This window comes from Prionailurus viverrinus, chromosome F1, assembly GCF_022837055.1.
Source record: "Prionailurus viverrinus isolate Anna chromosome F1, UM_Priviv_1.0, whole genome shotgun sequence".
Lineage (NCBI taxonomy): Eukaryota > Metazoa > Chordata > Mammalia > Carnivora > Felidae > Prionailurus > Prionailurus viverrinus.
Genome location: NC_062577.1, coordinates 55,513,029 through 55,584,535, shown reverse-complemented (window position 1 = coordinate 55,584,535; position 71,507 = coordinate 55,513,029). Strand labels below are relative to the sequence as shown.

The window sequence follows — 71,507 nt, the reverse complement described above, 5'->3', positions numbered from 1 at the left end:
AGGGATTAGAAGATGCTGTGTCCGTTTATCCAGAGTCTGTCCTCTGTCTACAAGTGCTCTAAACGGGCATTCCCCACGCTGGAGCTCTGATACTCATTTTCTCCCACCAGCACCAAATAGTTTTGTAGGATTTCAGTGCCTTGTTGAACTATACAGTAAGAATAATCTTTCACTCCTGAAGCTCATAGTTATATAAGAGTATAAGCATTATACGATTATTTCTTTTAGATACAGGTATTTCATGGCTGGAAGCTCTTTTATCCGAGTCATAGGTATGGCAAATGCTTATGGTACTCGTCTTTATGGGTCTTGAAAGAGAATCAGAGTCGTAAAGAAGCAGAAAGGCGAGCCTGGATTTACAGAAGACTTCAGCGGGACCGGGATTCTCCTGCTAACCAGTATTCACCTAGCTCAGCCTGGCCTCAGACACTTTGGTCCCAGGACACACAGGGATGGCCCAAACTAAAGCACAGGTGATGGGGGTAGATGGAGATTAGGGGAAGAATTTAAAGATGCTTGGGAGGTAGAATGGACAGGCAGAAAAGACCAGCTTTAAACCGTTCCTGTTAAAGAACATATTGTATCCCAACACAAATATCACCGTGTTCAATCATAAATGTGTAGATGAAGAACCCGTCGCTAATTTAACACCCAGCTTTATGGTTTTTCTCTTGCCCAGATGCTTCCTGTATTGGGAGATGCCACCAACACATGCATGAGTCTTCAAAGTGAGCAGTTGTGTTTGAGTTTGTACTTTTGAGCCCAGGACTAATTGTTGTGTTTATTTGTAATTAAGACATGTAAATAAGCTGTTAGGTTCGGAAGCATTTACAAAACACGGCAAATATTTACAAAACAGAAATATTTACAAAAGCACAGTTTGGTGAGTTGGGAAGGCCACTAGCCTGTTAAGGAAGGCAGAGTTTAGAGCCTAATAGTATTACAATACCCTCACTTTTTAGAAAAGAAAAGCCCAGTAGGGTATGTTTAATCTTGCTTTTCCTTTCGTGGTGAGATTTAACAGCACTTTGCCAGTAAAATGAGAAATCACCTCACTTTGAATGTGAGAACTCTAGGTGATGAAGAAGAACACCATCACGGAATCAACTGCCATTTTAGGACATTATTAGTTCTAGTTCCTTCCCTGCAATCCCCTTAATGGACCTCACTGGATTGTTTGCTCGTTGTGGTTTTCAAAATCCCCAAAAGAAAGGAGTTTTACTTCAAGAATACCAACATTTCAGATGAGGACGTACACTATTAAATGAAGGCTTAATCTTGGCTGAGAAATCATGGAAGCAGGCAGCAAACACAAAAATTAACCTGTCACACGCAGGCGACTCTTTCTTCACACTCGGAGTAGGGGAATGATTGACGATTACCCATGGAATTCCAGCCCAAACTCTCAGAAAAAGTTGGTTTGCTGGGACAAGCTTATGTGAATGATTCCCTGACTTCTCCATGTATATCTAGCTACCTACTCAAAACCTCTGCTGTTGGTCTCATCTGTACCTCACACTTGCTGTCCCAGAATGAGCTCATCATTTACCTCTCCAAACTGCTTCTCCTCCAGGGTTCTTGGTAAAGTCACCCTTGCCCCCCCCGCCGACTTTTTCTTTCTTTTTTTTTTTTTAATGTTTATTTATTTTTGAGACAGAGAGAGACAGAGCATGAACGGGGGAGGGTCAGAGAGAGAGGGAGACACAGAATCAGAAACAGGCTCCAGGCTCCGAGCTGTCAGCACAGAGCCCGACGCGGGGCTCGAACTCACAGACCCTGAGATCATGACCTGAGCAGAAGTCAGCCGCGTAACGGACTGAGCCACCCAGGTGCCTCACTTTTTTTTTTTTTTTTTTTTTTTTTTTTTTTTTTTTTTTTTTGGTTTAGTTAGTTAGTTTGTTTCAAAACCTGATCATCATCCTGGACTCTTTCTCTCATTCCATACATCCAACCAGTCTTCCAAGTCTCGAGAACATTAAAACCCTTCCATTTTTCTCCCTCCCCTGGCCACCTCCTCAGTCCAGGCCACCATCGTCCCTCCTTCGAAGTATCATGGCAGCATCCTGACCCACCTCCCTACAGCCCCTCTTGCCTCCCTTCAGTCCGCTCCATAGTCTGCAAACGCAGGGCTCTATTAACAACTCACTTCCAAGCACACCACTCCTCCGTCCGAAATCCTGCAGGTTTTCCACCTCCCTCAGCACACAGTCCCTAACCCTACACATCACCTACAGCGTTCTGCGGGGCTAGGGCCCCGTCCATTTGCCCAACCCCATCCAACTCCACGGGCTTCACTCCACTCTCTGCGTGGGAGCTGAGCCAGCCCTCTCTAGATTCTATGAGTGCACCGTGCCCTCTCTGCTCTGGGGCCCGTGCCGGCCCCGTCTCCTGACGCTGGAGCAGCCATCGGTCCCAGGCCCCTTCTGTCTGGCCACCTCTCACTTCTGGCTGTCAGTTTACAGGACACTTTATTTATTTATTTATTTATTTATTTATTTAATTTATTTATTTTTTTTAACGTTTATTTATTTTTGAGACAGAGAGAGACAGAGCATGAACAGGGGAGGAGCAGAGAGAGAGGGAGACACAGAATCCGAAACAGGCTCCAGGCTCTGAGCTGTCAGCACAGAGCCCGACGCGGGGCTCGAACTCATGGACTGTGAGATCATGACCTGAGCCGAAGTCGGACGCTTAACTGACCAAGCCACCCAGGCACCCCTACAGGACACTTTCTAAAGAAGCCCCTTTTGATGCCAGCTAAGTAACGGCTGCCCCTTCCTTGCTGCCTCCCGGAGCTCCAAGCATCTCTTTGAATTGGTCCCCATCACGTCTGCAGTCTTTTGTCCACTACCTGTCCTCCGCCTATCCACAACCAGCTCTAAACTTTATGAGGACAGGGCCTGTGTTTGGGAAGCTAGTAAAGTGCCAGATATATATTAGGGGCTCAGGAAACACTCGTGGACTAGTTAAGGGTTGACGTAATGGATTGGCTCACTGCTTTCACATCTAGGTTGATTCGTTTTAGGATCTCCCATCCACTGATGTTGCATATTCTCTTGCCTGTCTTCCACTGGCCACGTGAAGAACTAAATCAATAGACAGAGAAATGGGGAGCAATGGTCCCCCCACTCCTTTTACTTGTAATTTGGCAATTTCCTTAGTTCCAACTGCTGAAGGGGGCTGTTTGTTTACTGGGAGAGCCTGCTTTCTCACACATGGGTCTTCCCCTTATTCGAGATGTCTGGCTTTATATAGTAGTATCGATAGAAAGCAGACAAATAGAAGGCACTAGGTAAGGTCCCCTTTTCTCTATGCAGCCCGGATCATGAAAAATTGAGGGTTATGGGAAGTTGTATAAATAGTATAGGAATGTGTTTTACACATTCCTTGTTATCTTTTGATCTGCCTGGCACCTTTTCCTTTTGGGAACTGCCTCCAAGAGCTGCGGGTGGTGGATCACGGGACCCTGCACAGGACGAGTACGCCACAGGCATACGTGCAACCAGATGCATGAGACCGCAGGGAAACCAATCAGACTCATTTTCCAAGGTTGGTGGAGAAGGTAAGAGAGAGAGGATCTCTCCCTGGAATTACTGGTTCGAAGGAAAACATGTGCCTGGATGCCCATCAAGAGCACGGAGCCTGTCGAAGAGAGGAGCCAAGAAGAACTGAGAGGCAGAGAGAGAGAGAGAGAGAGAGAGAGAGAGAGACAGTCTGGATATCAACATCTGGTATTCGGTGTGCTGCTGAGGCTCCTGGCCGCCCCTGGCAAATTTCACTATTGTGCCATTTCTTTCCAGGGCTTTGTTCCTCCCTGTTGAAAATTATGGGCTCTAACTTAGTTTCTCCCTCATTGCTCATTGCCTTTCTTTGCATAGTATCCCACAATGTGAATGTATGGTAGCATATCATTCCTATATCGATGGACACTTATCGGAGTTTTAGGGTTTTTCCCCCCATGATCAGTGATATTTTTTTGCAATAAGCACCCTTGTGTGTTGGTCCTTATATACTGGTTTCTCTCTCCCTCTCCCTCTCCCTCTATAAATATATATAGAGAGAGAAGCTGGGTGTGTGTATATTTCAATATACGTATATACATACATATACATTCAAGTAGATGTTTTCAGATTGTTTTCTAAAGAGGCTGTAACAAATCACCTTCCTGCTGCCAGTCATGACATGAACCTTATTCCCCACATCCCCACCACCCGTAGATCGTATTGGTCCTTTTAGCTCCTGCCTACCTGATAAGCATCAACTGGTATCTCATTATCATTTCGACTTGCATTTCCCGGACTTCTGGCCAGAGTGCACAGTTGTCCCACCCTCTCCACGGTGGATGCTCGCCATCTTTGTTTGCCTCTCTACATGATAAACACACAGTAACTCTTCAAGTGGCCCCTGTTTTCAACACACCCTTGTCAGGAAGAATCCCAGCTCCGTGAACCCTCCTCACGAGCCCAAACCTCTCTCTCCAGCATTGGGTGCACACACTTCCTTGCCTCCCGCCTTCTATGAGGCCGTCTGTGATCAGAGCCCAGCGAGGGACACAAGACTCTGCCCAATCCACATGTGCAAACGAAAAGACATCCCTCTGTTTACATTCAGTGCCTGTGCACTACTCAAAGTGCATCACCCTGAATATTTAAAATCTTCAACCAATGAAGTATGGTTTGGAAAACAGTCCAAGGAAGGCATTTATCCAAACCGGCTCACTCTCTGGTCTTGCCCTCAATCATAACATTCAGGTCACCTTTCTCCTTTGCAGCTTGGGAGCGGGGTCTATTTTGATTGCCAGCAAAGCGCCCAACTTGAGAGCCATGACCCTCGGGACCTAAAAATGCCTCTCAGCCTTATAGGTGGCCTCCTCTCTCTAGTGCCCATCCCCCCACCCCCACCCCCGGCTCCCACCCCCATCTTTCCACAGCAGCCATGCACGATGGAGAATTCCACGGGAAAGGGGGCATCTGAGGAGCCCCTGAGGCAGGAGCCCCAGAAGGCTGAGTGGATTTTAAGTGGCTTCTCTGCAGGCACCCAGAAGCAGGCGTCCTGGACAGCAGGAAGCCTCCACACAGACAGGCCTGGCCTGTTATCCCGATCTGCTGGGAGGTAAAAGGGTATCAGCGACCCCCTCGACCCTCGTCTTTCCTTTGCCCTTCTTTGCCCTCCCCTGTAACGCATACAATTGAGTCATTAATGTCATGGAGACTCTTCTGAAACTTTCCTTAGGTTTGCAAACCTATTGCCACCTCTGGGTTCAGAGACTCCTTGCTTTATGCCTCGATAGATAAAAACGGTGAGTACGAGGGCCTGATGCTCTGCTAAGCTCTTACAGATATTATCTCAGATGATTTCAAACACAAACCTACAGGGCCCCTGGGTGGCTCAGTCGGTTAAGCGTCCGACTTCGGCTCAGGTCATGATCTCACGGTCCATGAGTTCGAGCCCCGCATCGGGCTCTGTGCTAACAGCTCAGAGCCTGGAGCCTGCTTCGGATTCTGTGTCTCCCTCTCTCTCTGCCCCTCCCCCACTCATGCTCTGTCTCTCTCTCTTTCTCTCTCTGTCAAAAATAAATAAACATTAAAAATATAGACATATAGGGGCGCTTGGGTGGCTCAGTCAGTGGAGCGTCCGACTTTGGCTCAAGTCACGGTCTCGCAGTTTGTGAGTTCAAGCCCCACATAGGGCTCTGTACTGAGAGTAGGGAGGCTGCTTGAGGCTCTCTCTCCCTCTCTCTGCCCCTCTTCCACTTGCATTCTCTAAATAAATAAATAAATAAACCTTTAAAGAAAGAAAGAAAAATATAGATGTAGTCCTCAAAGTAGTTTGTCCACAGCTTTGAATCCAAATTCCAACAAATACTGTCAGCCTCAATCATTTATTTGAAAAATGAACCTGACATGGAATTAGTTGATCCTGACAGGCCTATCATGCACCTAGTTTCTATTAAGTCTGTGAGTCTCAGTCTTTGGTAGAGGCCGTTCAGGACATACAAAAGGCCTTGGTGTCATTGGTCCTGCGTTGTAACCAGTGTCAATAAATAGCAGGATCGAAGGGATCGCGTTGAGTTAGCAAAACACTGGGGAGATAGGTCTGCTCCCCTAAGCTGCTTTGTTATTTTACCAATAAATATTCAATAGTTAAGTGAATCCTCAGTATGTCCTCGGAAAAATTTGCAAGGATAGAGCTGAGAATGAGGGGCAAGTGGGTAGATGCTTATACTGAGCTTAGCATAGGTTCAGCATCAACAGAAGCCTCAGTTGACAGGACTTATCAGTGTACTTCTCAACTTCGTGCAATTACTTATTAGATCATAAATATTAACTGATGAAGTCAGACCTGGTTTTCTCCCTGTATTTGCCCAGAACCTCCTTGAGATTGGCCACAAATCTATGGTGTATTAGTTTTCGGTGCCGAGGAACGAATCACCACAAATTTAGTGGCTTGACACAAAACATGTCTTATCAGGGTAAAGATGTTTCTCAAGGCCACTATTCAATTCTGTATGCGGCCTTGGGTACAATTGACATTTTCACATGGTTTGGTTGTTTTCAATTTCCTTTATCAAAATTGCCTTTTCTTGGCCCTCCCTCATTTCTTCCTGACGAGATCTTAATATTTTCCTTATTAGTAGCTGTGAACTTTTATATATGGAAGATGTATTATGACTTTTGGTCCTATTTCTTTTTTCCCAGCTTGTGGCTTGCCTTGACTTCTTTTTTTTTTTTTTTCCTTTGGCTTTGTCCCTAAACTTTAAGGAGAACTTGGGGCCTTGCTATACAGGCCTGGATATCCAAGTACCACGGCCGCCTTACAGCCATTGCTGTAGTCCCTACACCTGGGAGACAACCCCCTCCCTCCTTGTTAGGCCTCTCCGGTGACGTCACTTCCTGTACCAGTAGTCGGAGCTGACAGCTTCTGTGTGCAGAACAGTCGACTCAATCTTCTTGCCCGTCCAGCTTTCCTGGCAGCTGGGACTTATTTTCTGTTTCACCTGTCCTCAGTTCACCCTCTCAGGGCGAAACATACCCAGAATGTAAAAAAGAGAGAGGGGGGGCAGTGATACTTAAGATACACCCAGGCAAAAATCTGCAGCCAGTCCGATGATGAGCCGGGATCAGTGGTCACAACTCATTACAGTTTGCCTTGAAATATATGTTTAATATAACTGTGCAGTGAATTGGGTTGTAATGTTATTTTTAATTTGCTTATTGAATTATTTTCAAGAAATTCCTCTTCTTAATACTCTCAATATAAGCTCCAGAATGAGGACTGTTTGTTTCTCTGAAGCAGAGATACCTCAGTGCTTTGTTCACTTGGACGTTGCCTAATAACAAGGGAAAAAACGTAGGTGTTTCTAGAACTCCTAGGTGAACAATGTAACTTCAATCGTATGGACAGAGACTGTAAGAAGGAATATGTCTCAGAGAAGTTAGAAGATTCTCGAAGCAAACGCCAGACTTGACAACTGTGGGTAACCCCAGTGGAAGAAAGGAAGACACCAGAGAAGCCAACATGGTTGTGTAGGGAGGTGGGGGCTCTTCAATAGCCTTCAGTTGTTTTTCTTTTTTAAATCACATCAAGTTACCAAGATCAAATCCAAAAGATTGGCAGGAGCCTCTGAGTATGGCTGCAGGATAGAGCCCAGGGAAACTTTCTAAAATGCGTGATTGGTAACAAATAGGACTTTTAAATTTTTTTTAACATTTATTTATTATTGAGAGACAGAGAGAGAGCATGAGCATGGGAGGGGCAGAGAAAGGAGGAGTCACGGAATCTGAAGGAGGTTCTGGGCTCTGAGCTGTCAGCACAGAGCCTGACGCGGGGCTAGAACTCACAGACAGCGAGATCATGACCTGAGCTGAAGTCAGACACTTAACCGACTGAGCCACCCAGGTGCCCCAACAAAGAGGACCTTTAAGTCTCTGTCTTCAAAGAAGGCTGGAAAAGCACCGGGCTTCAGTGAAAAATGTGTGATGTCAGTAGACAACAGAGAAGTCAGAGTTAATCAACTTTTTATTCAAGTCTTCTAAGAAAGAATGGTTTTGAAATTGCAAATAATTAAAAAAATTTTTTTTCAACTTTTTTTTTTTTTATTTATTTTTGGGACAGAGAGAGACAGAGCATGAACGGGGGAGGGGCAGAGAGAGAGGGAGACACAGAATCGGAAACAGGCTCCAGGCTCCGAGCCATCAGCCCAGAGCCCGACGCGGGGCTCGAACTCACGGACCGCGAGATGGTGACCTGGCTGAAGTTGGATGCTTAACCGACTGCGCCACCCAGGCACCCCGAAATTGCAAATAATTTTTAAAAAGCTAATGTAGATTTGAAGTTCACTCCAATACACTCCTTTATATCCACTTTAGTATGGAAGATGCTAAAATAAAAAAGTTACTTGAAATAAATTCAGTCCTTGAGCTCATATTCCTTATGTCCCAAAGTGTTAAAAAGCATTCAGATATAAGCTTAGATTAATTATTATTTTGGGGAATTTGTTAGGAATGGAGAGGTGCCAAGCCCAGAGGCAAAAATTAGGCCAAATTGTAAAGTATTTTTCAACTTCAGACTATTAAGTATGATATTATTCTCTAGAAATCCTGGACTAGAATATTAAGCACATAATTTGCTTTGTTGAAAAGCAGATAGAGGGGCGCCTGGGTGGCTCAGTCGGTTGGGCATCCGACTTCGGCTCAGGTCATGATCTCGTGGCCCGTGAGTTCGAGCCCCGCGTCGGGCTCCGTGCCGACAGCTCAGAGCCCGGAGCCTGTTTCGGATTCTGTGTCTCCCTCTCTCTCTGACCCTCCCCCGTTCATGCTGTCTCTCCCTGTCTCAAAAATAAATAAACGTTAAAAAAAAAAGAAAGAAAGAAAAGAAACGCAGACAGAATTCCTTTGAAACAAATGGATTTTTTTTTAAAGAACAAGTCGTGTCAAACTAATGACATTTATTCTTCCAAAGTTGATAAATAATTAATTCAGTTCTTTCACGAATATTTACTGAGTCAGGCACCACGTGCCCGGAACTCTCCTAGATAACTAGAGAATTTTAGCAGGCAACCTAACAGAACAGAACAGACAAGTCCTTGCTTTCTAGAAGCATATGTTGTAGAGGGGAAGCTGGCAAAAAGTGAATAGATCTATCGTGTGTTAATGGTGATAAATGCTGTGCAGAAGATAAGGCAGGAGAAAAGGATTCAAAAATAAGAGGAATAACACTGGAAAACTATATTTTGATATAAGTAAAACATTCAGCAGTAGCTGCATAACATACTTTAGGACAAGACAGTGAAATATGAATTACTGATGTGATGCTAGTTGATTGACTTCTCCGGGCCTGACATCCAATAGTGGACGCAGCCGCAGGTTGGTTGAGGAATATGCCTCAAACTGTTTCTGGCTCAGTCCTGATCCACACCAGTATCTATGATTTTGACAGAGACGTTTAGAAGGCACATTACCAAATATGCGGTGCCAAAAACCTATAAAGAACAATCAGACAAAACCCAGAGAAAATCAAAAGAAGGCAAAATGATGGTCTGAGGGCCTCTGAAAATCCACCCCTTTATAAGAACAACAAGAACATTGGGAAAAATAGTCAAAGTCAATTTTTTTCAGAACTCTAGAAATTAGCCAAAACCTTACAACAATTTGAGAAGTATTTATTTGAGAAAACTGGCTGAGTCTTGGTTGGAGCTTGAGGGTATAATGCTAAGTGAAATCAATCAGAGTAAGACAAATGCTATATAAATTCACTCATATGTGGAATTTAAGAAACAAAATAGGGGCACCTGGGTGGCTCAGTCGGTTAAGCGTCCAAGTTCGGCTTGGGTCATGGTCTCATGGTTCGTGAGTTTGAGCCCCGCATCGGGCTCACTGTGGTCAATGCAGAGCCTGCTTGGGATTCTCTCTCTCCCTCTCTCTCTGCCCCTTCCCCACTCACCCTTTCTCTCTCTCTCTCAAAATAAATAAACAAAACTTAAAAAAAAAAAGAAGTAGAACAAAGGAGCAAATGAAAGAAAAAAGAGAGAGAGTCAAACCAAGAAACAGACTCTTAACCATAGACAACAACTGATGACTGATTACCAGAGGCGAGGTGGATGGGGGGATGGGTGAAAGAGGTGATGGGGATTAAGTCGTGATGAGCACTGGGTGACGTATGGAATTGTTGAATCACTATGTTGTACATCTAAAACGAATATAACACTGTATGCTAACTATACTGGAAAGAATAGAGTAGAATAGAATAGAAGAAATACAATACAATACAATACAATACAATACAATACAATACAATACAATGGCTGGATCTTGTTAATAACAGCAAGCTTTATGACACTTTAGCTTACCCCATTCTGAGCCCCTCTCTTCAGTTATGGAGTAGCCATGAAAACCAACAGCTTTGCAATTATAGTACCATGAAAACTAGCAGCCCAGCCATCATTAGAGCTAAATAATTTTGGAGTTCCCCCAAAAGTCCCATCCGCAGACAATTGTCACTATTTGATCTCTCTGGCAGTTCACTAGAAACTTCCACTCACAGGGGTAGCCTTTATCTCACCTGATTCAGAGTTTACTTGGTGTGAATGGCCTTTTCCTGGGGTCATTTATCAAAACGATCAACAACAATCGTTTAATCTCACATCTACCTGAATCTGCAATAACAGTTGGGGCAAACAAGAACCCGATCAAAGTATGGTTTTAAAACATCAGGGAATGAGGGGCTCCTGGGTGGCTCAGTCGTTGAGTGGCCAACTCTCGATTTTGGCTCAGGTCATGATCCTAGGGTCATGGGATTGAGCCCCACATTGGGCTCTGAGCTGAGCATACAGCCTGCTTGGGATTCTCTCTCTCTCCCTCCACCCTTCTCCCCAGCTTGTGTGTTCTCCTTCTCTCCCTCTCTAAAATAAATTAAAAAAAATTTTTTTAAGTCGGGGAACAAGAGGTCTCCAGACGGCTTTATAAAGCTCTGGCATATTCCTGAGAATCTGTAAGGTCATGCACACAAGCAAAGGCTGGCATGTGCTCAGGATAATCTGAGGAGCCCTAATCTCCCATCTCTGGCTGACCCTGAGGATGTGCAAAAGCAGGAAATAAAGGCTAAAATTTTATCGTAAACTGCCGGCCACAGCATTAAAGATGCACCCTCGACACATCCACAGAGCCTCTTGGCAGAGGCAAGAAGACGTACCAGGACAAGGTATATAAAGAAATCTCTTCCCTACGGGCGCCTGGGTGGCTCAGTCGGTTGAGCGTCCGACTTCAGCTCGGGTCATGATCTCGCGGTCCGTGAGTTTGAGCCCCGTGTCGGGCTCTGTGCTGACAGCTCAGAACCTGGAGCCTGTTTCAGATTCTGTGTCTCCCTCTCTCTCTGCCCCTCCCCTGTTCATACTCTGTCTCTCTCTGTCTCAAAAATAAATAAATGTTTAAAAAAATTAAAAAAAAAAAAAAAGAAATCTCTTCCCAATCACTAGTTGACCACTAAGCTAACTGAGCGAATCCTTCAGTGACTCTATGTGATGATCTGCACTGACAGTGCAGAACCTGTATGGGATCCTCTCTCTCTCTCTCTCTCTGCCCGTCCCCTGATCCCTCTCTCTCTCTCTCTCAAAAATAAATTAAATTAAAAAAAAAACAAAACTGTCCCAGAGACACTTCATACTTTGGACTTACTAAACAAAGACTTACAATTGGCTCCTATGGACGTGTTCAAAGAACTAAAGGGAACCATGTTTACAGGATGGAAGGAAAATACGAGAATGGGGTGTCACCTAAGAAGGAACGTCAATAAAAACAGTTATTTTAAAAAGTTGAATGGAGGGGCGCCTGGGTGGCTCAGTCGGTTAAGCGGCCGACTTCGGCTCAGGTCACGATCTCACAGTTCGTGGGTTCAAGCCCCGCATGGAGTTCTGGGCTGACAGCTCAGAGCTTGGAGCCTGTTTCGAATTCTGTGCCTCCCTCTTTCTCTGCCCTTCCCCCACTCACGCTCTGTCTCTCTGTCTCAAAAACAAACATGAAAAAACGTTTTTAAATAAAATGCTTCGATATGTGTGCACGTTAATACTTTTCCATCTTATTATTTTCTTCTTTTATGTTTAACTTTGTGATTGTTATTATTTCTGAGTTGAATGCTTTATTTTTTAAATGTTTATTTACTTAATTTAAGGGGGGGAGGGAGAGAAAGCAAGAGCAGGGGAGGGGCAGAGAGACAGAATCCCAAGCAGGCTCTGCACTGTCAGTGCAGAGAGCGAGGCAGGGCTCAATCCCACGAACTGTGAAATCATGTCCTGAGTCAAAGTCAAGAGTCAATCGCTTGACCAACTGAGCCACTCAGGTGCCCCAAGATGCTTTATTTTTAAACTTTATGTCTCCTAAATGATATACATTTTAAAACTCCAAAATTTCCTCTGAGTATTGCTTTGGCCATATCATTTGTTCTGATAACTTCACTTCTTATCATTTATTTCTAAATAGCCTTGATTTACTTTTAACCCCAAGAACCTAGAAAGACATTTAAAATTTTCCAAGTGGAGAGGCTAATACATGTGTGTGACAGTCATTTTTGGCAATTTTTATTTTTATTGCATTGCGCTCAACGAATGCAACCTGTATGATTCCATTTATTTGGGGATATGTTGAAATTTTCTCTGTGGCTCAACGTATGTTCTAATTTTTGTAATGTTTTAAAAAATAATCTGTGTTGTCACTGGTGAAGGCCAAGTTTTACGTATATCTATTAGGTATCTACAGGTTATTCAAATGCTATTATTATATCATTACTTATTTTTGTATACTTAATCTGATTTTTGTGTATCTTCATCAGTTTCTCCTTGCATTTCTATTGGTTTTATCTTGGTTTTTTTTTGAAGTTGCTGTCAGATGCTGAGGTTAACAACTTCTCCGTGGACTATACTTTTAATCAATGTAAATCCATTTCCCTTTCCTTTTAACCTTTGGTTCTAAATTCCATTTTATCTTATATACATGCTCTAATTTAAATTTAATTAAAATTTTTTGGTAGCGTTACAGTCACATATTCCAAACTTGAAAAGAAATAAAGACATATTCAGAGAAGTTGCCTTTTCACTCCAGCTTTCGCCAGCCGTAGAATTTCCCTCCCCGGACACAAGTGTTATCAGTGTATTTAATATATATCTGGATTTGGGAAGGAGTAGGGAAGGCCAGCTCACAGCTCAAGCTGCCATCTTGATTCAGTCTCTGACTATTATTTTCCAGTGTTGTGAATGCAGCCAGAGTATATATAATCTTGCATTAGTCTAGAGTTGTAAATTCTCACATCAGACCCCAAAAGAATTTCTTGTGATCGTTCCATCTCAGGGCTTTGTGGCCTAGGAAAGCCCTACTGTATTCCAGGACCCAGTTTGTTGGTGGGAGGAGAGAGAGGAAAGGGTGGTGGGGGTGGAAATGTTGACATAGGTTTGAGCCCTGACTTAACTCATCTTGAAGAAATTTTCCAATGTTTATTTCTTGAAATGCCCACACACGAGAGATTTTCTAGCATTTCAAAACTTTGGTACTCAATAATTAACTGATCAATCAACCAGCAATTTCAACTGATGCTCATTGTCTTCATGTAGATAACCATCACAGACACAAGCTAGTTCCTATCATTGGAAAGCTTAAAATTGACATGCAGCTAAAAATATTCATGAGACAAGTAATAACATGGAAAACATAAAATCAGCTCTATGCTTCAGGATGATCCTGTTGGTGTGAGAAAAGTGCTATTAGGATAGTTTACATAACTAATAGGCAGATGATAGATAGATGATAGATAGATAGATAGATAGATAGATAATAGAGTTAGTTACACATGGTTATGGTACATTTGATATGTATTATATAGCGTTATAGAACTCGTGTGTGTGTGTGTGTGTGTGTGTGTGTGTGTGTGTGTGTTTCACAGAACTCCAATATATATCTTTAAATGGAGCATTGTTTCCTGCTGGCTGTTCCTTGCACAAAGCATTTGAAACACAGCCTTCTGATTTTTATGGGAATCATACCCAAAGCATGATTTGTATTAACCGGCCATATATAGTTGCTGATACCTTGGGCCACAGATGGAGAATTAACTCTTCTCCCATTCATTTGCCACTTCCTTAATTTTCTCCCCATTCTTAACCTTGTTCTATCTTTTCTTTCTTTCTCTCTCTCACTCCTTCTCCTTTCGTTCTCCACTATCCCTCTCCTACCAGGTCTGATGTATTCCCCGCAAGCACTCTGAACAAACCGTCCTCTGTGGGCCTCCCTCCTGAGAAATTAGGTGGCTGGGTCAATGCCTCTGATGCCTATTTTTACACTCATGTTTGTCCGGAGTCTGACGTGGTTTATCACAGGCTCTCCAAAGGCCCATTGTTCAGCGCTTCAAGAAGAATGTTGTTATATTGACTGTTAGTGCGTCAGCCCCGCTCTCTCTGGAGGAACTTTTGGATGAAATTAGATAATTTCCATTAGGAGACCGTGCATTATTAGTCCCCGGTGCCAAAGTGGAGAATGAGCCAAGATGACTATTTCTGGCCAGGCTCACCTCAGGAAGGAACCTTCTCGGCTTTAATGGGATTTTGCTATTGTTGGTCGCCTTCTGTTTGACACTAGGCCAGCCCAGGGTTGGAAATTGTTTAGAAAGCTGCATGAAATATAATAGAACCCCAGCCATTTGCTGAGGCACATTCCTGCACAATGTTTATTTTGAAGAAGGAAAAAAAATATATTGTCCTTGGCAGACAACAATAAAAAAAAAAAAAAAAAAAAGCTGTAACTTGAATCTCTGACCATATGCTTCTTGTTGCCAGTTGTGTTTAAAAACTCCCTGCTGGTATCAGAGAATTTCACACTGAGGTGATAAATCTCTTGTAATATTTATAAGCAGCTTCATTACAGACTCAGAAAGATATTTAAAGTCACCAAGGCCTTCAAGGCTGACTTCGGAACGGGTGGGTGATGTGGAGGAGGTGGGCACCGAAAGCTATTCCAGGCTCACCCTGGTCCCAGTCTGGGACTAGAAGTCAAGTCCACAAAAATCCCTCTGCCCTGCTGTCTCGCCAAGACCTTCCTCACCCAGCTATAGGAACCGAGCCTTTGTGAGCTAGCTCTGAAGCCAGAGAAGATGGTAGGCATTAACCCCTCTTCACTCTTGAGGAAAAAGTGTAAAGGTCAGCTTTTGAGCAGAATGGTGGGGTTTGGGGTTTTGGTTTTGTTCTGTAAAAGCTGGCTCACCATCAGAGTTGACTTTGGAGCAAAAGTTGTCTCTATTTTGGCAGCCCTATTGCATGAACTGTCTAAGGATATTGAAACCTTGGATGTTTTTAAATGATATTGAAACCCCTAAATTGCTTTCGTACGTATTTGGTTAGTGTCACAGTCCTGGCCTTTTTTATTGTCCAACTTAGGCTAAGTGTATGTATGTGAACATGGTAAACAGAACAAAGCAAAATAAAACCAAAAAAAACTTAAGACAGGGTCTCAATAGACAACCCTTGAAAAGGCAATCAAATTCCATTTATAAGAGTTCCTTGGTTGAATAGCAGTTTCCCAAGACTGTTTAAAGATAAAGTCTTCAAGTCTAGAAGCTGATTCCATCAATTGACATTTAGATGTCCTCAGACATGTTGCTTCCTTTCAATTATTTGGCGTTAGCCTTGGCCTTTTCCTTTTTAGCTCTTTCAATAAATAATATGTACAACTAAGTCTTGACTGTCGACAACAATAGGGGAGAGGGGAAGCAGAGATAATTAAAAGATAATCGCCAAATCTAATCACCAAATCAACTTTAGACATAAATGTCGCCGTTTTCCCATGAAATCTTGCACTGGAAATGCTGACCCGTGACCAAAACTGACTGATGGGTGGTAAGTGAGCCCTGCACGAGAGGAAATGGACACACAGGATTCCAAGTGCGCGTAGCTCACGAACAGAATCTGCGCCGGCCCTGCCTACATGATGGGATGGGGTCCTGTTTTCACCTGAAGGAGGCCAACACATCCACAGGCACCAGGAACGAGTTCCACGTGGCAGGCGGACTCCTAAAATGGCCCCCAAATACCACTCCTGGGTGGACATGTCCAATGTAATCCCCTCCCCTTGAGTGTGGACAGGCCCTGTAAGCAGGGTGGAGTATCACTCTTGTGATTAAGGTAATTCTAAGGTAAAGATGGAGAGATTTTGCAAATGCAATTGAGATCTCAAATCAGTCAGTCTCAAGCAAAAGGGAGATTGTCTTAAGTGGATCTGATTTATCGAGTGAACAGCCTTTTCAAAGGAAGCCTCAGTCCTTCCTCAGAAGAGAGATATTCTCCTCCTGGCCTTGAAGAAGCAGAAAGCTATGCCGTCAACTGCCCGTGGAGAGGGGCAACATCTAGGAATCAAGGAGTCCTACAACTGCCAGGAACTGAATTCTGCCAACAGTCTGAATGAACTTGGAAGGGGAGGCTGAGGTCCAGAAGATACCACAACAGCCCAATAGCTCTGTCTGTAGCTTTGTGAGACGCTGAGCAGAGGACCCAGCTAACCCATGTCCAACGGCAGCTGTGAGATAGTAATGGGTGTTTCTGTAAGCCACTACGTTTGTGGTCATTTGTTATGCAGCGATAGTTGACTGATACAAGTGCCCCATGGGCAACTTGGCCAGTTTGGAAATGGTAGAGCTCTACCTGACGTCCGCTATTGCTGAAGGTAAATCAATGGCGGTTCATCTACGGGGATACACCGATGGTGGGCAGAAGACATTGCAGGGTCCGTGCCTGAGATCTCTCAATGACTTTCAGTGACATATGACTGCCTTCCTGGAGCTCCTGAGGCCCTCAGGGATCAGTGGCCACTTTTTTTTTTCTTCAGTCAGCATTGCGGATAGTTGGGGGACATGACATATTTTGAGACCGTATCCTCCTGGGTTTAAATGCCCCTTCAGGGGCGCCTGGGTGGCTCAGTCAGGTAAGCATCAGACCTCAGCTCAGGTCATGATCTCACAGTTTGTGAGTCTGAGTCCCACGTGGGGCTCTGTGCTGACAGCTCAGAGCCTGAAGCTTGATTTGAATTCTATGTCTCCCTCTCTCCCTGCCCCTCTCTTGCTCACGCTCTCTCTCTCTCTCTCTCTCTCTCTCTCTCTCAAGAATAAACATTAAAAAAAGATTGTTAAAAATTCTTAATGTTTATTTATTTTTGAGAGAGAGAGAGACAGAGACAGAGACAGAGTACGAGTGGGGGAGGGGCAGAGAGAGAGGGAGAATCCAAAGTAGGTTCCAGGCTTTCAGCTGTCAGCCCAGAGCCCGAGGCGGGGCTCAAACCCAAGAACCGCGAGATCATGACCTGAGCCAAAGTTGGACGCCCAATCGACTGAGCCACTGACGCACCCCAAAAAAGATTTTTTTAAATATTTGTTAGCCAGGTAACTTGGTCAATTCATTTAATCTCACTGAGTCTCAGACTTGTAAATGGAGACAACAATATAATTTCCAGGGTTATCACAAGAAGTACGCGAATTATCCGTACGAACACCTGGCCCGGAGACTGTACTACCACATGTGCTACATATGTTCATTTTCTTCAAGACGTCGCTTGAGCTCCGTGGGACCACCAGCTTTGATTCTGCCTATGCTGCTTGCTGGTAAGTCACTTCACTTTCTGCTTCCATATCATCATGAATGAAATGAAAACAGCATTAGTACTTACTATATTTGGTTATTGTAAGCATTCAAGAAAATCATCCTGGGGCGCCTAGGGGATTCAGTCTGTAGAGCATCCGACTCCTGATTTTGCCTCAGGTTGTGATCCTAGAGTTGTGGGATCAAGCCCCACATCGGTCTCCCTGCTGGGCCCCTCTCCACGTGTGCACGTATGCTCTGTCTAAATAAATAAACACACAAACAAATATGTGAACAAAATATAGAAAATAACCCAAATAAAGCACTTAGCACTTGCCCAGCACATAGTCACGTTAGTTTGTTATTATTGTCACTCCTTTCCCAGTTCCCAGACTTGAGTGCATCATTTCCTATTCCATGATCTCATGAACCTTGATTGATTGCTAAGATACCACTTCTCATATTCTGAAACAGGTGTAGTATAGTAAGTTATGTACATCTCTTTCTCTCCCATCCCACCTTTTCCTTTTTTGAGGGCGCGAGTCATGACTAATTCATTTCCACAGTGCACGCAAAGCTTTGCCCATTGCCTTCCACATAGCACAAGACCAAGAAGTATTGACTTGATCAAATTTTCAATTGAAGTAAAGAGGCCAGGATGAGATAGGAGCTAACTATGGAACCCAAGAAACAGTAGTGACTTTGTAAGATCATTTGGTCCTTCATCTCAGTAGATCAAGTCGGCCAAGAACAATGCATCTCTAGTCTTGGTTGAAAGATCCCTACATAAGTAGTTGTCCATACCATTCATTAATCAACCAATCGGGCATCTGTTTCTGAGAATAGATACCTAGTAGATGCTGTGGCGGTACAAACCAAGAGATGGGAGACAGATCTCTGCCCCCAGAAGACTTCTTTTTCTTTTTTAAGTTTATTTATTCTGAGAGAGAAAGAGAGAGAGAGAGAGAGAGAATGGTGGGGGGAGGGGCAGAGGGAGAACAAAAGAGAGAGAATCCCAAGCAGTCTCCACCCTGTCAACGTGGATCCCAACGCGGGGCTTGAACCCACAAACCAACCGTGAGATCGTGACCCGGACCAGACCCAGATGCTTAATCCACCGACTGAGCCACCCAGTCGCCCCAAGCTTCTCGATTTCACAGGGAACGTGACCCCCCCTAGACCCAGAACTCTTTTCCCTCCATATCCCTCCCTCCCTGTTGAGGCTCTGCTCACATCCTCTCCCCTGAACCCAAGACAGCTGTTCCCCATCCTCAGCCACATGACCCGCACATATTTAAGGCCCATTACCGGGTCACTCCTCAACCCCTGCATCGCTTAAGCTCTGCTTCTAAAGCGGGGATATTGATGACGACCTGCCCGGTGGGGTGACTCAGAAATAACTCATTCAAATGGCTGCGTGGTACAAGGAAAAGGCCAAGGAACAAGGCCGCGCGGCTTTCCCCAGCACTCCATTCATTTTCGAGGGAAAACAGCTCTGCATCGGAGCTATAAAAAGAATGTTGAAGATAAAGTCTGCGTCTCTCCCCACCTCCAGGTCTTTGTTTTCAATGAGGACCCAGGCACTTGCCCGCCTCCTTTCAGACTTTATCACAGCACATTCCTCATCTGCTCTTTTATTCACTCGGGCTCATTTTCATTGTCTCCTGCTCAGAAGTGTTTGATAAGAATCTAGCTGAGTGGCATTAGGAAAATCCGCTGTTCAACAAAGGAACCTGCCATTGTGCCCCGAAGCACTTCAAAGCTCTCACAATATCTTATTTTTATTATTCCTTCATTTTTTTTTTTCAAAAGCATGAACAATGTGTTTTGCATCCTAGACCGTCTGTGGGAAAATGTAATTCTCATTCGTTGCATCCTGAGCCGCTATGAGTGACAAAACGCTATAGTAATTCATGCTAAGATTTGTAAACAGGCGTCAGTTCTTTTCTCTTCTACTGAAACGGACAATGGTGCCGATTAGACGTCACTGCGGGCATCGGGAGAAACCAAGGGTCGGAGGTCGCACATAAATCATTCCAGACTTCATGTTAGAACATCTTTGTTTAAGTATTAACTCATTGTAACGGAGTGTTAGGGGTGAGGAGAAGGAAAAGAGCCTAGATTCTCACAGAAAGGGCCTGATGGGTCCCCCAGACCCGAGAGCAAAGGACAGTAACGGGGGCAGATGAATGGTACGTACAAAAAGCACGAGGCTCATCGGATTTTAAATTCTTTTAATGTTTATTTATTTATTATTATTTTTTTTAAGAATTTATTTTTATTTTTTTTAATTTTTTTTAACGTTTATTTATTTTTGAGACAGAGAGTGACAGAGCATGAACGGGGGAGGGGCAGAGAGAGAGGGAGACACAGAATCAGAAACAGGCTTCAGGCTCTGAGCCATCAGCCCAGAGCCCGACGCGGGGCTCGAACTCACGGACCGCGAGATCGTGACCCGAGCTGAAGTCGGACACTTAACCGACTGAGCCACCCAGGCGCCCCTGTTTATTTATTTTTGAGAGAGAAAGAGAGACAGGGGGGAGTAGGGGAGGGGCAGAGAGAGAGGGAGACACAGCATCTGAAGCAGGTGCTAGGCTCCCAGCTGTCAGCACAGAGCCCCACGCGGGGCTCGAACCCACAAACTGCATGATCATGACCTGAGCCAAAGTCGGACGCTTAACCGACGGAGCCCCCCAGGCACCCCTCAAGGGGATTTTAGACCCAGCTCGGGCCTCGCGATTCTATAGATCGCTCTTAACAGACGTGGGCCTCGTTTCACAGATCAAATTTATCAAAACAAAACTGATGTTTCATTATAGACACCAGGAACTAAGAGGAAATACCGCAGAGGGCAAGGAAGCATGAACTGAGAGGGAACGAGAAAGTTGGTTCCTGTGATGCAGCCCCAGAAACAGAAGTAGTGTAGACTCAGCCAAAAGCGGTTCTTCCGGACCCCTTCCTCTCCAGTGCCACCCTGGGCCTTCCCTGCCGGCACGTGATGAATGCTCACTCCTCCGGCTTAGTGTCCTGGACGGGAAAGCGAGGGCCCAGAATGTTCCTACTTTACCCAGACCGTTCATCCAGCGTCTGGCAAGGTGCTTGGTGCTCAGTAAGTATGTGTTGTATGAACAAAATAACGAATAAAAACCTGAGTCCAGGGGCGCCTGGGTGGTTCAGTCGGTGAAGCGACGGACTCTTGATTTTGGCTCAGGTCATGGTCTCATGGTTCTGTGAAACGGAACCCCTTGTTAGGCTCTGCCATAACAGCACGGAGCCTGCTTGGGGTTCTCTCTGTCTCTGTCTCTCTCTCTCTGCCTCTCCCCTGCATGCTCACACACTCTCCTTCTCTCTCAAAATAAATAAAAACTTAAAAAAAAACAAAACTGAGTCTAAGAGGCATCTCAGCACTTCCTCTCCTTTCTTCCATCAACCCTCTGCTTTGTTCTGCTGTTGTCGTGATAGTTGGTTGGACACAGTGGCAGGTATTGAAACTAAACCTCTTTCTCGGCCGTGTCACACCCTCATCATCAGTGCTTGCAAGTCCCCTCCCTTAGTTACCTTTTACTGTGTGACCTCCTCCCCCTACTCCTCCAGCCAGACTCCCATCTCCCTCTCCTCACCGGCGCCAGGGTATCCAATTTATGTTCTTAATTCCGGGCGCACTTGTAAATACCGCGGTATTATCGCTGTGTATGTGTGTTTGATTCTCACATTCACTGCGGACCTCAGTCTGTTTCTCATCAGGAGACGGTATATGATAAAAATCTAGTCATGTTGTTGTACATCTACACATGTTGGGTTGTTTTTTTTTTAATTTGAAAGAGAGAGAGCGGAGGAGGGGCAGCGAGAGAGAATCCTAAACAGGCTCCACACTCAGTGCAGAGCCGGACTCGGGTCGCGATCCCACCACCCTAAGGCCATGACCCCAGGCGAGATGGAGAGTTGGATGCTCCACCAACTGAGCCACCCACGCATCCCGTGTATACCTATTTTTAATTCTGACAACCACATTGTCTTCCACTGTTTGTATATACATAGCATCTTAGACTTATCTGTTCCCTTAAGAAGGGACAGATGAGGGGCGCCCGGGTGGCTCAGCTGGTTAAGTGTCTGACTTCGGCTCAGGTCGTGATCTTGCCTTTCCTGAGTTCCAGCCCCATGTCCGGGCTCTGTGCTGACAGCTCTGTCTCTCTCTCTCTCTCTCTCTCTCTCAAAAATAAATAAATGTTAAAAAAAAAAAAAAGAATGGACAGAGATTGCCTTGAGCTCTCCACTATTTCAATTACTCCTACTAAACAATCAACTCTTTCTCCGTAGATTTTGTTAAGAATTTCTAATTTTGAGGGGTGCCTGGGTGGCTCAGTTGGTTGAGCGGCCGACTTCAGCTCAGGTCATGATCTCACCGCAAGATCATGACCTGAGCCGAAGTCAGAAGCTTAACCGACTGAGCCACCCAGGCGCCCCTTCCCTAAATATTTTTAGTGCCTTTTTCCTTAAGAGCAAGAACTTGCTCATAGGTATCACAGTTTTATTATCAAAATCAGGATATTAGTTACTGAGTGCATAATTCAGGGTGCATATTCAAATTTCATCAGCTGTCCCACTAATGGTATAAAGTTATTATGCTTTTCCAGTCCAGGGTCATGCATTTTGTGTCTCTTTAATCTCCTTTTTTTAACGTAATCTCTACACCCAATATGGGACTCGGCCTCACAACCCCGAGATCAAAAGTCCCATGCTCCACTGACCAAGCCAGCCAGGCACCCCCTCTTTAATCTCCTTTTATTTGGAATATTTCTTCAGCCCTTTTCTCAAGCTTCACATTTTGAAAAGTGCAGAACAGCTCTTTTGTAGAATGTTCTTCAATCTGGGCTTGTCTAAGGTTTCTTGACATAAGGTGGTGCCACTGTAACAGGAACACATTTTTTCTTCCTGAATAATAATATATTTGAAGATCCTTTGACACTATGTAAATATTCTGTTCCTCTCCAAACTTTCAGTCATTAGTTTTAGCGTTCATTGAGTATTTTCTTTTTTTTTTAAGATTTTTTTAAAGTTGATTTATTTATTTTGAGAGAGAGAGAGAGAAAGAGAAGGGGGGGAGCAGAGAAAGAGAGGTAGAGAGAGAGAATCCCAAGCAGGCTCCACACTGTCGGTGCAGAACCTTATGCAGGGCTCGATCCCACAAAGCGTGAGATCGTGACCTGAGCCAAAACCAAGAGACAGACGCTGAACCAACTGAGCCACACAGGCGCCCCGATTATTTTTTAATTCCACTGTGCCTTCCATCATAAGAAAGAGCCTGCTCTTTACCCACATTTATTTATTATTCATTTGTTTATTCGTATCGCTATGGATTGGTAGATTCTCATTGTATTTAATGAGCTCAATCCTTTACTGTTTTTTCTTATTTTGATTATGAAATTGTCACAGATGTCGTTAGTGACAGCCACTTCAAACTAGCTTCAATATCATTTTGACATATCCCAATTATTGGTTGAATACTTCCTGACTTTCTGGCACACAAGATGCTCTGGACTCACCTTAGAAATTCCTGCCCTCAGGGCTCTGGGTAGCTCAGTCGGTTAAGCATCTGACTTTGGCTCAGGTCATGATCTCGAGGTTCACGGGTTCAAGCCCGCATCGGGCTCTGTGCTGACAGCTGGGAGCCTGGAGCCTGCTTCGGATTCTGTGTCTCCCTCTCTCTCTGCCCCTCCCCCACTCACATTCTGTCTCTCAAAAATGAATAAGCATTAAAAAAATTTAAAAAAGAAAAAGAAATTTCCTCCCCTAGCCCTGGAATCAGCCTTTCCTTTGAGGATCTATCTATCTATCTATCTGTAATTATATGTGAGTGCGTGTATATATACATGTAATTATATATGTGTGTTTATATATAATTATATATATGTGTATATATGTAACATACATTATATAATGATTTGTAATCTAATTATAGAAAACACACTCTGTAAGATTTCGATCTTTTGAAATGTATTCAGACTAATTATACAGCCCAGCATGTAGTCTATCTTAGTAAATGTTCCATGTGCACGTGACAAGAATGCAAAATCTATAGGTGTTAGTTATAATGTTCTATAAATGTCATTTAGATCAAGATATGTTGATAATATTATTCAGATCTTCCATATCCCTAATTATTTTTTTGTATAGTTCTATCAACTTCTGAGAGGTAAAAGTATCTTTAACTATGATTGTGGGATTGTTTATTTCTCCCTTTAGTTCAACTGATTTTTACTCAATGTATTTTGTAGGTCTGTTATCACACACACACACACACACACACACACACATCTTTTGGGTAATGTTAGGTTTTCCTGATGAATTCGCCATTTGTGATTATGAAATGCCTCTCTTATCTCTGACACTATGCCTTGCTTTGAAGTCTATTGTGCCTGATATTAATAGGGTCACTCAAACTTTCTCTCTTTTTATTTTTATTTTTTAAATGTTTATTTCTTGTTGAGAGAGAGCAAGTGAGGGAGGGACAGAGAGAGGGAGACAGAGGATAAAAAGCAAGCTCTGCAGTGACAGAAGCAAGCCTGACGCAGGGCTCGAACTCACCAGCTGAGAGATCATGACCTGAACTGAAGTCAGAAGCTCAACTGACTGAGCCATGCAGGTGCCCCAGTGCTTCAAACTTTCTTATGTGAATTGTTTGTATTGTATATCACCATCTGCTCTTTACTTTCAAACTATCTGTGTTCTTATATTTAAGGTACTTCTCTTACAGACAGCAGGTAGTTTGGTCTTGCTTTTTTAATCCATTCCCACAAATTCTCCTTATGAAATTGATCCATTTACATTTGATTTAATTACTGATGTGTTGGATGCAGGTCTACCATTTGCTCTTTGTTTTTTGTTTCTCCCATTTGTTTTTTTTTTTTATCTGTCTGTTCCTTCATATTAGAGTTAATATGAAAATATAAGTTAATATAAAATATAACATGAACTATAAGGATAGCACAACAGTATAGTTCCTTTTACCCACCTCCAGCCTTTGTGCTATTGTTATATATATATTGTATCTTGTATATTATAAATCCCCAAATAGAGTACTATTATTTTTGCTTAAACAGTCATACGTTTTCAAGAAATTAAGGAGAAGAAAGGAGTACTTTCAACCACTGAGTGCTTTATTTCAACTATTATTATTTTCATATTCAGGATTGCCAAATGGAAATATGGCTCATATTCATAAGTTATTATTCTTGCTTCATGTTTTTAATATTCTTCATTAAGTCTTTGAAGATATTTATTAAGCTTATTTTACATTCCCATTCTTCCCTTTTCATTAATTCTGCTTCCTCTAGTATATGTTGTTCAGTTTTTGGCCTTTTTTTCATGATGTTTGTATTCCTTGGAGATCTCTTTTTTTTTTTTTTCTTCTGAATTTAAATCCACTGGACACTCCAAAAGCCCTAGGCTTCATGACATCCAAGTGAGTTGGGAGATGGAAAGTCTCTCCATGCTACAATTTCACTATAATCATTACCTATGTAACTACCCCTTCAGGAAATGCCTAGAACCTCTACCCTGGACCTGCTCTTTTTCAGAGACGATCTTTCTCTGTGGTCATCACCAAACCCAAAACCATCAGCAGGGATGTTTTAGTGAGGGAGTACTCAGAGGGGGCTAGCTAGCCTCCACTAACATTTCTAAGCAAAAGCTAGGATCATATTCTGCTGCCTTTGAGATACACAATTTTTTTTGTTGTTCTGTAGGGTCCATGTGGTGGATGTGATTCATCTAAGTTAATATGAAGGAGAGAAAAAAATCCAACTGGAAAGTACTTTCCTGGCACAACTATTGTGCCTTAGTCAGGGTTCTCCAGAGAAACAGAATGAATAGGTGATCAATCGATCAATAGATAGATTATAAGGAATTGGCTCCTGCAATTATGGAGCTTAATAAGTCCCAGGACCTATAGTCAACAAGATAGGGATCCAGGAGAGCCAATGTGTTGATCTAGCCCAAGTCTGAAGGCCTAAGAATCAGGAGAGCCAATGGTGCAAGCTTCAGTCCAAAAGTGGGCAGGCTCGAGACCCGAGAAGAACGACATTTCAGTTCAAGTCTGAAGGCTAGAAAACACTGATGTCCCCACTCAGCAGTAAGGCAGAAGGGATGTCCTCTAACTCAGACTTTTTTGTTTCATTCAAGTCTTTGATTCATCCACAATGGGGAGGGTAATCTTCCCTAGTCATCTACAGATTCAGATATTAGTCTCATCCAGACACAGAACAGCATTTGACCAAATGTCTGGGCACCCCATGGCCCAGCCAAGTTGACGCCTAGAGGTAATTGCCATGTCCTGTCCTTGCCCCCTTCCACTCTGCATTCCTGTATCCCACCCTCACCATGATCCCTAGACTCTTCTCTTAAGCTCCAGGATCCATCAACTCCCTCTCACTTCTCCAAGACTGGGCTCTGGGAGGAAGCCAGCACCCTGTGCTAGGTGACCATCTTTTGTGGAACCAGAAGCTCTCAATGTGTTTAATTTCCACCTTCTTTAGAAAACCCCTGATGGTGAGAGATTTCTTTAAAAGGTGTGAAAGCCTCATTAGCAACTTTCTTAACACTTAGCCCTTTTCAGATGTTTAAGAAACTTGTTATTTACCACGTTTTGTTTGGTTGGGGATTTGTGCTTTGTTGTTGGTAAATGAGTTCTCATAGTTGCAACTCAACATAGTAGCCATAGGAGAAATATGACAGGTCATGGGCCAAACATAGTCAGCTATAGGAAGTGGAAATTCTCAACAAGGCAGTTAATGAGATTCACTGACTGATAAATATAGTACATGCAGCAAGCTCTTAACCCCAGAGGAAAATGATTTTATAGACTCGGCATTATTGATGGCACCAGATTTCCCCTTCCCCCAAGGAAGCGTTTCTCAGTTCTTCATCCAAACTTCCCGTTGCTCCCCTGCTCTCTTTTTCTTGATGGATATCCCCAAAGCCCCAGTTAGAGAATGCTCCTGGATGAATGGAGAGGTGCAGAGCTTCAGCCTGAAAAAAACTAGTAAAATCCAAATAAATATGCCAAGGGGCGCCTGGGTGGCTCGGTCAATTAAGCGTCTGACTTCAGCTCAGGTCACGATCTCACGGTTTGTGAGTTCGAGACCCACATGGTGCTCTGTGCTGACAGCTCGGAGCCTGGAGCCTGCTTCGGATTCTGTGTCTCCTTCTCTCTCTGCCCCTCCCCTGCTTGCACTTTGTCTCTCCCTTCCTGTCCGTCAAAATAAATAAACATAAATTAAAAAAAAAAAACAACAAATATACCAAGTATCGAAGTGCTATTAAGAGCTTCATCTGGACTCTGGTGTGGTCTGTTTGTTCTTTTATTTATTTATTTTTTAAATTTTATTTTAAAGAGAGTGGGGGAGAGGGACAGAGGAAGAGAGAGAATCCTAAGCAGGCTCCAAGCTCCGTGCAGAGCCCGACTCAGGGCTTGACCCTGGGACCGTGACCTGAGCCACAATCAAGAATCAGATGCTCAGCCAACTGAGTCACCCAGGCGCCCCCGGTCTGCGTTTTATGTTGCACTTCCATATGCGTCAATCGGTCTCTCCGTTCTGGAGGAAGAGGGGAGGGCGTGAGATTTCCACTGCACCTTGCCTCGTTCTGTTCTGTGCAGAGCAGAGCTCTGGCCACTCCTGTAGAAGGAGGCAGGCGTAGGTTTGGCCACACACCTTCTTTAGGTTTTCCTTCCGCCAGGTTGCCAGGACTCACTCAGATGGTGAAAGTCAGAAAGAACTCACTTTACAGGGGTGGGGGGAGACCGAGGCCTCGATGGAGTCAGTCATCCGCTTAAGATCTCACAGTTGCAGAGGTGGACAGGAAGCCAGGTGATCCGACTCCTCACCGATGGCTTTTCTACCAATAATGATTGTTAAAATCTGCCCTTTATTTTATTTTAAATGTTTATTTATTTTTGAGGGAGAAAGAGCGTGTGAGGGAGGGAGGGCCAGAAAGACAGGAGGACAGGGGATCCAAAGCCCGATGTGGGGCTCTAACCCACGAACCGCGAGATCCTGACCTGTGCCAAAGTTGGATGCTTCACCAACTGAGCCATCCAGGCACCCCTAAAATCTGCCTTTTATTTTATTTTTATTTTTTTTAATTTTTTTTTTCAACGTTTATTTATTTTTGGGACAGAGAGAGACAGAGCATGAACGGGCGAGGGGCAGAGAGAGAGGGAGACACAGAATCAGAAACAGGCTCCAGGCTCTGAGCCATCAGCCCAGAGCCCAACGCGGGGCTCGAACTCACGGGCCGCGAGATCGTGACCTGGCTGAAGTCGGACGCTTAACCGACTGCGCCACCCAGGCGCCCCGAATGTTTATTTATTTTTGAGACAGAGAGAGACAGAGCATGAACGGGGGAGGGGCAGAGAGAGAGGGAGACACAGAATCGGAAGCAGGCTCCAGGCTCCGAGCCATCAGTCCAGAGCCCGACGCAGGGCTCGAACTCACGGACTGCGAGATCGTGACCTGGCTGAAGTCGGACGGTTAACCGACTGCGCCACCCAGGTGCCCCTAAAATCTGCCTTTTAAAGCTCCCATCTGTTCAGGAGCTTTAAAAGCTCCCTCTTAAAGCCATCTGGGTGGCTTGGTTGGTTAAGCATCCAGACTCTTTATCTTGGCTCAGGCCATGAGCTCACAGTTGGTGAGATTGAGCCCTGCATCAGGCTCTGTGCTGAGAGCAGAAAGCCTGCTTGGGATTCTCTCTCTCTCTCTCTCTCTCTCTCTCTCCCTCTCTCTCTCAAAATAAATAAATAAAACACTTTTTAAAAAATAAGAAATAAAGCTCTCACCTGTTAAATGGAATTAGGTTTCTCATCCTGAATGAATGGCTGACCTTGGTTTTCAGAGATAAATTTTTTTTTTCTTATTTGCTTCTTCACATTTGGGGGAAGGCAATGGGGGTGATGGGTAAAAGGTAGAAATAAAGTAGCCTAATTCGAAACAATTCACATTTGCCTTTTTGTTGTTAATTTGTTTTGGTTTGGTTTTACAGTGTATTTATATTTATTTTGAGAGCAGTGGGGGGGGGGGGAGGGAAAGGAGAGGCAGAGTGAGAGGGAGAGAGAATCCCAAGCAGGTTCTGCACTGCCCACTCAGAGCCCGACGTGGGGTGGGAACTCGCAAACCGTGAGATGGTGACCTGAGCCGAAATCAAGACTGACTCTTAACCGACTGATCCACCCAGGCGGTCCTTGCATTTGGTTGGTTGGTTTGTTTGTTTTTGGACCCAAGTGTTCCTTTCTTCTTTTTTTTTTTTTTTAATGTTTGTTTATTTATGTTTTGAGAGAGCGAGAGAGCGAGGGAGGGGCAGAGAGAGAGAGAGAGGAAGACAGAAGATCTGAAGTAGGGCTCTGCAATGAGAGCGCAGAGCCCGTGCGGGGCTCGAACCCACAGACCGCGAGATCGTGACCGGAGTCGAAGTCAGACGCTTAACCGACTGAGCCTCCCGGGCGCCCCAGGACCGAAGTGTTTCTAAAGCGGTGGCTGAGAGAGACGGAGTAGAACACAAGAAGACCCTCCCTTGCTCACAGCCCCGAATGATATGCGATAATCGGTGGACCAGCTCGGGCCCCCCTCCAGCTGGCACTGCTGTCCCAAACTTCCAGTGAGTTGCATTTTAGTCACCTACTCTCCCCGGCGTCCTCCGCAGGACCAGCTCACGGTCGGTGGCAACTACTTATTAAACGAATGGGCGCACAGAGAAGCATTACAGGTTTTGCAAACACCAGGTAGAATGTATAAAGGACCGCATGCTGTGTCTACACACACAGGTAGCAAAACCAGCAGCCACAGGTTAAATCTGAGCCACGGACTTTTGTCTTTGGCCCACGTCGTGATTTTTAGAAACTGAGCCACATTTGACTTAAAAATATCCGTTCTCTTACTCATAAATATGGAGAACCCACTGAGGGCTGAGGGAGGGGTTGTGGGAGGGGGGAGGGGCTAGATGGATAAGAGGCAGTAAGGAATCTACTCCTGAAATCATTGTTGCACGATATGCTAACTAATTTGGATGTGAATTTTAAAAAATAAAAAATAAAATTAAAAAAGATATACATATCGATTCTCTTGAAAGACCAGCGGACTCTCTGGCAAACAGTGCATGCTTTTTCCAGAATGATGCCACCTGGTCCGAGCTCCGTGGAACTTAGATCCCTGTCAATGGAGCGCAGGCGCAGAGGTGATTGTGTCCCTGCCTGTCATCCTGGGTGGACTTGCGCGCCTCACCCAGACGTCTTCTCTCATTTGTGTCACCGACGAGGACCCTGGAGGTGTTTCAATCTTGGTCCGGACGGCCACAACGGTGGAAATGCGTGTGGGGAACAGTAGGCATAGCTGGGGGAACTAAGGAAAGATTTCTGGAGTCCCAAAGGCCCGTAGAAGTGCAGACAGGTGGATGTGGGGACAAGGCAAGCTGGAGAGAGGGCAGCTCACCCTTTGCTAACACTTACATTGGCTCCGCCTAAGTGACCTTTGAGGACAAGGAAGGCCTCGCCTCCAGCTTCCCTCCCGAGAAAGGAGATTTTCAGTCGATGCTGACTTCTCAGGATGGGGCTGGGGGCTGCTGGTTGAATTGCTTCTCTGTTGAGGTTCTCCCAGGAGAGACGAGGAGTGTTAGCGCTCCAAAGAAACCGGAGTCCTGTGATCCGTCCTCACGTTTTGCCTTTGAAGAAACTGAGGCTGAGACAGGAAAAGTGGGTTAGCCAGGGTCACACGGCAAGGTTAAGAGCCGAGACTAAAACCAAACTTCTCTCTTTTGCTTATTACCCCACCAGAGAAATACATCAAAAGGGGAGGAGGGGGAAGAGAGAGGTTCACAGAGACGAAAATATGGAACAAATGCTCTGCTTTTAGGATAATCAACTCTGAATTCAGAAGGTCTTTTCTTTTTTTTTTAAGAAAGGAATGTGTTTTTATCGTCCACTTCAATGGCCAGTGGCGGGTGGGGGGGGGGTGGGAGGGGAGGAGGGATAGGGGCAGGGGAAGCCCTTCAAATCCCCAGGGAATGTGAGAAAAAACTCCATTAAATTCTAGTCTTCAAGTCTGTCTGGGTCATAATCACTATAAAAAACTCCAGGAGTGTGTGTTTTCTTCGGGTTTCTCTTTTGGTCACTTATGTAAGGGGTTGAGAGGGGACAGCAAAAAGGAACAGGCAAGTTTAGTGGTTTTTTTTTAATGTTTATTACTTACTTTTGAGAGAGAGAGTGTGTGTGCACAAGCAGGAGAGGGGCAGAGAGAGAGGGAGACACAGAATCCGAAGCGGGCTCCAGGCTCCGAGCCATCAGCCCAGAGGCCGATGCGGGGCTCGAACTCACGGACCGCGAGATCATGACCTGAGCCAAAATCAGACGCTCAACCGACCGAGCCATCCAGGTGCCCCATGGAACAGGCCAGTTTTACGTGGATAATAGGAAAGTGGACAAATTGGGATGGTTTCATAATTAAGCACAGCCTCTCTGTGTCCAGTCAAGAAACTACATTCGCAGACTTCCGGAGGTGTCGAGATGAGAGGCTGGGGGTCGGATGGGGAGAGGCAGACTATGGCGTTACGCCCTTCTCATGGAGGAACGTGGACATATGGACTGTTTGCTGGGAATGCTTTTCCCGACGTCTGACCCTAACCTCCGCCACACCCTTCCCTGGGCTGAGGCCATTATTCTTCAGGACTCAACTAAAACACCCCCTTGGCACCCTGCATTTCCCCCTTCAGAGCACTCATCACACTTGCAATTAATTACCTGTGTCATTCGTTGGTTAATGCCAGGCTCCCTGACTGCACCGCCAGCCCCATTAATGACTGCAATGCCTGTGTCTGTCTTGCTCATGACTAATGGTGCCTCACCCATAGTAGGTTCTCCATAAGTATCTAGTGAATGGCTTCAAGACCTCATCCTCACCTCTAGGACCTCACAATCTTATGGACAACACTCAGAGGGCAGCGAAGCAGTAAACGGGTGTTCAACATGGCTGCCCTGGCCTCCCTTCCCCTCTCAAATGTTCCCTGGCACATCTCATCTCCGAACCGAGGCGTGTGCTTGAGGAGGCGGGTAGAGAAGAGGGGGAGTCCATTGGCCTGGGTCCAAATAAGCAACGTAGAAAAACTTCTAAAGGCGTCAGTTGCTGTAGAAGAAGTGAGTCTCGGGGCGCCTGGGTGGCTCAGTTGGTCAAGCGTCGACTTCAGCTCGGGTCGTGATCTCACGGTCCACGAGTTCGAGCCCTACGTCAGGCTCTGTGCTGACAGCTCGGAGCCTGGAGCCTGCTTCAGATTCCACGTCTCCTCCTCTCTCTGTTCCTCCCCTCAACATCATGCCTCTACTATGGATGTCTGCTCAGAGGTCGGCAAAGCCCTGGTCACACATTCAGTGGAACCAGAGCTGGAGCGTGGTCGGGCTGCTCTCCCGGCCACTTGCCCGTTCCCTCTTGCCTGTCACATGAAGGCCAGAGTTTCTTCCAAGGAAAGCGGACGATGATGATGTCGGGACCTGGAGCCTTCTGTTCCAGCAGGCAGGCGGACCCCTGGACGTGAGCGCTTCCGCAGGGGGCCAGTCGGACCACTCCCGGCTGTGCTCCAACGCAAGGGAAACCTCCCCACAGGCAGACGACCTTGTTACTAAGCTCTCTTGACCTGGCTACCTCGTGGTGACCCCAGCATTTGGTGTCCCTGGTGCAGGGGAGAGTGGGGAGGGGGTCCCCCTGCGCGTATAGCCTTGTGTTCTTTGCACTTCAGAGGTGGGGGGCTGGGGTCCGAGTTTGTGAAGCCCCTGCCCCGGGAAGGGGGGTGGCTCTGGGAAGCCCATCCAGCCCGGGAAGTTCACTGCGGCGGGGTGGGTGCAGGGCAAGGAGGGAGGAGCCGAGCCTGGTTTGCAAAATCAGTCTCCAGGCTGTTTTCTCCAGGAGAGGAGATGGGGGGGGGGGGGGCGGCGGGGCCCCGGGGGGGGGGGGGGGGGCGGATTGCAGTCCCCAGCACAGAATCAAAGAGTAATAAGGGAGAAAGCAGATGAAGCTGCTTATCTCATTTATTTATTTTTCCTTCCCCGCTTCCGCTTATTCTCCTCCAACCCACGTCCCCGGTGCCTCTCCCCAGCCGCTATCTGGCTAACGAGCTCCCCCATTAGAACTCCCGGCCCCCCTGCTCCCCAGCATCTCTTCTCCAGACTTGGCTGAGGGCGGGATTCACCACCACCCAGGATTTCCGTGGGTGATAACCGCAGCCAGGGCCCCGCTCACCCCGGGACTGTCCCTCCGAACGCGACCGTCCTCAGCGGTCTCACCTACACCAACAGCTCAGCCCGCCTCTTGGTCAGCGACACCTCACCCTTGACACCCCTCCGCCCTGGTCTCTGAGGGCGGGGATGCCCCCAGATGGAGAGACAGGAGATAAAGTACCAAGGTGAATTTTCTGAGGTCACTCACAGGTCTCTAGACCGGGGAAGGACCTCCAAAGGCCCCCTCCTCTGGGCCTCTGCCGACGGCCCTTGTCAAGCCAGGTCCCTGGCGGCCATGTTCACAAAACGTGCATTCACCCTCTCCAGAGCTGTCAGCTTTCCACTCAAAAGAGTGTGCACTTCACTGGATGATGTGTTGTTGGCTTTTTAACCTTTTATGGATGTGCATTCGGGGCATTTGGAAAAGTACCCCAGCCCCAAACCCCGCAGAGTTTCACAAAATGGAGACACTGAGATCATCATCGACCAGACCCATAACAGAGTATGTCCCACAGCCCTTTATCAGGCCCCAACCTCACCACCACCCACCTCCTCCCGACCCCCAGCCCCCACCCCCCTCAACCACTGTCCCGGCTTCCAACACCACACTCAGTTCGCCTCATGGGATTCCCTCTGAAGAAGCTGGATCCCAGAAGTGCACAGAAAAGATTTTATTTTTTCTCTTCATCAGCAATATCTGGGAGGCGGGGGCTGAGCCCGAGCTGGGTGCTGTCTTCTATTTCCAACCATCAAGATTCCTAACTCCTTAACGCCACATAAACTGCGAGGAATTTTAGGGAAAGAGTCATCTCAGGGAGAAACCCCCTGCAGCAGGCAGAAGGCCAAGTGGGGAGGGACGTGGAGTGAGATAAGAGGAAGCCAGTATGAGGAGATAGGGGCCCCGGAAGAAAAGCATTCCAACCGCTCCCACCAGACGTCAGCCTGTCCTTGCCTCTCTCCACCTTTTTCTCTATTTCTAGAGACGCTGTTTTCAGCAAAGCCACACCCTCACCTCTCCGCTTGAAGCAAACGTTGAAAACAGAAGTGTAACGGGAGACAGGCACATATGCGATTTTTTATGTTGGTAAAATACACCGAGCATAAAATTTATCATTAGTGACACTTAGGACATTCACGCTATTATGGAACCAACGCCACTGTTTATTCAGAACATGTTTGTTACCCCAAAAGGATACCTGGTACCCACTCAGGGGTCACTCTCCTTTTCTCAAAACCACGCTTAGGTGCCATCAAGTAGGTGGCAGTGTGTTGTAACTATATGTGTGCTGCACAGGCCCCCTCTTCTATCCTTGTCAAAGGGGATGCTAACCTCTCTCCTCCATGCAACATCTACATATGTCATTTTAAATTTCCTAGTAGCAGGGCGTTTGGCTGGCTCCCTCGGTAGAGCATTCAACTCTCGATCTCAGGGCTGTAAGTTCATGCCCCAAGTTGGGCGTAGAGATTACTTAAGGATAAATAAATAAGTAAATAGATAGATTTTCTAGTAGCTACATTAAAAAGAAACAGATGAGGGGCGCCTGGGTGGCTCAGTCGGTTAGGCGTCCGACTTCGGCTCAGGTCATGATCTCTCAGTCTGTGAGTTCAAGCCCCGCATCAGGCTCTGTGCTGACAGCTCAGAGCCTGGAGCCTGCTTTGGATTCTGTGTGTGTCTCTCTCTCTCTGCCCCTCCCCCGCTCATGCTCTGTCTGTCTCTCTCTCTCTCAAAAATAAGTAAACATAAAAAAAAAAAATTAGGGGCATCTGGATGGTTCATTCAGTTAAACATCTGACTGTGGCTCAGGTCACAATCTCGAGGTTTGTGAGTTCGAGGCCCACATCGGTCTCTGTGCTGACAGCTCGGAGCCTGAGGCCTGCTCCGGATTCTGTGATTCTCTCTCTGCCCCTCCCCCACTCGCATTCGGTCTCTCTCAAAAATAAATGAACATTAGAAAATATTTTATTTTATTTTATAAAACAAATACATTTTTTAAAATTTAAAAAAGAAACAAAGAAACAGATGAAACGAATTCCAATAATTTACTTAATCATTTATCCAAATTGTTATCACTTCAACATGTAATCATTTTAAGAACGATTGCTGAGATACCTCACACTCCTTCATTTTTACGAAGTCTTTGAAATCCTGTATGTACGTTACATGTACAACGTACCTCAGTTTGGACCAGCCACATGTCAATAGCCCTTAATGGCTACCATCTGGACAGTGCAGCTCTAAATAATTTGTAGAACGCTATTAATATCCTAAATCATCTTTGTAAAAGGTGGTTATTCAGTACACAAGTATTCTGAGGCTATAGTTCTATTTTTTATGTAAATGTATTATCCTAATTGTGAAAAATAACAGAAAAATTACCCATAGGTGCCAACACAAGAAACACTGTAATAACTGAAAAACTCTTTTAAATGTTTATTTATTTTTGAGAGAGAGGGAGACAGAGAGAGAACACGAGCAGGGGAGGGACAGAGAGAGAGGGAGACAGAGGGTCCGAAGACGACCCTGTGCTGACTGACAGCACGGAGCCCGACGCGGGGCTCGAAATCACGGACCGTGAGATCATGACCTGAGCCGAAGTCAGACGCATAGCTTTGTTCCCTAACAAAGCTAGAGGCCACCGAGCCTAACCTAGAAACCTGGACTTGGATTTTGAAATTCCTCCCCACCCCCAGATTCGTATGGCTTTCTCTCCCACACGCATTTGAACCTAAGTTTGAAAACATGTCCTGGGTAATGAGGAGGCTGGTGATCTAGCTCGCGACTAAGAGCCCTTCCAACCCGAACATTCCAGGGTACTCGGCTGCATTCATTTCTCCACCCGACAGGCACACATGGACACACAGACTCACACACGATCACACACACACGATCTGGGTCACCGGTTCCGCCCCAGAGAAGAGCTTGCAAAGAAGGAAGAACGCCTCGACTCAACCTCGCTAACTCACTGGGAAAACACAGAGATCTAAACAGAAGCACTCGTATTTAGCATTCACGCTCAGAAGGAAGAAAACCCAGCAGAAACCAGTCTCAGTACCCAAGAATGTAAAAACATTTCTTTTTTTTTTTTTTTTTTTTTTAGGTTCTCAGAAGCTTTGTACCACAATGCCCCAAGTTGGAAAAAAATGTGCCATTTCATATGTTTATAACAACATCTGATTTAATATTATACAGTTTTGCTTAGTCACAAACCAGAACAAATACTTTCAGATTTATTACATCCTTCTATTCAGAGACTTAAGTAATCACAGTTAATAATGCAGCCATTCCACAGCCCAAGGAAAAGCTTTATAATTTGAGGGGACCAAAAATTCCTGAGAGGCAGGTTATTTTCAAGAAGGATTTAGGGTTTTAGAGCTCTCAATGAAGCTTGAAATTCATCTTTTCCAGTTCACATGGAAAGGGTTTCCTCCAAAGCTTGGCTGGGAGGTAGAAAGAGAAAAACCAGTAGGCACACAGCGTCTCCCTGCGCCCTTCGAGAATGTAGCAATTACCCATTGATTACTAATCCTTACCTTGTCTTTTTTTTTTTTAATGTTTATTTTTTTTTTTGAGGGGGGAAGGGGCAGAGAGAGGGGAAGACACAGAACCCCAAGCAAGCTCCAGGCTCTGAGCTGTCAACACAGAGGCCGACACAGGGCTCGCGCTCACAAACCATGAGATCACGACCTGAGCTGAAGTCGGACGCTTAACCGATTGAGCCACCCAGGCGCCCCATCCTTACCTTGTCTTTAAACATTTTTTAAACCCATACCACCGGCTCCCATACTCTTTATGTTATTAGCATTTTGGTCCACCTTCTTATGTGTTGATTCATTGAAAGGCATTAATTGATTTAAAAAAGAAGCAAATATTCTTACAAAGCATACTTTCTCATTTCTTCCCCCCCCCCCCCACACATGCACATGGCATTTGTTGCCCAACTTGTAAACAACTCTTAAACCCCAAGCATTGCCCCTTCCTGGCAAATTAACTCATGAGTAGTTAATGACATGGCAGTGAACTCAACTGCTCGGAGGCTTGGGTCATAGGTTTGGTGGCTTCAGAGCTCTACTCTCTGTCAGGGCACAGATGGTCCTCCACTGCCTCCAGAAGGGGGAATCTGGCCCCCTGAGGGCTGGAGGAGCCTCTGTGTGTTTGGATGAGTATAAACCCATCATCCAAACTGTGTGTGTCCATGTTGCACTATACGTATTTAGTGAGTTCCATTTTTCAAAGAAAGCTGGGATCTGTTACTCCAGTGTTTCCTTAGCCACCATTAAGGAGAACATCAGCACTAAAGTAGGGTGAGGATTGTAAGAACTTGGTCTACAGAAAATCAGGTAAGAGTTGAGGACAGTTGGGTTTTCATAAAAATGGGACTTCCTAAGTCCCGCTGCAGACCCACATCAGGACACCTACATGTCAGATACAGGAATATCCACTTGACCCAGGGTTCCCACGTGAGTCACAGACACTCTGCGACTTATATACACTGATCTTAAAGGCCCTTCATTAAGTCATAAGCAAACGTTTCAAAACGAGATTATAGGATTAAACCAGTTTCCAGTTGAAGATACTACCACTCTTTGAAATAATTCTTGCCAACTGATTCTTTAGCAGCACACTTCCAGAAGCCAGAAGGCGTGAGTAATCATAGCTAATCATCGACTTCTGTCAACCTAATAATCTAATTCTAGTAATCTAATTGTACTCGCCTACAACATAGGCTAGTCCCTTAACGTCTTCAAACCTCACAGACACGACTGACGTGGGTAGGGAAAGTGTGGTTACAATACCGAAGGAGCTCACAGAAAGCTTTCACATCCATCCGACCTTCCTGGATCGTCAGAAGGTCAAACAGCATGTACGGGTGACAGGGCTCTGCAGACTTCATGACATGCTACACACGTGAAGGCATAACAAAAGGTGGACATGGGTTAGATTTTTTAAAATCCTCTCATTTTAGATCACAGTGTCTGTTTTATTACTGATAAAAGTTCGCTTGGCAAGGACGTGCTTCAGAATTATAGAAGCAATGGAGTTTCTCCCACTGGATCCCGGGGTTGAATTCATCCATCCAGCCTCAGGCAGCACTAGACAAAGCTACAGGGTTTCTTCCAATAAGGGCAGGGCTTTTCTGCCAAGCTCACCACCTGGCCCAAAGACACCCGGGACCCCGCACCTTGAAGATGAGCAGAGCCCAAGAAGCAAGGTGGAAGGGGGGCGGGGGGCAGAGCTCAACTGCGGCTCCCAGGTTCCCCAATCAGATCTCTCCTGAGTAAGAGGATGTGAGGAGGCAGAGAGAGGCCAAGACTAATTAACATCCCTTCCTTGGGGTACATTAAGGGTAAGTGTGATTGTAATACTGAAGCAGTTTATTACAGGGAAGTTGCCACCTCTGCCCCGAAATTCGTCCATTTTTTGTTCTTTGGACCCACGGTGTCTACCCACAATGCCTCTGGCCATCCAGAAGTGAGACAGTACCCTTCAGCACCCCTAACACCAGCCACAGCTCCATCATAGATCTTCCTGGGCAAGCAGTGTGGGTTTTTGCCCCCATAAGATTCTGAGATGGGTCAATACAAGACATTGTGTTCTTCAACACCTTTCTGTAGTCAAGACAGAAAATACAGATTCTCTTCTATTTTCCATCTCAGTTTATCTTCAGCCTCCTCGACCAACATAACCTATTAGAAATGATGCAGTTTAATCCAATGACATCATGAAGGCACCCCAAAAATAAAATGCCAACAATAAGATGTTCTGCATTTGAACTTCTCTCAAAATATTAAATTACGGGGTGCTGGGTGGCTCAGTCCATTAAGTGTCCAACTTAAGCTTAGGTCATGATCTCACAGCTTGTGGGTTCAAGCCCTGCATCGGGCTCTGTGCTGACAGCTCAGAGCCTGAAGCCTGTTTCGGATTCTGTGTCTCCCTCTCTCTCTGACCCTCCCCACTCACTTGCGCGCATGCTCCCTCTCTCTCTCTCAAAAATAAATAAACCTTTAAATATATATATATATAACCAGAGAGTCTGAAGCTCAAAATTAAATCCCCTACAAGTTAAGCTCCAAAGAAATTAAGACAAAAAAGTAAAGTCTAAAGTTAAATTATGTCACCCTCCATCAAGACTGAGGTTAAAGCCATTATGTGTCAATTTCTTATTCTCCTTAGCCTCAGCGAGGGGAGTTCTGATGTTCTGGATGGGGGGGGGGGGTCCTCAGTGGCTAGTTGGGCTGTTTCCAGAAAAGAGGCCTTTCAGTTTGGATTAAATCAGCTCCAACTCTCTGATGGGCCCCAATTTTTCTATTACTCTTTTTTTTTTTTTACTGTGGCGAAATACACATAACTTAAAATGTACTCTCTTAGCCACTGTGAGGTATACAGTTCAGTGGTATGAAGTACGTTCACAGGACTATACAACGACCACCACTCCCATCCCCAGAACTCTTTCCTCCTGCAAAACTGAATCTCTGTCCCCACCCCCACCCCTTCCCCTGCTTCCTGGAAGCCACCGTCCTACTGTCTGCTTCCGAGACGCTAGCTACCTCTTACAACCGGAATCGTGCAGTTTGGGCCCTTGGGTGACTGGCTTGGTGACTTATTTCACTTAGCATAATGTCTTCCAGATTCGTCCATGCTGTGACACCTGCCAGAACTTCCTTCCTTTTTAAGGCTGTGTAACATTCCACTCTGGACATACACTACATTTTATTTACCCATTCGGCCATCGGCAGACCCTTGGGTGGTTTCCACCCGTTGGCTATTGTGAATAGTGTTGCTATGAACATGGGTATCCGTGCCTCACTTTCTAAATGAATCAAAGGTTTAAGCCACACAGGAGGTTATCACGGAACTATCTCCACACCACGAAATTGAGAAAATAATTCAGTCCCACGGGGTGCCTGGGTGGCTCAGTCAGTTAAGCATCCAACTCTTGACTTCGGCTCGTCATGACCTCACGTTTTTTGTGAGTTCGAACCCCGAGTTGGGCTCTGTGCTGACAATGCAGAGCCTGCTTGGGTTTCTGTCTCTCTCTGTCTCTGCCCCTCCCCTGCTTTCTATCTCTCTCTCACAATACATAAAAATAAACCGAAAGGAAAAAAAAAAAGAAAGAAAGAAAGAAAGAAAGAAAGAAAAGAAAGGAAGAGGGAAGGAAAGAAATAAGGAAGGAAGGAAGGAAGGAAGGAAAGAAAGAAAGAAAAGAATTCAATCCCCAATCCCAGGGAGGTTAACCAGGCAAAATCGTGATTCGAAAGCCCATTGTGTGGTGCTAACAAGCACTACAGCAGATTCAGAAGAGAAGATTCTTCTAAGGGAAGAAGGGGAAATGGTTTTATCTGAAGTACTCCTCGGTCATTGCCAGGTGACCATAATCCACACAGAATTCAATTGTGGCTCCGTGTTTACAGGGGAGATGTACTCAGCCCTGTAAACAGTGTGCTCTCTCAGAGAGTAGCATTTGAGACATTACTGTATTAAACACGTTTTCATGGTCCAAAATAAGAACGCGATTAAAAAGGATTCTAAACAAGGATTTATTTTCTGCCTGAGAAGCTTAAAACGTGGACACCACCAGCAAAGGCCAACACTTCTGAGTGTGGTGTCACAGAGAGGAAGACGAAGCGTTCGACCAGTCCTACAGCCTGCGCCCAGAAGGTCGTCTGCCAGTGTATAGACGTTGTCAACTAAAATGATGCAAAATGTCAGCCTCACATCTGTTGAAAAGGGGCTCCTCCTACAGGAAGCAAGATGGTGGGGCAGGGAGCACTAATATAATTAAAACTTGAAGGCACAGTGTAATACAGGAAAATGTCGTGGAGCAACACATCCCTAAGACTTGAAATCTTTAGGGGCACCTGGGTGGCTCAATCAGTTAAGCGTCTGGCTTCAGCTCAGGTCATGATCCTCACGGTCTGTAAGTTCGAGCCCCACGTCGGGCTCTGTGCTGACAGCTCAGAGCCTGGAGCCTACCACAGATTCTGTGTCTCCCTCTCCTTCTGCCCCTCCCCTGCTCACCCTCTGTCTCTCTCTCAACAATAAATAAACATTTAGAAAAAAAAATTTTTTTTAAAGACTTGAAATACGTTGTTTCTTTTCAAAAGCACTGTGAGCACAATGAAAAGAATACAGCTTTAAGAACTAAGCTTCACCCCATCAGGCATTAATGGAGTCCAGAAACTATGTGAACAATCTTACTTGACATCCCAAGACGTTATATCGGTCCAAAGAGAAAACCAGAGGGGGGAACATGTTAATTTTCTCAGCCTTTTGATAGCACATACACAAGATCTCTTAGCCCCACAAAAAGCTCCAAATATTCTCTAGAACTTCAACTGCCTTAAAATATAGACTTGCATTTATCTTGGCCACATTAACGAGATCTGTTTGACCAATACATTTATATTTATGGTGACTAAGGGCAGATTATGGTTGTTAAAATTTGTCCTTGGGACATGAAAACACTCCTCTGTCATTAATACATTTTGTAATATAAACTATGATGTCAGGTCAACGTAAAGGGTAAAAACGTTCCTAAAGTATGCACACATCATTTTTTAAAGCAATTGAGCCTAATGGAATAACAAAGGTCATCATAACAAACCATTACAGCCTTGGTCTTGGCAACTCTGGCCACAGAAGAATCTCCAAGAAACGATCATCATTCCTCCAATGTTATGGCATCCAGACGACAGGAATGGCTTGCAAATGAGTCATACAGGCTCAGATCCTCAGTAGCTATGTGAGCGCTGGACGATCAATTATTCATGTGTTTACAGAGAGCTTTCCCGGTTGATGTTAACCAGAGCTGCTTGCAAAGAAGAGTTCTCCAGCTGTCCTCGGCCATCCTGGGCCTCCAACTAACAAGCCGATTTAATTGCTGGGCAAGGTCATCTGGAAGGTGCCCCTCCCCTAGACCACAATCCCTTTGAGACTTTATTAGGTGTAAAAATAGTAATCAGAAATAATTATGGCAATACTTTCTTTACCTTACTCCCAGCAAATCCCAAAGACAGAGCTAGAAGTTAGCCTTAACTTAGGTCCCACTGAGCTCCGCCAATACCGGAATCTGGACTACGGAAGATACAGGTCAGGGATTGGTAGAAGGTACGGAGAAGGAAGGGAAGGGAGAGAATCAGGGTCTGTGGGCTTCGTGAGGGAAGTGGGAGGAAGTGCAGTCTAGAATGCCCTGTGAAGGTATGGGGGCCCGACTGACGACCACCAAGGGCGAATAGATTAGGTTGGTCAATATCCAAACGTGATTGAACTTGACCCACCCATCAAAATTGGCCTTGGAACAAGTTAAATCAGAAGGCACTTCTCAGCCCCTTTTGTTACTACAGCCTGTCCGGGAAGACTAATAATGTGATTAGGGCAACTCCTCTTTCTGAGCTCGGCCCAAGAGGATGGGACCAGATGGCCCCACCAGTCCCCTATCAGCTGTGTTTTGAGGGAGACCAGGATCATGGCCAAAGCTGTTGCCTGGGCCTCTTCCTCTGAAGACGCTGCAGTCAAAGCAGACAAAGGGATACCTCAGGCACATTTCTATTATCCCAATTCCAAGAGCATTTGTTGAATCCTTCAACCAGATTCTTCCCCTTGCTTGAAACTGGGCAAATTCAGGCACTATCAAAACTCACTTGTCCATTTCTAAGAAAGTGGTAGAACCAAACGGTGCTCTTACTGATATAAGATCACGGTGTAAAGGGGGGCGCCTGGGTGGCTCAGTCAGTGAAGCGTCTGACTTCGGATCAGGTCATGATCTCACGGTCTGCGAGTTCGAGCCCCACATCGGCCTCTGTGCTGGCAGCTCGGAGCCCGCAGCCTGCTTCAGAGTGTGTGTCTCCCTTTCTCTCTGCCCCTCCGTCACGCATGCTCTGTCTCTCTATCTCTCAAAAATCAGTAAACATCAAAAAAACTTTTTTTTAAAATCATGGTATAAAGTGAGTATATGTGTATGGTCAGGAGCAATAAGACCCTGGGGTAGTTCTGCTTAAAGCAGTAGGAGGTGGGGCGCCTGGGTGGCTCAGTCGGTTGAGCGTCCGACTTTGGCTCAGGTCAGGATCTCACAGTCCGTGAGTTCGAGCCCCACGTCGGGCTCTGTGCCGACAGCTCGGAGCCTGGAGTCTGCTTCCGAATCTGGGTCTCCCTCTCTCTCTGCCCCTCCCCCGCTCATGCCCTGTCTCCCTCTCTCTGTCAAAAATAAACATTTAAAAAATAATAATAATACAAATAAAGTAGGAGGAGGCAGCTCTAGCTGAGAGGTTGTGAGGGAAAGGTAAAGCTAACAGATGGAAAGATCGTGCCCCTCCCTGGTGCGGAGGGCATCCTGGAGCACTTGTGTGGTGTCGTAAGGCCAGGACTAGAGTCTGCGTCCGCCCCGCCAACCCTGATCCCCGCCATCCATCCATGAATGCAGGTTTGGAAAATGAGTCCAGAGGGAAGGAAGGCTTCTCCGCAAGGTCCGCCACAATAGCGAAGCTGGCCTAAGACGCTCTCTCCACACCTCCTTTCACCTTTAAGCCTCAGTCCCACCCTTCAGCCCCAGTCAGAGGGATGAGAAAAAAGACAAGAGGAAGCATCCCAAGGGAGGCCTCCTCCATGTGGCTGGGCCTTCTCGGGAGGGCACCATTCCTGCTAATCATGATTCCTTGCCCCTGGCTGGTGCTCCCTCTAGAGATCTAGAGGTCAGAGCAGATTTCTTGAGAGGGGGTCAGGTATAGAGTGTAGGGGAGGGCAGTGTCGAGCAGAATCCTTCATTTTAGGTCCCGCACGTCCCATGAGCTGCTGGGCCTGTGAAGAAAGCCCGAAGGGAGGTACGCGGGACTTCCCAGAGTCACCGGTCCAAGAAATGCCTTTTCAGGAGCGTCCCTGCAGGCAAACTTTCAGGGTTTCACGGACCAACAAGACCTAGGGCAGCGTCGTGTTCGGGGGTGGCACCAGCGCCCTGACTAGACCTACAGTCGCGGCCTGGTGTGAGAGCCTCTCCGGCACATCTGAGGGACTCTCCGCCGTCATGGGCCACTCCAACTTGTCACCCTATCAGAGTCCTGGGGTCGCGTGCCTGGTGCTCCAGCCTGCCATTACTGTGGGTCACAGCCTCACAGACGGCTTCCCAAAGTCACAAGCTGGGCCGGCCTCCGCACGGTCTCACCGAACTGGCCGCGATCCCTGAGCGCACCTCCTCACCCAGCCCCTGCATCCCTAAGGGCAGAAAGAGAGGAGGAGGGGATCTCTTGGTGCCGGACAACTGCGCGATTTCCAGCGTGCCTAGCCTGATTTCTGTCCGCCCTTGCGTGTACACGTCGCTGCTTCTGTCTCCTGGGCATGCAGCTCCCACTTTTTCTGTGGAACAACCATGAACGTGAGCCTTTGAGCAGCCTGCCCGGGGCCTCTCTCAAACTCTCCTTCTCAGCATCTCCAGCTCTTGGCTGCTAATTCTCTGCTGCGATGACAGCATAAATTGCCACCTAGAATGAAACACAACACCCAGCAGGAGTGGACGTTCTGGCCTGACCTCGAATGTCCATCGCCCACGGCGGTAAGACCGTTCTGAGGGTCTGTGACGGTCTCTAATCCTGATCCTATATTTCAAGTGGAATTGTGTGCAACTGGTCAGTATCCAACACAAACGAGGCATCAGCCCAGCCTTTGGCATGAACCAACTCATTAAATATAAAATCAACACAAGTAAATGGCTCTTAAATCTCACTGACACAAAGCTTGGCAGGTCCTCTGAGTTTCTAGGGGTCATTGGAACTTCTCTCTCCAGACAGGAATCTTCCTCCCACCCTGAGGGGCAGAAGGGGACCCCCGACAAACGATGGTGTCCGCACGCCCCCTCCATTCGAGGGCTGCTCTGCACCACAGACAACGACAGGGTCTGCAGGAAGCGTGGCCTTTGACACAGAATGGGTCGCTGGGGAAGTGGATGTTACTATTTACAAAGGGCTAGAAATTCAGGCGAAGGCATTCAGCTTGCCACCGATCACAAATCCCTAGGAACAGCTACCGAACCAACCTTGAGTTTGTCACTGGTGCGTAACTATTGGCTGTTCTCAGAGTCAATCTTCACATGGTTTCTGAACCCGGCTGCATTGCACCATGGGTTCCCAAGGTCCCATTCGTAACGTTACTTGCCGAACTCTTATTTTTGCCTCAGTCTACCTGTAGTTTCAGCACAAAGTGGATTTATAAGGGGAAGGTGATGGGCCAGGTGACCTGACCGATCGCTTTCGCTCTCTGCTTCGTGCCAAGGGTGCAGAAAACAAATTGCAGCGAATCACCAACCAGAAAACACACATAGATGCACCTGTTGACTTCCAAGGTTACCTCGGAGCTGGGCTAGATTCCAGCGATTACTAACCTCTTTTATAAAACCGACGTGGAGAACGCACAGCTTTTGGTGAAAAGCACGTTTGCTTGCCAGCCCATCGGAGATGGGTGTTCGCCTGGGGAAGCTGTGTGTGAGCAGCTCCATCTGTAAGAGACCCAGCTCTGGTTGGGCGGCACAATTACCGGCTTCGCCCACTCACATCAGTCAGGCTTCAAAGTCCGATTTTTTGTGCCAAGAAGTTAGTAAGACCTGAAGTGAGTTAGAGTAGCTTCCGTTTATTTACAGTTTGGGAACATTTTTTCACGATTTAGTCAGCTTCCTAAGGACAAAACAGCAGTGAAGGATATGGTTCCTCAGCTCTTAGAGCTAAATCATTAGAAAGTAGAAAGATTAGATAGCGGTTTTTAATGAACTGACATGATTTCCTCTTCTCCTTTGAAAGGTTTTCAGCGGCCCATTCCAAATCACAAAATCACGCTTCTTCTCATCCACGGACTCCAGAACTTTCTCACCCTGAATTTGAGGAGGAGGACCCAGCCATGAGTTGATGAGACCAGCAAGGATCCCAGGGGGCTTTGTGACAACAGAGCCACCCTCCTGAGAGCTTTTAGGAAATCAAATACTTACAGCTGAGAAGCAGAGAGTACCTGGAGGGTGTCCTCACTTCCTTAAAAAAAAAAAAAAAATCAGGGATAGAAAATTCAAACCCAATCACAGGTATTTTTTTTTTCAATCTTTTCCACAGCATGGGCTAAGCTATCATTCGCCACCACCAGGGGGCGACATCTTTCCGCTTCTTTTTGCTCATCCGCCAAGAGGGGCGCCACTATTTCACTGGGCAACATTTCACAGCGTCTCAGACAACAGCAAACCGGCGGTCTTCCCCTCTCTGGAGCTACCGCCCACTCTCCTATGTCGGGAAAAACGTTTGGATCACTAATGAGATGTACTTGACATTTGTCTCAAGACAAGGAAGTCTGTGTCTGTCTTGCTTTCCACGTGTTGCCTGTGGGCATCTGCCAGCAATAGCTGTTCTCAATGGTTGACTTTGCACCATGACATTTCTGCTGTTCTACAGCCCAGAGGCACTGCGTGCTATTGAAGGATCCATCCAATCCTGTGGACGTTGTCTGAGAAGTGCCAGTTCCATGATGATCTATAAGAGGTTGACATCTTAAGTGTTTCCTGAAGATCAGGGTCTTTATGCCTCCTCAAAACGTAGTCCAGGGCTTGGGGAGAAAAGGGATGTGACACTCCAGCCTTATCTGGGGAGCTATGTCATTTCCATTTCATTCTTCCAGAACATTCTTCACATTTCCCCACTCTTCCTCTTTCTCTTCTCTTTCCTCCGGAGTGGTAATGAGACGATGGAGGTTAGCCCTCTGGTTAGGTGAATGGAAAAGGGGAACAGATTCCACAATCACAGTTAAACAAGGGATTTTCGGTGTTCTGCCTTGTCATTTAAGTGCCTTGCAGATGTCCTACTAAGCTCTCAAGGACTTATTTCTTTGCCTTGTGCACTGGGACCCTGGGAAGGACTGAGGCACAAAGAAATCTAAAAGGCAAAAAAACCCAAACAAACAAACAAAAAAAAACCCCGGAAGTCACAGACCCAAAGAAAATGCTGAGGTATCAGTTCCACACGCGTGCTTCCCAGCGTCTCTGACGATATCTTTTTTCAAGGTATCTGATATTCCAGGACAGGATTCCTGTCACTGGCCCAGCAGGTACACAGGATCTCCCACTCTGACTGTCCCTGGGTTTTCCAGAACAAAATACTGCCCAAAGAGAGGCGATTTTCCGTATAGCTTTTGCTCAGAAGGGTCACACAGGCGATAACTGCAATGGGAAAAAGAGCATGGTGAGTCTTGGCCGAACGAAGCAAGAGCTCAAATGGCCTCTTGGTTCTTCTCAGCTGAAGTCAATGCCCACCCCCCACCCCCACCCTGTCCCCAACCCACAGCCACCGGGGGCCTGGCTCCAGACAGCACCAACCCCATCAAAGTCTGACAGGATGGTGCCTGCTGGAGTCGTGCGGGGAGCAGCCCACCCGGAGCACAAACCCTGAAAGGCACCCAGCCCCCCACATCTTTTCTCCATGGAATGTTCCCTCTGACGGCCTTACGAGATGAGGCACTCGGGACGTTCAGACACCCTTTACCAGCTTCCTTTGCCCCAGGCGGCTCTCCTCCCGGCTCCCCCGCGTCTGTCACTAGAACCACCCATCCTACCAGCCCCTGGGCGTGGAGCCCCGGGGTCATCTAGTCCACCTTGCCCCTCACTTTCCGCCGCTTGTCCCTAGCTGCCAAGTCCTGAGCTTCTTCCTGCGCCACGGCCTCGCCTTGGCTCACTGCTTCTCCGGCCTGCCCTCGGCATGCTCGGACCATTGTGACAACTTCCCAACCCATCTCTTTTCCTCGTTCTCCGACCGCCACCCCCCCCCCACCCCGGGCTTCCAATTCATGGTTGGGACAAAGGGGCTTCCAATTCATGGTTGGGACGAAGCTATGCCACTTCCTTCCTTTTGCTCTGGTCTTGTCGTTCCCAGGCCCAGAAACTGTCAATGGCTCCCCGGTGCCTAAAGATAGCATTCCAACTCTTCAGCGGGGCGTGCAAGGCTCTCTACCTGGCCCCAGCAGCTTCTCCAAGCCTGTCACCCCTCTGCCCTTTACATGAACCTGTGTAGCTCTCCAATGGACTACTAAATGTCCTTTTTTTTTTTTTAATGGAGGGGAGGGGCAGAGAGACAGAGGGAGAGAAAGACTCTTAAGCAGGGCCCATGCTCAGCACAGAGCCTGACTCAGGCGGCGGGGCGTGATCCCACGGCCCTGGGATCATGACCTGAGCCGAAATCAAGAGTCGGAGGCTTAACTGACTGAGCCACTCAGGTGTCCTTTCTCCATGTCTTTTTATCTTGCTTTGCATTTTACTGGCTCAGAGACTCCTGTGGGACACCACCCCTCGGCCACCTCCCCGTGAGTTATAATTCTACCTTTTCCTCAAGGCCTAACTCAAATGCCACATCTCCTAAGAAGGAAGCCCAGGATCCCCCAGCCGGGAGTATCTTTCCCACCCTTGATTTTCCCTGCCGGCTCCTGGAACATTCACATGCCTTGTCCTATAGTCAGGGCACACATCTATTTGTCTGCAAGATTGGTGGGGGGCGGGGTGGGGGGGAAGTCCCCGGAGAGCAGGGACTGTGGCGAACTCCCTTGTACTGCTCACAGGTCACCAGTGACCCACAATCATTTGTTGAATGGATGAATGTGTTGGTGAGCAAAACCCTCTAGTCGAATCAGTATGAACATCTTTGTCAGGCCGAAAACACGAGCAGCACAGGGGCAGATGTGTGGGAATAACTTGGCGAGATTCTCCCCCTACCCCCCTGAACCGGGAGAAAGTTTTCCTCCAGTTTCGCACTTAAGCTAACTCCAATTTTACATCACCTTTTTTTTTTTTTTTAATTTTTTTTTCAACGTTTTTTTTATTTATTTCTGGGACAGAGAGAGACAGAGCATGAACGGGGGAGGGGCAGAGAGAGAGGGAGACACAGAATCGGAAACAGGTTCCAGGCTCCGAGCCATCAGCCCAGAGCCCGACGCGGGGCTCGAACTCACGGACCGTGAGGTCGTGACCTGGCTGAAGTCGGACGCTTAACCGACTGCGCCACCCAGGCGCCCCTACATCACCTTTTTATTTTAAACATTTTTTTAGAGAGAGGGAGAGAGGGAGGACGGATGGGAGCAGGGGAGAGGGGCAGAGAGAGAGAGAGAGAGAGAAGCTCAAGCAGGCTCCCCACTCAGTGCAGAGCCCGATGTGGGGCTCGATCCCACCACCCTGGGATCATGACCTGAGTCGAAATCGAGAGTCGGGTGCTCAACAATCGACTGAGCCACCCAGGCGCTCCAAAACATTTTGATAGAAAACATTAATTTTGGGGCGCCTGGGTGGCGCAGTCGGTTAAGCGTCCGACTTCAGCCAGGTCACGATCTCGCGGTCCGTGAGTTCGAGCCCCGAGTCAGGCTCTGGGCTGATGGCTCGGAGCCTGGAGCCTGTTTCCGATTCTGTGTCTCCCTCTCTCTCTGCCCCTCCCCCGTTCATGCTCTGTCTCTCTCTGTCCCAAAAATAAATAAAAACGTTGAAAAAAAATTTAAAAAAAAAAAAAAAGAAAGAAAACATTAATTTTATTCTACAGTGCTTTAAAAAGAAAAGAAAAAAAAAACGTTTGTGGCAACCGGGTCCTAATTTCGTTCATCGGATCAGAGGGGGCAGATGAGCCACTGGAGAGGATCAAATCCAGAGGCCCCTCGCCAGGCTGCAGGCACCTTGCCTGACCAGCTCACTGCCAAGGGCGCCTGAGAACCGAGGTCTGGCCCCTCCACCCACGGTCACTAGGCTTCCTACCCAAGATGCGACTGATCCTTGGTCATCTATATTCCTTGCGAGTGTGGACACAGGCCTGGAAAAACTGAGTGGGTTGCTATTAAGTCTTCTACACAAAGGTTTGGCCATTCATGGGTTTCACCTGCATTCTCCCAACAATCACTCATACACTCACTCCCCCCACCAGGTAACTTAGAGTGCAGGGCCCCTTGCAGCCCGGCCCCTCAAACAGCGCAAAACGGGGCAAGAAAGTTGGTTTGTACAAGCGCAGGTTTGGTCACCTGGTTCGCAGGAGGCCGTCCATTTCGGTGCCTGGGAATCGAAACAGGAAGCGCTGTGGCAGCGGTCGAGCCCTCCAGGGCTCCCCTACAACCCTCCCCCACTCTTGTCCCACCTTCAGGTCCCTTTAACACGGTCCCCCCCCCCCCCCCCCCGCAGGGACGCGGGGACACCCCATAAACGAGTTCATCGGCGACCCCTTGTGGGCATGAGTGGGTACTGCAAGCGGTCTGCAAATTCATGTGCACACCGAGCTTTGTTCAACAGACGGCAGAGTGCTGTATCTTGTGGGGATCGCCTACGATTTTTCTTCCCCGCATATGTACTTTTTGGTGGGGATTAATAAATTACAAACGCATTTAAAGGTTCCTTTCTTAATGCATTTTCCTTTTTTAGTGAGTAGGGAACCTACAACTTCTCTAAAGAGCAGGAGGTCCAAGCCCCTGTGTTTAACTTCAACAGAGGTCTCCAAACTGCAAGGGTAAGTGTGACTGGAAACGCTGCCACCTGTAAAGTACGTGCACCGGTGCCGGCTGCTGCCCATTATCACTCTGCCCGGTCTGCTCGTTTACTGGTCAATGCCCAGGCCGTGGCTATAAGCATGGTCTCTGGTCACCTCCGGGTCCCCACCTTGGGGCACAGGCCACTTCTGATACCTCACAATCCACTACCTCAATGGCCAAGGTAAGAATTAAACAGCAATGGGGGGCACCTGGGGGGCTCGGTCGGTCAAGTCTCCCGACTTCAGCTCAGGTCATGATCTCATGGTTCCTGAGTTCGAGCCCCACGTCAGGCTCTGGGCTGACAGCTCAGAGCCTGGAGCCTGCTTCGGATTCTGTGTCTCCCTCTCTCTCTCTGCCCCTCCCCCACTCACGCGCGCGCTCTCTCTCTCTCTCTCTCTCTCTCAAAATATAAATAAATGTTTAAAGAAATCTTTTTTTTTAAAGAAAAGAATAGTTCCATCTCCGTATTTTCCCACCTCCCCTCCTCCTCTGTGCCGCCCGCTCTGAACTTTTCGCAGGCAAGGGCTCCCCTGGGTTTGGCCCACGGATGGTCCGCAGCACCTGACCTATTTCTTCTCTCGTTGCTCTGCCACCTGTATTCTGCCAGCGGGCGCCAGGCCTGCGCGGGTGAGGCTGGCAGACAGGTCTCCCCGCTGGGGACCAGCAGTCACCACACCCCGGGGCACCTGAGGACACGGCAAAACGCAAAGCAGTCTGGCGTCGGAGCGACCTGCCCGAGAGCGGGGAAGGTGTTCTGGACGCTACTGTTTGCTTTGCTTCGCTTCCCGTGATTTACGTCCCAAGGCCGGGCCTCTCTCTTCCAGATTTATGGCCACCTGTCCCGGGGAGAGCATAAATTACTACCTCTATGGCAGCTCCAATCCCTGTCAGAGACAGGGAAAGACACCTAGGTGGGCTGCTCCCTCTCCGGGGGGATTAGGAGCCATGGGGGGGTTGGGGGGTGCTGGGCTGCAGAAAGCCTGCAGACCATTGGGAGAACTGTGCTTGTTCCCGTGACCCCCGCCTGCTTGTCCTCACTCCGTGTGGGGGTCAATTATCCTCCTTCTCTAAACACAGATTCCCGATGCAGGAGGCTGTTCCCACCAACAGAGACACTTCCTAAATCCAGAGGGAGGGGGTGACAGACACCAAGTCACGTGATGGGGGGAGAGAGAGAGAACAGGACGCACAGAAAAAGGGTGAGAGTCAATTCCTACAATCGCTCAGCGGGTCTGCACACAGAATCATCCAGATCTGTCCTACCCGGTTTGTTTCAGAGGGAAGATCACCCATGGCCTGCACGAGAGGGGGACCGGCGGACGCTCGGGACAGCTGGCCGCAGAGCTGGGGGGACAGCTGGCCGCAGAGCTGGGTTCCCGGCTCCCCGGACAGGGCTCTTTCCCCGGCCACCTGCCCCTCTCCCGGCCGCTCCTTTACGGCCACAGGAAGTGGGAAGACCAAGTTCTGCTTTGTTCTGCCGCTGAATGAGTGAGTGCGTTTGGAGGCATAGCTGGTCTGTCGTTGCTGCTTCTCAAAACCCCACCCCCCTTACTAATATTCCAACACACATAGTATTTATTATTACAGCTCCCAAACATGCACACAAGTTAAAAGAATTTTATAGCGAACACCCACTTACTCATCACCTGGACACTACATGTAACACTTTACTGTATTTCCTTCATCACATTTTATCCATCCCTCAATTCATTATATGTACATTTTTGCATTTGCAAATAATTCACGGACATCAGTGGACTTCACCTCTACACAGTTCAGCTGGCATATCATGTCCTAGAGTTAAATTTTTCGTTACCTTTTCTGGGGTGGGGGGGAAATGTACATGCAGTGAAATATACAAATCTCAAGTATGCTATGATATTATGTTCTTCTTTAAAGTTTATTTTATTTTTGAGAGAGAGAGAGAGACAGCACACAAGTGGGAGAGGGGCAGAGAGAGAGAATCCCAAGCAGACTCCGTGCTCACAGTCCAGAGCCCCCCACGGGGCTCGATCTCACGAACCCTGAGACCATTACCTGAGCCAAAATCAAGAGCTGGACGCTAACCAACTGAGCCACTCAGATGCCTCTATCATATTAAGTTCTTAATATTAGGTAATAAATATTAAGTTAAAGTGAGAAAGTTAATTAATGTTGTTTTGAGCATTGAGGAATCCACAGTGCCCCTCAAAATGATGAGAGCTGCCTTGGGCTGTCTGTACCTCTTTTGGAATGTTCCTGCAACTCTACACCCAGCAGTGGGAATCCAGGTGAAAAGCAGCCATTTGCTATTCACTTCAAGAATACCTCTCCCGGGGCGCCTGGGTGGCTCAGCATCCGACTTCGGCTCAGGTCATGTCGTGGTTTGTGAGTTCAAGCCCCGCGTCGGGCACTGTGCTGACAGCTCAGAGCCTGGAGCCTGCTTCAGACTCTGTGTCTCCCTCTCTCTCTGCCCTTCCCCCACTCACACTCTGTGTCCCTCTCCCTCAAAAATAAACATTTAAAAAGAATTTTAAAGACTGCATATAAAAATATTTTTTTCTCATAATTCCATTACCACAAGAGCACCTCCATTCATGTTTTTGTTTATAAATTTCTAGTCCTGGGGGCGCCTGGGTAGCTCGCTTGGTTGAGTGTCCAACTCTCAATGTCAACTCAGGTCACGATCCCAGGGTCATGGGATTAAGCCCCATGTCAGGCTCCAGGTTAAGCATGGAGCCTGCTTGGAATTCTCTCTCTCTCTCTCTCTCTCTCTCTCTCCCCCTCCCTCTGCCCCTCTCCCCCACTCACTCTCTGTCTCTCTAAAGGAAACAAAAAACAAAACAAAACCTTCCAGCCCTTTATTTACTCATGTGCCTTTATATATTTTAAAAAGTAAAATCAAATAAAAAAAGAAAAATACATGCTATTTCGTTATCAGCTTTTAAAACTCAGTGTTCTTTTAACTATCTTTCGATGCCATTTAAATTTATCTCTGTAACTGTATCTTTCACTTAAAATGTTTTATTATGAATACTTTAAAGTTAACATAAAAGTAGAAATGCTGATGGGGCACCTGGGTGGCTCAGTTGGTTGAGCGTCTGGCTTTGGCCCTGGTCATGATCTCACGGTTCGTGAGTTCAAGCCTCACATCATGCTCACTGCTGTCAGCCCAGAGCCTGCTTCAAATCTTCTGTTCCCCTCTCTCTGCCCTTCCCCCCACTCTGTGTGTGTGTGTGTGTGTGTCTCAAAAATAAATACACGTTAAAAAAAAAAAAGTAGAAATGCTGCCATGAATGCCCATATAATTATCACCCAGATTCTATTTATCAAAGTTTTGACACAATTTTCCATGTGACATTTTGTGTGTGTGTGTGTGCTGTAGTAATATACAGCACATCCCAGACATCATGTCATTTCCCCTAATTACTTCAACACCCTTCTCCAAAATATACATATCTATCTTATATCACAGTGCCATTATCACACCTAATAAACATTTGGTATCATCAAATACTCAGTTCCAAATTCGCCAAAATATCTAAACAGTGCACTTCTTAAATCGGTTCCTTTGAATCATGAATTCTGAATGAGAAATATAGTTATTTATGCAAGGAGACATTCTGGGAACCATGGCACCCAGGAATATCTCCCCAATTACCCAGTCACTAGGACCCCCCTCGGCTTCAAGACTGTGTGTTCGTGCTATTTTCACTGCTTCCCAGAGACATTAAGGTGCCTGCTCCTACCTCTTCAGGGTCTCCAGCGGCTCCTTCCTGCTCATGACGCCAGTGTCTGGGTCCACCGTGGTTAAAACGCACCTGGACACACACACACACACAGCATCATACAAGGGACAAAGCAGGCTGACCTCGGCCCTCCCACCGTCTCCACTCCGGGGGTGGAAGGAAGTGCCTTACCTGGAACAAGCCGTTACTCTTTTCAGTATGACGTCACCAATAAGAAGCTCATCCCAAGAATCCTGCGGGGACAAAGCACGAAATTCATAGGGGCACTTCCGAGCCTTAGCTGTGACACATCTGTGTAGGGACTTCGCATGAGCTGACACCTAATGAAGCCATTTATACCATAGATGGGAGACTTTTACACCAGCCCCGAGAAGCCACACACCCTCCTGTCCTCTCTCTGCCTACGACAGTTCGTGCCCTTATAGTGAAATGCTCCCCCTGCTCTCACTGATAAAACTGCAGTTGAAATTCAACTCCCTGAGCGCCTGGGTGACTCAGCCGGTTAAGCGTCCAACTGCAGCTCAGATCATGATCTCGTGGTTCATGAGTTCAAGCCCCGCATCGGGCTCTGTGCTGTCAGCACAGAGCCTGGAGCCTGCATCGGATTCTGTGTCTCCCTCTCTCTCTCTGCCCCCCTGCCACTTGTGCTCTCTCTAAAAAATAAATAAATACACTTAAAAAAAAAAAAAAGAAACTGACCTTCCTGACTGATCCCATTGGACTCAAGGAGGAGCGAATGGAGGGGTTGGGATTGACAGAGGGCGTGGGTGACAGAAAGGACATGGACAGGGGGTCACTCTAAACTATGCATGCCTCTGCTGGACCTAGATCCTTAGGGCACTGATACGTTCACCTTGTATCATCTCCCTTTGCAGATACGAACAAATCAAGAGTACCCCCACACCCTTATGCACTCCACCGCAGGGAGCTTCTCAGGCATTTGCCCACAGCCTGGGTCACTGGTGCCTACTTTTCAGGACAAATAAAATCAGTGGACTAGCACCCCCTCGAATCCAGCAGGGGAGACAGGGCATACACACAAGAAAAGTTAATGATCAATATATTTTTGAGGGTTCCAGAAAATTCGAGAGAAAGCAAAAATTGGAGAGAAACCCACGCTGTGCGTGGGTTTAACTACACAGGCAAGAATTGACCTGGAGGTTTTAGAAGAACAAGCCCTCAGGCTGCTCTGGTCAGGGGAGGTTTTAAGGAAAAGATAGGATTTGAATGGAACCTTCCAGAACAGAGACTTTGGAAGGCACAAAAGAAGGGTGAGGAGACTGGGGAAGTAATTAGAAGGAAGACACTGAAGAGACATAGAACATCTAATCATAGTCTTGAACTTCTTACCCTGGGAGAGAAGTGCCAGCTGCCTCAGGGCTGAAGACAAAAATTCATGAGCTAAAACCAACCTGCCCTGTCTGGTGTGATCACAAGCCAGAGACCTGGAGACTCAGAAATTTAACTCTCGGAGTGTATATCATTCTTGCTATATGTATTGCAGCTGGTTTTTTAATGTTCTTATTTATTTTTGAGAGAGAGAGAGAGGGGGGGGGAGGGGCAGAGAGAGAGGGGGAGGTATTGCAGCTTTTAAGCATTAAATGGGTCTCTTAACCTCTTAACCGCAGGTCCACAAAAGCTGGGCCCCTGGGGTTAGAGAAGCCCCAGCCTGTTCTGTGTGTGTTTGTCCACCAGGGGGCACCATGGTCATAAAAAAACATAAAAGATCCAAGAGAAGAGAAATGTGGGCTCTGTTAGGAAATTAATTAATTACTAATTAATTTATGTGCACTAGAAACTGTTGGGGATCGAGTCACAGATAAATAAGGTAAAAAATTCCATAATAAGGAAAGCCAGAGATGTAAGCGGGTCCAAGCCCTGAGCCCTGTGATACTCGGGCCTTGAGCAGACCCCTAGCGGCCCTGTCCTCTCCCAATCCGTCGGTGCTAACAACATCCTTGTGGTCACCTAACACCCTGCATTCACCACCTTCGTTGCCTGTCTTGCTGGCCTGTTCACAATCTGATCGCCTTAGGAGAAACAACCATGTTTCTTCAATCCTGTTTTCCACAGTGCAGGGGACCCAGTGGGACTAACTCATCATGCAATGAGCGACATAGTAGTCAGTTAAGTGTCCAACTCTTGGTTTCAGTTCAGGTCATGATCTCATGGTTTCGTGAGTTCGAGCCCTGCATGGGGCACCACCCTGACAGCGTGGAGCCTGTTTGGGACTCTCTGTCTTCCTCTCTCTCTGCCCCTCTCCCACTCGGCTGTCTCGGTCTCTCTCAACATAGATAAATAAACTTAAAAAAAAAAGAGCGACATGTTATTATAAAATGAGGTCAGCCACAGTGTTGTATTAACATCCAATTTAAAATGGGAAATGTTCCCAGCTAGGAAACACTCAGAGTTACAAAGAAATGAAGGCCTCTAAAACAAAATTCAGTTCAAACAGATGTAAATCTGAGGTCCTACTCTGAGAGAGCTGTCTCCACTCATTTTATCCACATCTGACCATCTCAGAACTTTGGGGCAGGAAACGTCACCAACATGACCCAGGGCACAAGGATCGCAAAGGGGAAGGAAGCTTAAAGTTGGTCACGGTTGGGGGAATGCCTCAGTCCGGCTCCTTCACTCTGATTATAGGAAAGAGACCATCCCCCACCTCTCTATGACACTTTCTAAGAGCTTTTCCGCAGATTGGTATAGACCTTGATTCTTACAGCTGCCATCAGGGGAGCTGAAATCATCTGCATTTTACAACTGCAAGAAGCAAAGGCCTTGAGGGGTTCAAGGACTTGTCCAGGGTCAAACAGCCACTTATTGAAGCAGGTGGATTCAAACCCAGGTGTCCCAACCTCACGTATGCCCCTTAGAATGCTCAGAGTTCCTTTGGCACAAGGTACTGTCTGGGTGCAAGACCCAGCTCCTCCACTTTGTGTCACGGGATAGCCTCAGGCGAGCCAGGTCACCTCCCCAGGCCTCTCCCTTCCTCCTTATAAAAAGGGAATAATGACCTTCGCCTCCCCAGGCTGCAAAGCACAGTGTGAGCATTAGGTGGAAGCCACCACCCTTTTCCTTTTTCTGAGAAGGAAAACCCTCAGGAGAAACTGCTTTCCTGGCCTCAACTGGTACAAGACAAATATCAGTGAGACGATCAAAAGCAACCAACACTGATTTTCCCCTCTTGTCTGAGTCCAGCTGAACTGTGCTGGATGTGAACAAGGGCAGATGAGCTCCCTTGTCACAGTGGAACGTGGAGGGACAGCCCAGGGCAGGCTCTCGGGGACAGCGCACGTTTCCCGCCTTATACTAGAAGCTGACCTGCCATCTTTGGAAAGCGTGGCATGTTTAGAGCGTTTTACGTAAAACATCAGAAGTGGATTTGGAGGTACTTTTACTGCCCGTCACTGACTGATACTGCATTTATACTTTTTACGAGTCACCTTAGCCAACCTGACCCTTTGACAAACCCGTAAGGTAATCCTAGGCAGAAAGGATCACTCCATTCTCCAGGCAGGTACACAAGCCTACACAGAGTCATGCAGAGGCCAGCAAGGAAGCTGGAGGCGGACCTCAGAGCCTCGGGTTTGAGTGTGGGCTTCAGTTTCCTAGATTGCTTCTTTCAGCACACCTAGCTCCCTCCTCACAGTAAGACGGAAAGGCAGAATCCGTCTCCCTGAGTATAAGGGATTAAGACTCAGTCACTTGGATTCAGTTCTTCCCCTGCCCTTTACCTCCACTTTCCATCTACAAACACCCACCACCAGAACTCTGGAATTCCCATCTGAGAGCTGGTGCCTCTGTCAAGTACCCACATCTGGATGGTTGCCACTCACCAAGCCTCTAGGCCACCGACCTCTGCCTTCGTGGTCAACGAGGGAAAGAACCAATGAAATATCCAAAGACAATGACAAAGGTAAATCTGCTGCCAGAATCATGTGACACCGTGGAAGCCCTTCATGCTAAGCCACAGTGCAGGCATCTGAGGGCAGATTGAGGGTGGCACTGGAAGAATTTTATAGGCCATCCAGCTGGGGAACCCCACCCCCGATGCTGCAGCAGCCATACTGTAAATGCCTACCTTTCCCCAGGGACCATCAGTTGAACAGGAAAGCTAACTTCAACAAGACATGAGTATACCCTGCCTTTGTTCCATGGCCCACACACATCACGTATTTTATGCTACGTAAATTCGGCTCAAAAACCAATCTACCTACTGGGAATTATGCTGAGAAGTCTCAGACCCTGAACTGCTCCCTGTACACCAGCACCTCCACTTCATCTATATCTGTGTCCTCCGTGCTGATGTCTGAACTAATCAGGTGCTCAAGAACTCGAAAAACTGAATGGACCAGCATACCACCAATAACGCATGAATCCTTTGGAATAATCTAAAGCAACATCAAAGAATTTCATACCTTAAAAAAAAAAAAAGTTAAATCCAAGGAAAGGGCAAAGGAAAACAACCTGTTACCTCTGCATAGACACCACACCCTGAAATGACGATATTGGGCCTGAAGTTAGCCACTTTAACTTTCTTCTCCAGCCTGGAGTTGAGATCTGCCAAAGATGCCTCAGAGAGAATCAAGAACGGGCTGGCATCTGAGTACGCAATCTGGGAAGGAAACAGAAGTGGTTAGAACGTGGCACACAGAGGTCATATGTGGTTAGTTCCTGGAACCCTCCCCTCCCCAGTTCCCAGGGGAACACACACACACACACACACACACACACACACACACACAGTATTTCTAAGTATTTCTTTAGTTCTTTATATAGAAAAGACACAGTGGTTCAGAAGTCTTAAAGAGCCTTGCAGATAATAGGAATTACATGATGGAATGAAAAAAAAAACGTGGCCTTGGGATCCTAAAGCTGCCACTGGCCAAGTCCCCTAGAGGAAGTCACTCCACCTTCTTAAGCTTCAACTTCTCCAGTGCTCATGACCTCATTATGGATGATAAAAATATTCCCTGATTCCACAGATACCTATTTTGATACCTCCTGCAAATCAACATCAAGTACTTTTACTGACCATATATGTAATTTTTTTTTAATGGCCGTAGAAATTGTGCTACCAACCCCTCCTTTTACCATGAATCCTTACATTCCTATAAGGGTCAACTTAGTCACTTTAAGTCTGTGGATCTCCATGCCCACACTCGTTTGCCCAACCGTGATCTGACCATTGCAATCACACCGTAAAAAGGTTGAGCTCCACATACAATTACAGAATAGAGTGGAAAAGTTTTGAAACCCTGTTGGCACTGGAAGGCTTACATAAATAGGAAGGTAGATGGCCATCAGGAAAATGCAAGAGTCCCCCAAATCAAGAAACACAAAGGAAGTTCCCAAAGGAAGGGCTTTAATTTTGCCTGTTCCTTAGAATCCCCAGCTGCTGTTCAGGCCAAGCTTCTTGGGAGCCGCCTGGCAAAATGACAGAGCAGAGCTCAGCGACATGCTGCCCTGCCTGATGGGCTGCACATGACTGCTGTGCACTCCTGAGGAAGCCTGCCTTCCACAGGACACACCGAAGGCCAAAGCCAAGGAATGCTCCTCTGACCTGGTCTGTGGGCTGGAACACATCCATTATTTGGTGAGAATTTCTCGGTCGCATGTGAGGCTCATAGTGCACCAGGCGGTAGGGCTGTGTCTTCAGGAAGCTAGTAATCCACTGGGCCGCAGCCTCCCCGCAGTCCCTGCCCTCGATCTCCAGGCCGTGCACTCTGCAGGGAGCGGCAGGAGTAAAGATTGGTCATGGCTCTGAAAACATGGGACACCCTACCGTGTCCTATACATATCAAAAAGCTGTGATGTCTTGGGGCAGCTGGGTGGCTCAGTCAGTTGAGCATCCGACTCTTGATTTCAGCTCAGGTCATGATGCTAAGGTGGTGGGATCAAGTTCCATGTCGGACTCCATGCTGAGAATGCAGCCTGCTTAAGATTCTCTCTCTCTCTGTCTCTCTCTCTCTCCCTCTGCCCTTCACCTACTCATGCTCTCTCTCTCTCTCAAATTAAAAATTTAAAAGAAAGAAGAAGAAGGAGGAGAAGAAGAAGAAGAAGAAGAAGGAGAAGGAGAAGGAGAAGAAAGAAAAGCTGTGATGTCACTGTGATTCTTTAATTATCAGAAAACATGATTTTAGCCTGGTCCTGCCTCTGAACCACTGTGTAAACACAAATGAAGTCACAGTTTCCAGCCTTGCTTTATCCAGGTTTACAATAGAATGATACATGCCTGTGCCTCCCTATCTGGAAGGAATGCACGGGAGAATAAAATCAGATCGGATGTTTGAAAAGATACTGAGTTCTCCAGAGGAAAACAAATGCATCAGTATCAGTAAACTCAAAATTACTACAAAATCTGGTTCACGCAGCTGGAGAGCAGCCAGAAGTCTTTATTAATAGGGTCCGGCTATATTTTACCAGTATGATGATAATACAACTAGACTCAGCAATGTATGTGAAAATGTTCTATGAAATCTAAAACAGTATAGATAATACTCATAATCTAATTTGGGAGCACCTTGGGTGACTCAGTCAGTTAAGCACCTTGGTTTCAGCTTGAGTCATGATCTCACAGTTCAGGGGATCAGGCCCTGCGTGGGGCTCTGTGCTGATAGCGTGGAGCCTGCTTGGGATTCTCCCTCTCCCTCTGTCTCTGCCCCATCCCTACTTGCAGGCTCTCTCTCTCTGTCTCTCTTAAAATAAATACGCTTAAAAATAATAAAATCAAATTAATTAATTTAATTAAACTAAAAAGATAAAATTTGCATCAAAACATGTCCCATTATAAAACAATATCAGGGGGCACCTGGGTGGCTCAGCCGGTTGGGCGTCCGACTTCAGCTCAGGTCGTGATCTCAGTTTGTGGGTTTGAGCCCATGTCGGACTCTGTGCTGACAGCCCAGAGCCCGGAGCCTGCTTTGGATTCCGCGTCTCCCTCTCTCTCTGCCCCTCCCCTGCTCTCACTCTGTCTCTCAAAAATAAATAAACATTTAAAAAAAATTTTTTTTAATAATAACAATAATAGGGACCCCTGGGGCGGCTCAGTCGGTTAGGCATCCAACTTTAGCTCAGGTCGTGATCTCACAGTTCGTGGGTTCGAGCCCCGAGTCGGGCTCTCTCTATGCTGACAGCTCAGAGCCTGGGGCCCACTTCAGATTTTGTGTCTCCCTCTCTGTCTGCCCCTCCCCTACTTGCATTCTGTCTCTCTCTGTCTCTCAAAAATAAATTAACTTAAATAAATACATAAATATAATAATAATAATCTGATTTGATTGCTACTAATAAGCATAGGATTTGAAGTCTTCCCCGCTCTCCCTGATACACAGCATGCAGGACAGTATGGGGGTTATACGTATCTCACAGCTGCAGAGAGGAAAGAAACACTTCGGATAGGCCAGTGCTTCTCAAGTGTAGGACCACTGCTACTGTGGGTATTCGAGACAATGGTAGTACTTGGGTACAACAGGAAAGAATGGTGAACTGCACAGAGAGAAAGTAATTCTACTCAGTTTCATGCTAGGAAGTCCCGAATGTCCAGCAACATGTGATAATAATCTCTTTCTAAAAAGGAAAAACAGACCTCAGGTCCAGAAACCTCTACGGGCAATAATTTCTAGCTAGAATTAGGTAACATTCCATTTGTAGCATATTTATTATTTCAGTGAACTCCTCCACCTGCAAAGTTGTCTAGGTATCCCTATACGGTTCCCTTTTTAAATAAATGCATTTAACGTTTGTTTGTTTTTAAGCTGAATCAATTGGAAGGAAAACATTACGTAAATACAGTTGACCCTTGAACAACATGGAGGTTAGAGGTGCCAACCCCCCACGCAGTCAAAAATCCACCTAGAACTGATGACTCCTCCAAAATATAACTATGCAGAGCCAACTGTTGACTAGAAGTTCCACAGTAACATAAACAGTTGATGGACACATATTTGTGTGCTCTATGTCTTACATACCATATTCCTTCAATACAGTAAACTAGAGAAAAGAAAATGTTACTAAGAAAATCTTAAAGAGGAAATGCATTTACAGTGCTGTACTGTATGTATTGAAAACAATCTGCATGTAAGTGGACGTGCAGAGTTCAAACCTGTATTGTTCAAGGTTCAACCATGAGAGAGGTGGTCTGTGACCAGCATGAATCACAGTTGTGTTGTGCAAATGCCTGACGTTTGAGAAAGAGGAGTCAGGTAGACCTACTTGGGTGTGAATCCTGTTCCCACAAATGACAAGCCCAGTGACCTTGGAGGATATTTCTTACTGTGCCTTAGTTTCTTCATCTATAAAATGGGGATATGGGAATGCAAGCTGGTGCAACCACTCTGGAAAACAGTACGGAGGTTCCTCAAAAAATATGGAGGTTCCGAAAAACAGAACTACCCTATAACCCAGCAATTGCACTACTAGGCATTTATCCAAGGGATACAGGTGTGCTGTTTTGAAGGGACACATGCACCCCCATGTTTATAGCAGCACTATCAACAATAGCCAAAGTATGGAAAGAGCCCAAATGTCCATCGACGGATGAATGGATAAAGGAGATGTGGTATATATATGCAATGGAGTATTACTCGGCAATCAAAAAGAATGAAATCTTGCCATTTGCAACTACATGGATGGAACTGGAGGGTGAAATTATGCTAAGTGAAATTAGTCAGAGAAAGACAAAAATCATATGACTTCACTCATATGAGGACTTTAAGGGACAAAACAGAGGAACATAAGGGAAGGGAAACAAAAATAATATAAAAACAGGGAGGGGGAAAAACATCAGAGACTCAAATATAGAGAACAAACAGAGGGTTACTGGAGGGGTGGTGGGAGGGGGGTGGGCTACATGGGGAAGGGGCACTAAGGCAGCTACTCCTGAAATCATTGTTGCACTAGATGCTAACTCATTTGGATGTAAATTTTAAAAAATAAAAAATAAAATTAAAAAATAATAAAAATAAAACAAAAACAAAAACAAAAACAATAGTAACATGGGGATAAAATCACAACCTTCTTCTGAGGGTCAGGGATAATCTATACAAATAGATACCAATCCCCCAAAACAATTCTCAGGTTTCAGGTGTGCTCAGTAGATGGTAGTAATCACTCTGGTTTTGTTTTATTGTTTTGTTTTGTCCAGTTATTTCAGGTTAGCTTTCTTCATTGCAGTCTCTTACGATCCTTCGTATTTCTGTGGTGTCAGTTGTAATGTCTCCTCTTTCATTTCTGATATCATCTGAGTCTGCTCTCATTTTAAAATGTTAAAATGCATATTAGGGGCGCCTGGGTGGCTCAGTCGGTCAAGCGGCCGACTTCGGCTCAGGTCATGATCTTACAGTCCGTGAGTTTGAGCCCCGCGTCGGGCTCTGTGCTGACAGCTCAGAGCCTGGAGCCTGTTTCAGATTCTGTGTCTCCCTCTCTCTCTGACCCTCCCCCTTTCATGCTCTGTCTCCCTCTGTCTCAAAAATAAATAAATGTTAAAAATTTTTTTTAAATAAAAAATTTAAAAAATGCATATTAGGACACCCTCAGAATGAAACAGTATGCTAACATGAAAACTGTTATTTTGAAGATTTTTAATAATATGAAAAGGTACTCAACATATCAACTTAAGAATATGACATTAATCGTGTATTTTTATATTTTTATATTATTTTTACATTGTTTCTTTCCAAGTATGAGCTACAAAGACAGAAAGAAAACATCGGAATATTATTTATAGTTACCTCACAGGTTTTTGTTGTCTCCTGTTTTTTTAGTTTAGCATTTTGCAATTTTTCAACAATGAATATGTATTATGTTTATAATGAAAAAATCATCAAAATTAAAATAAGAACGTATCAGGTCTAAAACTCTAAGACAGTGTCGAAACTATACTCGTATTGCATCTTATAAACTTCTTGGGGTCTTCAGATACTTTTCAGCTAACTCGGATCTATATTTTTTTGCTGTGAGGTTACTTTCTATGATAGGCTTGGACTACATAAAAACAAAATGCATTCACAATGCATTTTATTTTATTTTATTTTATTTTAATTTTTTTCAACGTTTATTTATTTTTGGGACAGAGAGAGACAGAGCATGAACGGGGGAGGGACAGAGAGAGGGAGACACAGAATCGGAAGCAGGCTCCAGGCTCTGAGCCATGAGCCCAGAACCCGATGCGGGGCTCGAACTCACGGACCATGAGATCGTGACCTGAGCTGAAGTCAGACGCTCAACCGACTGAGCCACCCAGGTGCCCCACAATGCATTTTAATTCAACATGCAGAAACTGTGACAAGAGTAGAATTAGACCCAATTCGAATTTTCCCATAATGGGACAAAAAGTCAACTCTAGACATGAGCTCTCAGAAGCGAAGCTAGTTTTCCTACACTAATCACTTCCTGGCAGTCCTTCTAATGTTGGGGAACGAGCCTCTGTACAGAGCGACCTCCTGGCTGAGTCTGTGCCCTCACTACATGCAGACCCCTGGGCATGTGTGGCTCAGATCACTCTTCTGGACGTAGGTGTCTTCTCTGTCTAGAACTTCTTTCATTAGTACCAAATGTCATAGTTCACAAAAACATTTGCGACTTCTTTCCTAGGTGTGGAAGATTCCCAGTCTTTCCAGGCAAAATAGGGCAAGTCCTACGGTAATGGTAGATCTAATCTCACCTCTTCCAGGACATTTTCCACTGTCACTCCCACCCCATTTTTGTCCTTTATCCTTATTTCTCTCTCGCTGACATGTGAATACTCTTTTTTCCCATGGTTTTCTACATAGGACTTCTACATAGGACTTCTCTGTCTCTCAGCCCCACACTAACACACATTTCTGAAGCTGCTTCCTTTTATTTTTAAGTTTATTTACTTATTTTGAGAGAGAGGGAGAGTGGGAGAGAGTGCATGTGCACCCACAAGCAGGGGAGAGGCAGAGAGGGAGAGAGAGAGAGAGGGAGAGAGAGAGAGAATCCCAAGCAGGCTCTGTGCTAAGCAGCTGTGCTAAGCAGATGTGGGGCTCGATCTCAAGAACCGTGAGACCACAACCTGAGCCAAAATCAAGAGTCAGATGCTTAACAGACTGAGCTACCCAGCTGCCCCTTTTCCTTCTTTCCTTCTTTCTTCCTTCCTTCCTTCCTTCCTTCCTTTTTTTTTGAAGCTGCTTTCTTGTTCCTCTTTGCTTTACATCATCATGATGTTGAGGACTTGGCCCTACATACAGTATGTTCTCAATCAATGGTTAATTATCACCAGTGTCTTTTTTTCAGGACTCCTCCTAGTTCACGCTCCCTCAAAACTGCGTGAATAAACACTCACGCAAGGAGTACGACATACCTTTCCCTTACCTGCACTTGTACACGGCATTTGTGGCAGGTGTCTTGATGGGCAACAGCAGGTCCTTCGTGTAGGCTGCACTGAGGGTCAGGGCATCGCCCTCACAAGTCAGGGAAATCAGGACCAGACGGGGTTCCTGCCGAGCAGTGACCATGTTCCCCTTCTCGTTGACCACAAGCCAAAACCTGCCATGTTCAAAACCCAAGAGATGCGTGGCCCACTGTGAAAGGCATCCAGTCACTGCGGGAGCTCCGGTCATGCACAGTCCTCTTTCATTTCCTCCCCGTAAGCCTGGTGTGTGTGAGTGTGTGTGTGTGTGTGTGTGTGCGCGCGCGTGCGTGTCTGTCTGTCTGTCTGTCCTAAACATCAACTCAACAGCACAGCAAGGCTGAGTCTGTCCCTTTATTTCAAAGGGTTTGGTAACCACTCAAGCATCCAATGTGTATAATCTCTGCAGAACCTGCGGAGCTCCTTGATGGCACGGAAATCAAAGACGTTATCATACTTTCATCTCAACTGCGAGAAGGTCTGACCACTTGCGTTAAACGTGCCCCGAGAGACGACAGGAAACGATTTCCCAGAAAGACTTGAAGGGCACACGGAAGGAAGCACAATAACGAGATTGTGGCTCTATTGTTCTCAGAGCGTGGACTTCCACAGAGAAGCATACGAGGCCACTTCTACCTTGCCAAATCCACCCCCGCCTTTTAAAACATCAATGTTTCAATATTCGGGGCTGTGGATGCTGCAATTTGCTCAAAGGTCTATTGTCACCATGGACGATATTTCTTCTAACCCAATACTCCTGACCTAGAGGTACTTCCAAGAAAAAAGAGATACATGGAGAGATCAGAGCAACAGAAAACTGTCTAGGGGTGCGGGGCGGGGCGGTGGGGGGAGCCATTCGTACGGGTTATTTCTCAGCTGCCAAGGAAGCTGAATATATTGACATTTTGATCATTTCTCACTGGGTCGAGTGACTACAGTTATAGAAGTGAGCTCGAGCTCTTGGAATCCAAAGACATAAGATTAAAAGAGGGCAAATACGTTAAGGCGTTAAAGCTCCTGTGCGCCACCCCCAGTGGGTCATCGTGGTTGAGATGTTTCAGCTACACGAGAAAAATAAGGTTAATGGAAGCCCTTCCCTGAACCGCCTGCCTATCGGCCCTCATCCTGGACCCAGTCAGAGCTCTGCCCTGCCCCAGATCCTTGCTCCCAGCACATGAATAGTCTTCTTCGTGTAATAATTCTCCCAGGTGATGATGGCGGTCTGATCTTTCTAAACTACAAATCTAGAAAATTCCGCCCCTCCCCCCCCCCATGAAAAATCCCTCCATGGTTCCTGCTTTCAGGATAAAACCCTAAATCTTCAGCAAGGCAGGCAAGGCCCTTCATAACCAGCTGCTCACCAGCCATTCACAACCCCCTGCGCCCTCACGCAGGCCAGCTTTTTAAATGTTTTTAATTGTGGTAAAATATACGCAACATTAAATGTCTGGCATGCTCCTGTGTATATCCAAAAGGATTGAAAACAGGGCAGATACGCATACCGTGATGTTCACAGAAGCAATGTTCACAACGCCGAAAGATGGAGGAAACAACCCAAGTGTCCATCAACAGAAAACAGATTTGTTTTTTTAAATGTGTTCTTAACTATCTTAGGTGCACAATTCTATGACCCTGGGCACCTTCACAATGTTATGCAACCATCACCACTATCTATTTCCAAAACTTTGTCTTCACCCCAAATAGAAACTTTGAACCCATTAAGCAATAACTCCCCCTTCTCTCTCCTCTCCCCTGGCCCCCTGGGAAACTTCAATCCACATCCTGTCTCTATGAATTTGCCTACTGTAGATATTTCATATCATTAGAATCATATAATATTCGCCCTTTTGTGTCTGGCTTATTTCACCTAACATAATGCTTGTAAGATCTATGCTGCAGTGTGGATCAGAACTTCGTTCCTTTTTGTGGCTAAACACTATTCCCGGGTGCGTCTATACCACATGTTGTTTATCCAGTCATCTGTTGATGGATATGTGGGTTGATTTCACCCTTGGGCTACTGTGGGTGATGCTGCAGTGAACGCTGGTGTACTTGTATCTCCGTTTTCAGTCCCTTTCGGTCATTCCCTCAGAGGGCACTAGCCTTTCCCCCAGTATACCTTGCCCCCAAGTCCGGGGTTTTTACCCTCCTGGCCACCCCAGAGAGTTTCTGGGGCTCCTTCTCTGTGCTCCCTGGCACTGGTCACACGGAGTCCGCTATGCCCCTCACTTCTCCTTCAGGCTTGCTGGTACCATGATGACAAAAATAGCGCCTGCCACAAATGCCAGCTCTTGTAATTATTTATTATCGTATGAGCTCAGTAAATACTCTCAATCGGTACAGTACAACACCCTTTGCCTCCGGGGCCTACAAAACAAATTCAATACATTGGACCGTCTTTCGGAGTTGGTGACCTCTGTACAAACCATGAAATATCTAGGATTCTCGCCTTGCTTCCAGAAGCAAAGATGCAGAGCTCACCACTCACGTATGTCGTGAATGGCCCTCCGCCTCTCTGCTGCAAGGCGGGGGGAGGGGCGGGGGCGGGCCACAGCCGTCCCCCCTGCCCAGGTCTGGGTTACTTGCAGGAGCTGAGGGCTCGTCTGGAAGGAAAGAGCTTGATGCGCAGCCTTAGTGAGGCCCCGGGCTGGCCTGACGCCAGACCCGGAAGAGAACAAAGCCGCTCGCTCCGGGCCGTTGCAACCTTCGCTGAACCCCAGGAATGCACGCAGATCGTGACTACCCTGATAGGCCATTAATAAAACGACTCTTCACAAAGCACCCACGTGCTAAACAAAACAAGAGTCCTGGCTCCCCCGCTGGGTGGCGCGGAACCCCAGTTCCTTTGTTCATAAAAAGAGTGCTTGCGCGCATTAGGGAAACAGAGGCAATAGCACTTCTCCGGCCGCAAGAAGCTTAAGCTTCAACAGCTGTCCTTAGGGGCGCTCCACCTGGGTGCGCCCTTTGAGGGCTGCGCTCCGCCGCCCCAATTTTCCCCCAAGTTCTCCAGAGAGAGTTTAATGAAACTAATGTGGCGGGGACCAATCCCTGGAAGCTCGCCGCCTCTGCTAGATGGGGTTGAAGAAGTTGGCGGGCACGCGACAGACACCTGGGCGCCCCGACCACTGCTCGGCAGGAGCGCAGACGTGAAAGCGCCCGTGGGAGGTGGAAATGCAGCCGTCTCGGGGAAGCGGGTCGGGGCACTTAGGCCCTGGGTCTCGGGCCTCTGGGGTCAGCTGTTGGGACGTGGTTGCCCCTCGTTCTCTTTGTCCTTGCCCCATTGAAAGGGAAGGAAGGACCTGCTGGCGGACTCTGCAGACCGCCCCCGCCCCCGCCCGAAGCCCTCCCCGCGGATCCCCGCCCGGCTCGGCCCTACCTGTCCCGCAGGTGGCCGCAGCGCAGCCCCAGGGCCGTGCACTCCGCCGCGCTCACCGCCACCCCCTTGCAGGACTTGACCGGGTAGATCCAGAGCTGCGCCACCGTGCCCACCTGCTGCAGCCGCCGGCGCCGCCTGGACCGCGCGCGGCGCCAGGCGACGGTCCCCAGCGCCACGGCGGCCAGTCCCAGCGCGGTCACCGCGAGCCAGCCGGGCCGGGGCTGCGCGGGGAGGCGCGACGCGGGGAGGCCGAGGCGGCCCAGGGCCGACGAGCCGGCGGCGCCCATGGCGGAGCGGGCGCGGGCGGCGACAGCTCCTGCGGGCCCTCCGCGGACGCCCAGCCGCCACCGGTCCAGAGAGCGGTCGCCGCCTGGTGCGGCCCTTGGCCCGGAGCCCAAAGGAAGGGCCGCTCCCGAACCCCTTCCGGGCCGCTCGCAGTATCGCACGACCTTCTACCGAGGGGTGGCCCCTGGGGCGCTGCGGTGGGAGGGGGTGGCCCCGCTGCTGCAGGGTCCTCGCCCCACCGCCTCCTCCGCCTTCCGCCGCCTGCGGGTGCAAGGCGGTGCGCCTTCCCCCACGACCGCTACCGCTACAAGTGACCTCTTTATTTACGTATTTATGGGTTTTTATTAAACGTAAAATGGTCAGATACCAAGTTTGCAGGACAAAGCGTGATTTCTAAATTAGAAAGCAGGCAGCGGGGAGATCCCTGTCTTGGGGATAATGGAGGGCTGGCACAGAGTATCCGCTGACCTCCACCACCCTCCCCGCCTGCCAAGCAGGACCAGGGAGCTTGCGGGAGCCGGAATCAGGGCGGCCGGATGCGACCAGGGGCGCAGGGCCTGAGAACAGGGGCTGGCGGGGAGCTGGCTGTGCGCCCGGGCTCTCCGAGCCGCAGGTCGGAATTGCACTGGGCGGCGGAGAGCGCCCTCTGCAGGGCTTAGGGCGCGGTGCGCTCCTCCCGGCAGCCTTCCCCGGGGCCACGGTTTGGAAGGTGGGTGCTGGCACAAGATCCGGAGGCTTCAGGGCAGAAGGGAATGTCCAACTGGCGCTGCAGGCACTGACTTGTCTCTTTCAAATCAGGTCATGTTTCAAACCACAAGGTCAGTCATCAGGGTCAAGGTGATTTAAGAGTATTAGGCTCCTGGGGCACCTGGGTGGCTCAGTCGGTTAAGCGTCCAACTTCAGGTCATGATCTCTCAGTCTGTGAGCTCGAGCCCGGCATTGGGCTCCGTGCTGACAGCCCAGAGCCTGGAGCCTGCTTTGGATTCTGTCTCTCTCTCTGCCCGTCCCCACTCATACTCTACCTCTCTCTCAAAAATAAACAAACATTAAAAAAAAGTTTAATTATCCTGACACTTGAAAAAGAATGAAACTGCACCTCTACCTTACATCAGACACAAGAATCACCAAAATACGTGACAAGACACCAAAAGCAAAAGAAAAATAAACAAGTCGGACTAGTCAACCTAAAATGCTGGTGTGTGGCAAAAGAAACCATCAACAAAATGAAAAGACAACCTACAGAATGGGAAAAATTATTTACAAATCATGTATCTGATAAGGGGTTAATATCCAAAAATTATGAAGAACTACAATTAAATTGCAAAAGAAAAAAAATCCAATTTAGATATGAGCAGCATTGGGCACTTGGCTGGCTCAGTTAGTAGAGCATGCAACTCCATCTCGGGTTCGAGCCCCACATTGGGTGTAGAGATTACTTAAAAATAAAACTTTAAAAAAATTTTTTTAATGTTTATTTATTTTTGACAGAGAGAGAGAGAGAGAGACATAGCATGAATGGGGGAGGGGCAGCGAGGGAGACACAGAATCCGAAGCAGGCTCCAGGTTCCAAGCTGTCAGCACAGAGCCTGACGCGGGGCTCGAACTCAGACCTCGAGATCATGACCTGAGCCGAAGTCCAACGCTCCACCGACTGAGCCACCCAGACGCCCCTTAAAAATAAAATTTTTAAGGGGCGCCTGGGTGGCTCGATCAAACTACCAACTTTGGCTCAGGTCATGATCTCCAGGTTTATGAGTTCGAGCCCCACACGGGGCTCTGTGGTGACAGCTTGGAACCTGGAGCCTGCTTCGGATTCAGTGTCTCCCTCTCTCTGCCCCTCCCCCACTTGCACACCTGCTCTCTCTCTCTCTCTCAAAATAAACATCAAAAAATTTGTAATAAAAATTTAAAAATGAAATCTTTTAAAAAATGAAAACTTAACAGACATTTTTCCACGTAAGACATACAATCGCAAACAGGTACAGGTACTTGACATCACTCAGCAGGGAAATGGAAATCAGAACCACAGTGAGGTATCACCTCACATGTGTTGGAATGGCTATTATCAAAAAGAGGTAAGCGTTGGGGAGGATGTGGAGAAAAGGGAAGACTTGTACACTGTTGGTGGCAATGCAAATTTGTGCAGCCACTATGGAAAACAGTATGGAGGATCCTTAAAATTTAAAAACAGAGCTGCCAGGGCGCCTGGGTGGCTCGGCCAGTTAAGCATCTGACTTCGGCACAGGTCACGATCTCACGGTTCGTAAGTTCGAGCCCTATGTCGGGCTCTGTGCTGACAGCTCGGAGCCTGGAGCCTGCTTCGGATTCCGTGTCCCCCTCTCTCTCTGCCCCTCCCCCTCTCGCACTCTGTCTCTCAAAAATGAAATAAACATTT

At 46.9% G+C, this 71,507-nt stretch overlaps 1 protein-coding gene and 1 non-coding gene across 2 annotated transcripts; both read right to left on the bottom strand.

The window, feature by feature from the left end:
* Positions 1-34,080: 34,080 nt before the first annotated feature.
* Positions 34,081-34,202, bottom strand: LOC125155898 (U6atac minor spliceosomal RNA). Its single transcript, XR_007148414.1, has one exon. It is a non-coding gene; the product is annotated as a U6atac minor spliceosomal RNA (small nuclear RNA).
* Positions 34,203-42,673: 8,471 nt separating this feature from the next.
* Positions 42,674-69,246, bottom strand: MTARC1 (mitochondrial amidoxime reducing component 1). Its single transcript, XM_047841136.1, has 7 exons — positions 68,828-69,246; positions 65,415-65,588; positions 59,647-59,809; positions 58,558-58,698; positions 54,252-54,313; positions 54,081-54,152; positions 42,674-47,026 (listed from the first exon to the last, which is right to left on the bottom strand). Exons 1-7 carry the CDS (start codon positions 69,112-69,114, stop codon positions 46,900-46,902), a joined length of 1,026 nt encoding a protein of 341 aa, XP_047697092.1. The 5' UTR covers positions 69,115-69,246; the 3' UTR covers positions 42,674-46,899.
* Between the last annotated feature and the right edge of the window lie 2,261 nt (positions 69,247-71,507).

What these genes read in the sequence shown, in the direction of transcription:
- MTARC1 (XM_047841136.1), bottom strand. Translation starts at nt 69,114, where the DNA reads ATGGGCGCCGCCGGCTCGTCGGCCCTGGGCCGCCTCGGCCTCCCCGCG. An exon ending in TGTTCCAGCCCACAGACCAG is followed by an intron (nt 58,699 to 59,646) that starts GTCAGAGGAGCA and finishes TTTCCTTCCCAG; the next exon opens with ATTGCGTACTCAGATGCCAG. An exon ending in AGAGTAACGGCTTGTTCCAG is followed by an intron (nt 54,153 to 54,251) that starts GTAAGGCACTTC and finishes GTGTGTGTCCAG; the next exon opens with GTGCGTTTTAACCACGGTGG.